Genomic DNA, 71,427 nt, shown 5'->3' with positions numbered 1-71,427 from the left:
TTCCTGATTTAAATTTGATTATGATTTCTCAAGAAATAATTTGAACGACTAATCGACTTAGTAAAGAGAAACTTGAAGAATGTGAACTTAATCACTTATTGCTTCATAGATGATGTTTCCCTCTAAAAACTTATCACACAGTCGGAGGACATCTTTTAACTGAACTTCATCTTATTTACTTAATTGTACCACCGCAAACAGACCTAGATTGTTTCGGTAGATGAAGTTTTGGGTAAAGTGTCATCAAAGTTATAGTCATATCGTTGTTTTGCATATAATTAATACTATATGAGTCACTTTTAATTAAATTATGTAAGTAATGGTCTGTGATGATATGACTTCAATTATTTCAGCTTTCATTCCACGCCCCTTCATTGATCCCATTTGGTTAATAAAGCCGGTGGGAAATATGACAACCTCTCCATTGATTTTTTTTCAGGTTGAGTTTTATAAGAATGAGGGTTGCCACATTATTCTAAACCTAAGCATCCAACTACAAATGGTGGGTTTTTTTCTCTATATATACAGATTTCTTTTTTTGTTAAAAAAAACTGTTTGTGTTTCCTTTCTGGCTGACCCCTCTTTGTCTTTAAATCGTCACCTAAGCTTTTGTGTTACATTTAGCTTGAACAGATCTTCCGGAAAGATGTGTTATCATAAGAGAACATTAATCAGTGAGTAACTTGCTTACCTCCATGGTTCAACGAGGTTGATCAATTCACTTCTAGAGACCGGGTTATCTTTACCATGGTAAGGGATAACAAGGTTATAAAAGTTGATTGGAGCCAACGTGTTTCTTGACTGTGAGAAATGACATTTTGTAGTTCAGTTAATTTTCTTTTCCTTTTCGACGATTCATCTCAGCTCAACTTTCTTATTTGATATGTTCAAAATCAACGTTCTTTTTTGGACAACTCTTCGAGTTTTCAACTGCAGTCATATTTCAGAGATTTGCTACAGCACATGGACTCACCAGTTTCCATAGTTGATTATCCTCTGCCTCAATGTCTCCACCACCATTCCCAGTTTCACTCAAATTTTTGTCAGGCTATTACTGAAAGGGTTGTAAGTTATCTAGGAGGGAAACACAAATGAGATAGAAGATCAGGTTCAAGACGCCGCTCCAATAGATCGAAGAGGATACAAAATTGACTCTGAGACATTACATGAATCGTCCAAAACTGCATTGATATGGTCATGCACCATTACGACCTATAAAAATGCTTAAAAGAGCCAATATGCAATCCACCTTGACATGCATACGATATCCCACTTACTCGTTCTAATGTATTAGTGAATGCCAAATTGCAAATGTATGGTCCTGTGGGGGTAACCCTTTATGTCATGCTGGTGGATGCATATCCTTTTGAGGATCCAAAGGAGTCCAGTAGAAGAAAATATAGGTTTCCTGTGGATTAGTTTAATTGTGTTCTTGCCACATATACAGGTCAATTTAGCTTACGAATCTTTTGTTTGATGCAGCGAATTTTGAGTGTTTAGTATTCAATTCATGATGGTATAACTTCCGAGTGTCGCCATCTCATCTGAAGGATTTTTGTTGGCACTCCTTCAGCGGTTAGTGATTTGCTTTCTCCGAGAGTGTCTAATTTTTAGTGTAGTTGCTCATATTTTGAGGTCGGGAGAAATATAGGCCAGACTTGCTCACGATATTTGCTGGCAACCCTCTTAGCAGATAAAGAACACCGCCTTTTCAAAATAATTATTTTGCGTTTGTGGTCCGTCATTTGCCCATTTTTTTCCTTTTCTTTCTGTTACGTGGTTTGCAGGCGAGAATATATGTTATCTGATTTATATGGTTGATTTTACAGTTCACTATCCATGGTTCTGATGCTAATCTTGGATCTTTTTACTATTTCAGTTACAAAGGATACTCATGTCCGAGATCCGGATCCATGAGTGGGTTGTAAAGAACCTTCCAACAGATCAAATGGATGAGAACAATCAATTTGAAGAACTAGACCAACAACCTATGCAGAGTATTGATGAAATCATGAAGATCATAGTGGAGGTGATCATACATGAGGCTGTAACATGTGGGCTCAACGAGTATTTGACGAAATTGGACTTTGACGATGATATGGAGGACCTAGAGGTTGATCCTGACCTAGACGTCGATAGTAGGGGATGTAGTTTATGCAATGTGAATCGATCAATGTTTGTTGGTCTTTGCTTTTGAAGAATGAGAAAAAGAAATGTGGTTAGTAATTAATTGACTACTGCTTCACTATCCATCTGCTCGATTATAACTTTTTTTAATATTACTATCAAACATTAAAGATTACTATATTTTTGCACTTGATCATGTACTCTCTTTCTCCTTTGTCTGGTTGATCCTATTTTAAAATGTATATACGTCGAGAAAAGAGTGAAAGTGTTCTGAGGTAGTAGTGGTTGTGGAGGAACAAGACGAAGCGAAAGCTGACACGGCTTCTCAGTTAGAGCTTTTCCGTATAACTTAAGCAGGTTTGTTTAGATTTTCAAAATCCTTGCTTTCTTAACAATTTGTTTTTTTTTCTGGTTAAATTTGTTGTTTTGTAATGGTAAGTTTGATTCACTGGAACCATAAATAGTGGATACATATCCATCCTAGGTTGTAAGTTAAGAGCTTCCAATGAAGTTAGGGCTTACGAGTCGCCAACTAAAGTTAGAGGATCCATTGAGAAAAGCTGCACAAAGTCATGTTACCACAATTACTTCTGAAAACTTTGTTACCTGAAGTTGATACCTCTTTTTCGTATTTAGAATGATGGGTATTTTTCATTGCAGGTTCAAGTACCAAACTCTGGTACAAAGACAATCACATTCATTTCTTGCAAGTGCTCACTGAATTCATTAAGGTTTCATGTCATCGTGTGTGTTTTTCTTATAGATGACTGGTAGGAGAAACAAAAGGTCATTGTTGTATCATGAATATATATATATATATATATATATATATATATTCTTGAATACATTTCGTATATGAATGTCTCATGTTCTTGTATATGTATCAGTCGTTTGATTTAATATTTTATATCTTTTACCCGGTATTATTAACTAATTAGGTATTTTGTAACATTTTGATGAATAAGAACCCCCCGATTAGTCTCAAAACTTAGCTATTTCTTGTTCATGGGATTAACTATATAATATTTGGTGATTTTTCGTTTCTGAAGGACCGAACAACTTGGACAACTTGATGAAGCTAACAAGGTTGTTCCAGAAACATATGCTAAGTGGGGCAACTACAACTCAAGAACACGACAATGACAATGTCCCGGAACTCGTCGCTTGTTTTTTTTTCGTTGAAACTCGTGGCTTGTTATTTGTACTTTGTATCTGGTTCAAATAGAGGAGCTTGATCATTAACTAAAGGACATTTGCGGTCTTTGACATTGTCACACAAGGCAGCTGTGAATTTTTTTTCTTTGAAACTGCTTATAATGTGAATGGACACTAAAAATTCATTATCGAATCTAAAAGCCTGGATTTATTTTATTTACAAAATATATCTTGTCGGTTATAAATCCAAAAGCAACCTGAAAGAGGGAAGGGAACAACTGGTTGAATGGACACTAAAAATTCGTTATCGAATCTAAAAGCCTGGATTTATTTTATTTACAAAATATATTTTGTCTGTTATAAATCCAAAAGCAACCTGAAAGAGGGAAGGGAACAACTGGTTGAATATGTTATCCTAGAATGCTAAGGGTTTGGGTTTGTTATGAACCTTATTTGGTTAGGACGGTTGGTTATTTAGTAATATCTTTGTTGTAAATTTGATCATTCATCAAAAGCAACCTGAAAGTGGGAAGGCAACAATTGATTGAATAAGTTATCCTTCAATAAATGCTAAGGGTTTGGGTTTGGGTTTGCTTTAAAACTTATCTGGTTAGGACGGTTGGTTATTAGGTTCTATCTTTGTTGTAAATTTGATTTTGAATTTTATTTTTTTTTCTTTTTTCTATCCCGAGGTGTTAGTTGTTCAACTTCAACTTCATTGAAACAAATGTAACAAATATTGTTGGGAAATTTATATCCGTGTCGGTATAGATGATATTCAACGCAAATTAGAAAGAACTCAAATTCTTTGTCTGCATAATCGTAAGTATTTATCCTCTTCCTTTACTATTTTTGTACGTGTAAAGTACGTTCTGAAATCTTCCGTGCCGAAGGCACAGGTCATGCCTAGTCTATTATACAAAACACATCAATATGATTAGGACATAATTAATACAAATAATGTGACTAGAATATGTGATTATGACAAAATTAACATGATTTGGACTAGGATATATGATTAGGATATAAATTAAATTCTTTTTATTTTCTTAATAATTATTAACCCTCATCTTTACCTCTACCTCTTCCATTATTAATTTCTCTGTAATTATTCTCATTTTAATATGTACTTACTCCTTCCACATTTTCTCATTTTAATATGCACTTACTCATTTCACATTATATCATATTTTAATTTAAATTATTCCTTCCACATCAATATGATTAGGACAAAATAAATAATCCTAGATCATTAGGATAACCCCATAAACATATTATATAAAATACTTAAATTTCTATATAAGACACTTAAATTTTTGGCTGACTAGGATGAAATAAATCTTGCACTTTCATATTTCTATCTAAATATTGAAATTGATATAAAACTTCACCTTCCCTCATTCCTTATGACCTTTCAACACATTAATTCTCAACTTTGTACCGCCACCTTCGGAAACGTCCATATATCTCTTCAACTGATTTTACTAATATATTCTTATGTAGCGACATAAAACCAAATATTATAACCAAGAACTCCAAGTTGTAGATGTATATTTCATCATATCTTAAGTTTTAGACAAACCTTCGAGATTGGAGAATAAGAATAGGAAGACTATTGCAATCATAAGGTATCACTCTATCGTTCTTATGAACAACCATAAAACTAAACATTATAACCAACCTATCCAGAGTTGAAGATGTATATTCATCATCCTTTTGATACAAAAAAAGACGTATATTCATCATCTTGTAAATTGGTATAAATGTGTATCGGATAATTTTTGTCTCCGTCACACATTTATTATTTTTATAGTATAAATTTATGATTTTTAAAGCATATCAGAACAATGTTGTTTGCGAAGGAGGTGAGAATTGAAAATTGAAACTTCTCAAAGGAGCATGTTTTAATTAGTCCGTTAAGACTGTGAGGAAGTAATAACGAGATAGTAAAGAGAGGATTTAATAATGAAAGTGAGGTACTATTGTTGATCCAATTACAAGTAGTAAAGCATGTTTGTTTAGCAATGCCGTCGGGGAAAGCAAGATCAATTATTGGGTCGAATGAGAATGGTAGTAGAGAGGCTAATCAACGATGGGAGACCAATAGTCTTCAAGGGTCGGTGGTAAAGTTGGCATAAATTAAGTGATAAGAATGTCAATAATTGGTACAGAAAGATATTTTTATACTTTAATATTGACTCTCAATTTTCAAGTTCATGATATTCGGTAGTTGCTCTTCAAAGTTTTTTCTTCGTGATTCTATCTTAAGCATGTCTATTTTTCGAATGCTAATGCGGCTGTAACTTGCCTAAAAAATTTGAGTTGAAAGACTCAAAAATAAAGATCAGCTAAAGACACTTATATACTTTTCCCTATACGTAAATTTTTCAAAGTTGCACATTTTTTTCATCATTAAATTTTCTTTTCGATCCGTTGTTTCAGACCCTAAAAGTTTGTCAATTTGTATATTTACAGCAATGGTAAATTGTTTGTGCTGAGATTGTGAATATCATATTTTGTGAACTTGAAAGAATTTCCAATAGGAAAGATCGATCACTTCGGGTTTTTTATTTATGTCTTTATGCGTTTTTTTATTACATCTTATTATTTTCGGTGTTGTCAAATTTTATAATAAATGTGTATCTTTTTTAATCCATTATTTTTTTATCTGTTCGTTTTTCTAAAAGGTTGAAGTTCAGTTTCTATGTGCATGTACAATATGAAAATTATGAGCCGATGATGATATACTAGGCAGTTTAGTCTTGATGATGATATATTAGGCAGTTTATAGACTAATTGCTTTCGTCCGCTATGCGGCACCTAATTAGGACTTTAAATATTCAATTATAAAATTTTGAATAATTAATTTATAAATATTTATGTATTTAAAAATGGCTTTAAATATTTTACTAAAATTTTTAACTCATGCACACTAATATAAATTGATTTTTAAAATAAAGATTTAAATTATAGTTTAACCCAAGACTATTTGTAGACCAATTTTCAATCAAAGTTTGAGATGATCTCGAGCAATTTTAGAAAATTTCTTGGGTGAATATTTGCAAACAAAAAAAAGTCTCTTACTTTCTACTAATGAAGTATTTTAGTACATTTACAAACCATTTTGTTTCAACTTGTGAAGTTTAGATCAACTTAGTTATTCTATTGCATAATTGAATATATTTGGAATGAATTTGTTAAATTCACCAAATTCATACGATCTGCGTCATATAGTATGTAATTTGTTGTTTGATAAGGTTCAAGATGTGTAATCATAGGAGAAACTTAATTTTCTCATTCGCTGATCTGATATTTTCTCATTCGCTGATCTTAGGAGAAACCAAATTCATTATACTCTACTCTACCGAGGTTTCGAATAATGTTCTTAATCAATTTGGTGATTACATTATTATGATTAGTACCAAGTTTTCAGAAAAATCACATATGAAAATTTTATCACTTACCCGATAATGGACTACGTGTGATATGATGTGTTGTAATCCGTATATATTTACGATAGGTTAGACAACATAATTATATTAATTTCAATTTATTCCCCTCACTTTCAAAAAAAAAATCAACCCCATAGTCTCCATTTCACAAGGGGCATTGCCCCTGCACGTAGGGTGGGGGCTATGCCTAGTATATATATATATAATTACATGGATCTACAAGGATATTGTATTAGCATAATTATATGAAGAGTTATTTGCTTTGATTCTTTTGATTTACCCCTCTGTCACTAATTACTAATTGAGTGATATCATCAACAATCACCCTGCACAATTAATAAATAAACAAAGGGTTAATTCCGTTTTGGCCCCCGATTTGTGACCAACTGGCCGTTTTGGCCCCCATAAGTGTCCGGCAGTTCGTTTTGGCCCCAAAAAATTCCTAAATGGCCCCAAATTTTTTCAACCTCCCAATTTTACCCCCATGGCATTTCTGTAATTATCTTTTTTTTCTTTTTCTTTGTCCACCTCATCTAACAATAACCACATCACCTGTCCACCTCACCCTTCTTCTCCGGCGAAAGGTTGCCGGCCGGAATAAAAAATTCCGGCCGGCCACCTTTACCCCAAAAAAAAAAATTTTTTTTCTTCATCTTCTTCATTTCTCTCTCTTCTTCATCTCCTTCTTTCTCTCTCTTCTTCATCTCCTTCTTTCTCTCTCTTCTTCTTCTTTATCTCTCTTCTTCTTCTTTCTCTCTTCTTCCTCTTTCTCTCTTCTTCCTCTTTCTCTCTAACCCCTCTCTCTTCTCTCTCTATAACTCCGGCGAAGGGGCAGAGCCCCTTCAAGGTCTGGTTCTCCGGCGAAGGGGCTCCGCCCCTTCGCCGGAGTTATAGAGAGAGAAGAGAGAGGGGTTAGAGAGAAAGAGGAAGAAGAGAGAAAGAAGAAGAAGAGAGATAAAGAAGAAGAAGAGAGATAAAGAAGAAGAAGAGAGATAAAGAAGAAGAAGAAGAAGAGAGAGAAAGAAGGAGAAGAAAAAGAGAGAGAAAGAAGGAGATGAAGAAGAGAGAGAAATGAAGAAGATGAAGAAAAAAAATTTTTTTTTTTTTTTTTTTGGGTAAAGGTGGCCGGCCGGAATTTTTTATTCCGGCCGGCAACCTTTCGCCGGAGAAGAAGGGTGAGGTGGACAGGTGATGTGGTGATTGTTCGATGAGGTGGACAAAGAAAAAGAAAAAAAAGATAATTACAGAAATGCCATAGGGGTAAAATTGGGAGGTTGAAAAAATTTGGGGCCATTTAGGAATTTTTTGGGGCCAAAACGAACTGCCGGACACTTATGGGGGCCAAAACGGCCAGTTGGTCACAAATCGGAGGCCAAAACGGAATTAACAAATGCATAATCTCCATTACCATAGAAAGAACAAAAGAAATATTCTTTATCATCTTAAAAGCAATATAGCAAACATGGTAAAACAGTAACATAATAAACAAAGATACCTTTAACAAATAATAAAGAAACATTCTCCTATATATATATACAAGGCAAAAAAATTGTTGTTTATTGTTATCAACATGAAAGGCAATAGTTATGATTGTTTGTCTATATAACTAAATATCAATCGGACGTTCTAAGCATTTGATTATATACAAACCAAATAGCAACCGAACAATTTACAAACTAAAAATCAAGAGGCAAACATTTTCGACTTAGGGTTTTAACATGAATACTTGATTTTAAACATTTACGGTTGGTACACCTACAAATAATCAGATTTACCTCTCTCTGAAATTTTGAAGAGCCATCATTGAGCCTTTTAATGGTCGTCGGTGAGGAAAGAAAATGATGGAGGAGACGTTGGAGGTTGAAGAAGAAGAAGAAGAAGAGTTCGGGTCCAACTGATTATAGAGAAAGAAGACGGAGAAGAAGATGGAAGGAGAAGTAAACAGAAGGAGAAGAAGACGTGGGAAGGGTTTAGGGAGGGAAGGGACGCAGCCAAGAGAAGGGTAATTTGCGGGGTTAAAGTCCGTTGACCTGGTCAGCGAGTTGGGTCAAAACTGGTTGACCAGGTCAGCAGTTATATGAAGTCTGAAATAGCATTTTCGTAATTTAAGATTTCAGGAGTAGTATGTCATAAAATCTGGTCTTTAACAGAGCTGGGACAGAATGGGGTGACGGAAGGGGGTCAAGTCAATTATTAAAGGGAAGTTTTATAAGGCCTCCCCAATTTTGTTAAAAGGCCTCCCCATGAACTATTTTACTTACTAAATTATAACTGAGGGGCCAGCAAAAATGAGGGGTCCTATAAAATCTCCCATTATTAAATAGTGAGGTGGGTAAACTCAATTAGTAATTAGAGACAGGGGGTAAACTCAAAAAAACCCTATTTCCTTTTTGGCTTCCTACTTAATAACTAGCTTCCTTTTTAACCCCCTATTTTTCATAAATTCAAATTTGATCCCTTTTTTCAACTCTGTCGGTTAACTTTGATAAAGATGCCATGACTATTCTTCTTATGAGTATATTTTCTTAATAAAATTAATTAAAAGACATTAAACCACCTCGTCTCACCCACTTCACCTCCACCTCACCTCCATCTCACATCTCTCTCCACCTTGCATCTCTCTCAACCTCACATCTCTCTCAACCTCACATCTCTTTTCTCCGACAGAAGGTATCTTATCGGAAAAAATTTCGGTCGGCGACCTTCCACCAGAGAAGAAAGAGAGGTAGAAAGAGATGTGAGGTGGAGGTGAAAAGAAATGTGAGATGGAGGTGAGGTCGAGGTGAAGTGTGTTGAAGTCGGTGAAATGAAGTGGCTTAATAATTTTTAATTAAATTTTATTTTGAAAATATATTTATAAGAAGACTAATTATGGCATATTTATTAAAGTTAACTGACGCAATTAATAAAAGGAGATCAAATTTGAATTTACGAAAAATAAGAGGCAAAAAAAAACTAGTCACAAAATATGAGGTCAAAAAAGAAATCTATTATATTAAAACAGCTCAGTCGGTTATCCAGGGGATAAGTCTGACCGTCCCTTTTATTTTAGAGATTTGGTTGGAAACACATCCGACGGATGACATAAAATCTCTTTATGTAAATAGACTCAAAAGTGAAAGGTATTGATGTCAATAAATAAATAAATAACTTGAACAAAACTACTTCCTTTATTTTCTCACGATTAATTTTTCTTTCTCCCGCGGTTATCTTATTTCAGACCTCAAGATTCTTCTCTCTCCACATTTATCTCTCACGATTTGTTTATTTTTTTTTGAGAATATCTCTTTTTTCTCCCACTTTTTTTTATAACCGCCCACATTTAAACCCCTGCATCCAAAAGACTACCCACTTTTTTCTCATCAAATCAAAACTAATTTAAGTAGTTACACTTCCCTCTCTCTCAACGTGGACATTCAGTTTTAATCTTACTTTCCACCATCTTTCACTCCTTAAATTCAAAATTTGAATTCTACAATTAGTAGCAAATCGTGTGAGAGACCAATCGAGCATAAAATATCCATTAGTTTCCTTAATTTCTTTCTCGATTTAATCGTCTTTCTAATTTTCGTTGTCTTAACTTCTTATTCTTCCATTTTCGTTGTCTTTTTCACTGTATATAATTGACAAAAATATTCATTTATGTTCTAATTTTCATTGTCTTTTTTTTTTGTAGGCAGTGTGTTCTCTCTGCAATGAAGAAGAACAACAACCCACCTACATTCATAAACCCTATTAAATCCTATTATCAAGGTTGAAGGACATAAAGGGCGTGCACATTAATAATTTTTCGACGTTTTTTTCTTCCATTGATTCTCTTTTTTGAGGGTGCTCTCTATATTTGATATGACTGTGTCATTTAAGAATTTGTAAAAAATGCAAGTTTGTATAACTTTCATTCTTTTTGTTCTCTCTAATTCCATAATTGATTCCAAGTTCTTCACTTCTTTCAAGTATTTTATTTTATTTCTTCAATAATTTTTTTTCATAAAATATTTTAGTAAGTCTTTTTTTCTTTGGAAAATGTACACGTAGATGTATGTATAAACCACAACGGCGTTAGCCAAGAGGGAACTACCGCGCCCGTAGGGCGCGGTGGGAACCTAGTAACTATTATAAGAATTCAAGAAACACTTTTGGAGTAATGCCAAAAAAAAAAATATGCAAGTGAAATAACTTAATTTAACAATGAAATAATTATTGAATTGATTTATTGCATCAAAAAAATGTATTTGAGACGGAGAAACCCCCTTAAAAAACATATACCTCAACAGAAAAAGAACAAAATTGTTCAATTTTATAATTAGTGCAAAAAAACGTAAATTAGAGGATTAACAAGAGGGAACCCACGTTATGGTGATACATATTGATATGGTGAGTTGTGTAGATTCTTCACCTAGTGGAACAAGATCAAATCTTTCTATAATTGATCTAAAATAATGTCAAAATTCTAAATATTAATCCCAATCTTAAGAAAAAATTTCCAATAATATTTTAATTAAAAACCCTTGTCAAGAGTCAAGTAAACTAAATAATAATGTAGCAAAACCACCCAAGATTAAAAATAAGATATAAACAATTTCAAAAATCAATATTGTAATGCATAAATCTTATCATTACAACTATGCTTTCAATTGTTAATTTAAATCATTTGTATTTCTTTAGCATAAACTGAAAAAGATAATTAGATTAAACCTTATCTCTTCTAATTAAATTAGTAGTTCATGATGGAGAATAATTATCCAACCACCCCATCAGTTTGATTAAAATAAGAATCACTCTCTTACCATGATAAATCAAGCTACTCAAAGTTCAACAAAAAAAAAATCAAGCTACTCAAGAAGGCATAAATTTAGTTATCAACATAAAGTGGAACCACTTCTTTTATTTTATTATTTTTGATGAAAGTAGGTATTTGGCTAAAGTTTGTTGAGATGTATAACTCGAGATAGTATTGACTTACATTATAATCGAGGATATTAGGTAATTCTCAAGTTTCGTTTAATAGAACAGAATTTCAATTCTACTTTATTTTTGTGTAAATGTCAATAGTTCAACCCACATAAGGGGTATGGAGTTGTCTCTCGAACTCAGGATGTGACGCCTCAAGTCTTAGCAGTCGTCGATATTGTCTCTGCTTTAACCACCTCACACAGATACAGGGTTTTGTTCTTGTCGAAGACTTTACGAGCCTCCTAAAAGGTCTTAGTACTTACTAAACTTGAGCGTGAACCTATAATCCAGGCTCCGGAGACTCTCGTGAGAGATGTGGGACTATCACAATCCCCTTACCTTCAGCGTAGAGTCGTCCTATCACTTATGACGCCCTAAGCCTTGGCAGTTGCCGATATTGTTTCGGCTTTAACCACCTCACACAGGTATGGAGTTTTGTTCTTGGCGAAGGTGTACCAGTGCCCTAAAAGACCTCGGTACTTACTAAGCTTGAGCGTACACCTGTAGCAGGTTCCGGACACTCTCGTGAGTGACGTGGGGCTATCATAGAAGACTTCGGGGGTGGAAATTAATTTTATAACCACCCCAACCTAGAGATCTTGACAAATTCAAATCTTATTATTAAAGAAAAAGAATCAGGATGAACAAAAATTACACAATCAGAATTAGTCATCAATGTTTCAATCCAAAAATCTGTAAGATAAGATAGCAAAACATTCAAAAGTTATTTACTGTCAAAGAAATTAATCAATGCCAAGAGTTGAATAACTAGAATAATGAAGTTGGTATTAATACATCATTAAGAATATAAAACATGCTTTGATTACCTGTATTAATGCCTTTTTTTAATTTGAATGTGGGTTAGTAATGGATGTCAAATAAAAATTTTGTCTTAGTGCTCATAAAATTTTCATAAGGTTTCTATTAAATCAAAGATGGACGGTGGGGCGGCAACCAATCAAACGGCCATACTTCATACATGTTTATATCAAAATTTTCTTCTATATATAGTAGGTCCCACAGTCGGTGCTGGCATGGCCCACATTCCCTCAACCTATCTTGAATTTTCATCATTAGTTGTGAGCTCAAAATTGCACTATATAACAACTTCTTCTAACTCAAATCTTCACAACAACAAATTCTTCTTCTTCTCTTTATCATTTCTCTCTTTTATACTTCTCAAGAATTACAAAAATGGTGAAAATAGCCTTTGGTAGCTTTGGTGATTCTCTAAGTGTTGGATCACTTAAAGCTTATTTAGCTGAATTTATTTCGACTTTTCTTTTTGTATTCGCCGGTGTGGGATCTGCTATAGCATTCGGTAAGTTTGGCCGACGACTTTCATACACTATATATGAAGATGATTCTTTTCCTCCCCCCAAAATTAGCTTTTCAACATAGTCTTATGTGTTTAGTTTTACGGTCGAAATTTGATTCGAGACTCAGAACTTGTCAAATCATTTAACTTCACTATTTAAAATTTAAGGAAATTACTACATGATACTTGAAGAAGTCAAATATTGATATAACTAAGCCATAGGGACATATTAGAAGAGAAATGTCTAGCACTACTTAAAAGGACTACTACTAATTTAGTTATTTGGTTCATCAAAACAACTATATATGGTTAGTAGATTATTAATTGCAAGCAGTACTTTTTTGCAGGTAAGCTCACATCCGGTGGAGCATTAGATCCTGCTGGTTTAGTCGCCATTGCCGTGGCGCATGCCTTCGCATTGTTTGTGACTGTGTCCATAGCCGCCAATATCTCAGGCGGTCATGTAAATCCAGCTGTCACATTCGGATTGGCCATCGGAGGCCACATCACCGTCCTAACTGGCATCTACTACTGGGTTGCCCAATTGCTCGGTGCAACCGCTGCCAGCTTCCTGCTTAAGTTCGTCACCGGTGGCCTGGTAAAACTAGCTACATTTTTCATAAGTAAAAGGGTGTTTTGAAATTTTTGCCCATTTCTCGATGGGACTTGAGATTTCAAATGTTCTTATATGCATGGTTCGTTTGCAGGCTATTCCTACTCACGGAGTTGGTGCCGGCGTGAGTGATTTTGGTGGAGTCGTGATGGAGATTGTCATCACTTTCGCTCTTGTTTACACCGTCTACGCCACAGCTGCAGACCCCAAGAAAGGGTCTCTTGGAACAATTGCACCAATCGCTATTGGATTCATTGTTGGTGCAAACATCCTTGCTGCAGGTCCATTCAGTGGTGGATCAATGAACCCAGCCCGTTCATTCGGACCTGCTGTTGCCAGCGGTAATTTTGCCGGACACTGGATCTACTGGGTTGGCCCACTTATCGGTGGTGGACTTGCCGGTTTGGTTTATGGTGATATCTTCATTGGATCTTACACTGAGCTTCCAGCCTCTGAAGACTATGCTTAAGAACATAGTTCATGTTTAGGGTCAAAACTCAGATTTGTTTCGGATTTGGGGTTTCGGTTTGATTGGGAGAATAAGAAGTGTAGATAACTTTGTGCTTTCCTTGTTCTTTGTCCAGTCCTGCTTGTTTCCTTACTCTATGTCCTTTCTTTTGCTTTGTACCGTATGATGTTCAAAGGTCATTTCATTGTCCAGCTCAAGCATATTGTTTTGGTGTATTCGTTTTTGAATTTTTCTTAGTTTCATTCCTATAATTTCCTATTTCTAAAGGCACGCTTTCTTCTTGATCTTGATTGGTGAGAGTTCATCAATCCTAGTGACCATCCGCCGTGACCAAAGGTTGAGTCAAGATATCTTCTTGTAATATGCCATGAAGAAATGCGCTTGAAGCATCTTATTGTTTAATATCTCATTTCTTTGACATAGCTAAGGTTAGAACGGCTCTTACGGTTGTGTTTTTTAGAGGAAAATTATAAGACCTAAAATTCGGGTCAAAATATCAAATGAAGTCCAACCCGAAATAATAATACAAAAAAAAATCCAAAATTTGAATTACAAAATATTTATGAAAATTTCTGAACAAAAAACACAGTTTGCTCTCAACAATTTTGTAAATGTATGAAAATTTTTGTTTTTGTTCGCACATAATTATATATGTTGTCACAGTTTCAAAAGTGTTGTAAAAATTTCAAAAGTGTTGCTAACAGTTTAGAAATTAAGTTTTTTACATTATTATTCCCGAGTGGGTTTTTTTCGTATTTGGGCCCAAATCTTGGACTTTTCTTACATAGTTTCTTCTGTTTGTATCCTTTAAAGCCGTTGTAAAATGAAAATTAAATTAGTATAATTGTTATAATACTAATTTGTTATGAACATAAACTGAACTATTATAAACAAACCCAATACAAAATGAAAATTCACAAGAAAGAGTGGGATGATGGAAAAAATATATAATAGTCATAATACATTATGAGAAATTTTTCTCAAAAACATTTGTTCACAATACGCCATAAACCATCATAAGATGTAAGGCTTATTTTGGACCTACAATGGATTTAACACGGGTAGCCGCTTCATTTTGAGTTATCCTAACACTGGAACTCAAGAACTTGGTGTCACTTTCGATTTTTTAGAGTTTCCCTATAAAAGAAAAGTTACTTTTATTTGATACAATTAATAAGGTGATACCTTTCGACTGTAAACCTATCGGCTTCGAACACAATTTTGGTATTCAGCATGATTTCCTATTAGCAAAAATGCAAGTACGATAACGTTAGCAATAGCCAGGACTGTGCCCAAGTAGAACACAAACGGGATCATCATTATGTCCAAAATTATACGAGGCTATTTGAATTTATGGACAACAATATGATTAATTTCTTGTTTCCTGATCGATTATTATTGAACAAAATTTGATTCTAATTCACCTAATTAATGTCACAAAATTGATACAAAAAAACTAGGTCTACCACCCGTTCCATAAACAAATAGAATAAGTTATGTTGTTACTCTGAAGACGTTTTTGCCCAAGAGAATATGGAAACAAAGAAGTATATGCTTTCCTCGGGTGAATCCGAATCCTACTCTTCGGCTTTGTTGGCTTTATGAGTGTTGACCAGTTGCATCTGCACGTCCTGAGACACTGGAGAATGTTCCTTGTACTCCATGGTGAACTCCCCTTTGCCCTGCCCAACAAAAAAAAACCCTCTTAAAACGAGTCTCCTACTCTCCCACATTATATATACAATTATACATCTTAGAAAGAATGTCTATCTTGATGTGTATTACGGAATATAATTATTTGAATGACAAATATGGTCGTTTAAAAAGAGTTCAAATCAAAGATATGGGACCGAAAATATACAAATGCAACCTTTAAGATATCGGAAATTGCCGTGAGAGCATGCTTGAAAGATCAGATTTTAGTAGAGGAATACTTTCTTACCTGTGTCATTGAGCGAAGAGAGGTAGAGTATCCAAACATGTTGTTCAAAGGGACCTGAACCAAAAGAAAAACGGAACATGTCATTCGCCTTCTGAATATAAAAACACAAACAAGGCAAGCGAGCAACATATTTACAAGCATACACCGTATTCTAGGTAGAGGCAGTTAATCACACATCAAGAACTTGCCTAAAATTTAAATCTTATTACCAGCGGATAACTTAAAAAGGGGAGAACTTTGTACTCACATTTGCAGTAACTACAGCATCATCTCCATCCTGGTCATTTCCGATGATCACACCTTTCCTCCTACAAGACGATCATGAGTTCTAAATCTGTCAGAAAACCATAGTGAAATTATACCCAAAGAACAAAAGATTTCAAAGCACTTACTTGTTAATATCACCAGTAACTGTACCCTGGAACTCTGTTGGTGCTTTCAACTCTACCAACATCACAGGTTCCAGGATCACCGGCTTTGCTGCTGTGTAGCACTGTTTCAAGAATTAAGCAGCAAATTAAGAATTCGGAAAAAAGTAAATAAATAAAATACATGCTAGTATTGGAGGGAAAAATAGTGTCTGAAAAATCAAACCCAGCTTCAATAGAAACATGATTAGAGAAGGATTAGAAGTACCTGTCTAAATGCATAGATAGCTGCCAGCTTAAATGCAAGTTCACTTGAATCCACAGCATGAGAAGCACCGTCAGTCAAAACGATACGAATATTTTCAACTGGATGCCCTATCAACGACCCTCTGGGTAGTAACCAAATACAATGGCATTAGGGATAAAAAAAGAACATATAAATCCACATACCAAGACTCCAATCAGAAAATTAGACAACTCACGAGTTTGCAGCTTCCCTAAAACCCTTCTCAATTGCTGGGATGAAGTTTGATGGTACAGCTTGCCCTATAATCATGTTCTCAAACTCAAACTTTGTGGGCGACCCTGGTGGAAGAGGTTCGACATACCTGCTCAAATTTGAAAGAATAAAATTGATCAATGAAGGAAAACAAAGTAAGAACCCACGAAACCGAAAAAACAAACAAAGGTGTTGGAAGAAGTAAGTTTTTTAACCAAATGGCCAATTCAGCAGACTAAACAGGGTCAGGCCTGCAGAAAAGGATATTTACTTTATAGGCCAGCCTGGCCTGTCCAAGACACTGTATACCCATGGAGGGACCGATTCCCACCCCATAGAATTTCCCATGATCTATAAATAAGTCATATGGACGAGTACCAACTTGGTACTACCAAGACTTGAACATTTCATGGGCTAGCTCGCCTCAAAGATGATACTGGAAAACAATTTACTATGAAAACTATGACTAATGGCATTTCATCCGGCACTTACCCAGTTACCCTTCCGTATTGACCCTGTCCACCAGATTGCTTTTTATGTAGATAGTCAAACTCAGCACGCTGAGTAACTGTCTCCCTGAAGTTAACACGAGGTTTTCCAACAGTGGCATCAACCTTCATATTAAACAAGTGAAAAATTAAATGGAGTGCACGTAAACCACTGAAGCTGTATGTCCATAAGAAAGAACAAAATTAAGAATGTCGAAGCAATTCATGTACCTTGTACTCCCTACGAATTCGCTCCACATAAATATCCAAGTGAAGTTCTCCCATTCCAGAAATAATAGTCTGTTTGTGAAGCATTGTTTACGTTATGCAATGGCATGTATAAGAGATTTATTTAGAAAACTGGGTAAGAAATCAAACCTGACCACTCTCAACATCCAAACCAACACGAAAAGTTGGATCTTCTCTTTGAAAGCGGTTTAAAGCTTTTGAAAACTGCACCAAGAAAGACGCGATTAATATAAATAGAACTATTAGTAGCACTTACAATCAAGAGTTATATGTTTAAATATTTATTGAGTATGAAACTGGAAAATGGAAGTAGCAATATTTACTTGTCCTCCATAATCTTTGGAGACAGGTGAAACTGCTAAAGACATCACTGGTTCAGGGACGTTCATTGAAGACATTGTGTATCGCACAGATCCATCAGTAAATGTATCCCCTAACAAAACAAGAAGCAAGATAACGTATAAGTGAGGAAGAAAGCAGAACCTTAAGAATCCTAAATGATAATAAAACAGGACACACCTGATGCACAATCCACACCAAAAACAGCTACTATTTGCCCAGCATGTGCCTCTTGAATGTCCTATCATAAAAGAATAACGAAGATTCATAAATTGGGGCCTTAACAGGGAGTCAGACTAAAAGTGTTTTCCACATGAATTTGAGAAGATTGTGCACAGTTATCTATTAAGAAGCACATTCTCTGGTCCAATTTTTACTTGATGAGAACTTCTCTTTTGTATCCAACTATCCAAAACTGCAAAATGTGATACTTTCTGAAGAATTTTGAATGGGACATGTTTGTAAGATGCAAACTAACCTCCATTTCATTAGAATGCATGCGAACCAGGCGAGGAATCTGCATAAAAAATGTTGAGTAAAATTGTGTGAGTAAACAGAAAAGTTAAGTACAAACGTATAATTTCAACTTGCAATGCCATATAAACTGCCGTAACATTATAAAACTAAACCCATGACAGCAAGATATGACTATTGTTTTGGCTGAATATTGAAATCGTTCAGGTAACACACTATGGTGACAAATAGTTCGCATACAAATAATGATTGCATATTCCTCTACATGTTTGACCTTTACTGAGAACATAGCATATTGATATCAAAATCTATAGGTACGAGGGCATTCACTTTCTTCTTTTAACAACTTCATTGATATCTACACTTTTCTTTACTTCGCTAAACAAATACATACATCACTAGCATCTTGTTAGTGCTAAAGGACTTGTGACAGTGGTAAGTAAGGCTAATTTAACAAGTATCCCACCAAAAAGGATACAAAATATCCCAAGTCAGAGCACTCGGCAAATAGTGATGAAGTAAATAGAGCTGGATGTTATTGCAGAATAACTCCTTGGTTACTTAGAAGACTTAGGCGGGCAAGGGACTCCTTACTCCTTAGATTGAACATGCTTTGAAATAGCTTACGAAATTTTACATAATAATAATATCTATATAACGATTTCTCTTACAGATTATATTCAACAAATATTAAAAGAAGAGATAATTTTAGCATAATTATATCTCTCGCATACCAACTATAATTTCGTCAAAAAGTAACTTATTATAATACATTATAAAAAAACATTTAAACATCGTAACTCCACAATAAAATTAATAAAAGACCATCTGAGAATAAATATTGAGTATATTAATTGCTATTAAAACAAAATTCTTTTTCCCTTCTCTCTAGAACCAAAAAGTAACTTCCATTCTCTTCCCAAATCTTCTCTTTCCAAATTTTTTTTAACAGAACAATTTATCTTAAATGACTTTCTCTCAACATGCAGTTATCATTCAAAAATATTACACATCTAAACCCAACTTTTCACCGCGTCTTCGGCACGGGCTATAGCTAGTATGTGCACAGTATATACAAGTAGTAATTAGCAGTTGAACATTACTACTTGGGTGTTTTTTACTACCGTATTTGGTTTAAAAACAACTACTGGTTCCGAGTTATGAAAAGTAAGACGCAGTTGTATAAAATGAACTTACCTTAATCTTCTTGCCTGTGTTTACATTGATAATGAAATCACCCTTCCGGATAGTACCTTCGTAGATTCTGCAATAAAAACCCTTTAAGGATCATTCTAGGTCCAAGTAACGAGGATTGCAGCCTCATATGTAGCAGAAAAGTGCAGGATCAAGAAAATTAGATATTATATGCAACCTAATCGGATTCACTTAAGTTCTCATACCTTAAATAGGTCAGTTGACCAAATCGACCTTCTTCCAATTTGAAAGCCAGTGCAACAAGAGGTCCATCTGGAGTACCTGATAACAAAACCTAACAACAACAATGCCAGGAAGATGGTAGTCACTTCACAAAAGCTGGTGCTTAAGTCTCGGGTAATATCTACAATTCAATGAATCAAATTTGCTCTGTACCTTTTCTTCATTCTTTGTTTGGTCAAGAGCATAGTTACTAACTTCAACTGGACACGGTAAGTAGCTAAGAACCCCATCTAACAGCGTTTGTACTCCCTATATCCAAAAATTCTACAGATTGAAGCAATATTCCAATACAAAGAACTTAGTAATGAGTTGAAATCAACAGCGGAAAATGAAAATGAGGGTTAGACTAAATGGTTGTTTGCGTAAATTAATATCTGAAAGAAAAACAAGATTTTAAATATTATCTGGATCTGATTGCCACAAAGAAAACTAAGTTCAAAGAAGTAAATGATAAGAATCGAAGAAATCTACTCATTTGAGCTAATAGCCTACATTTGATTCTAAAATCTATGTCGAAAATATCCGCCTAGAAGATCATAAAAACAAATAGTACCATAAAATTCAGATATAAAAAGTAAAGTGAAATCTGGACTCTGGAGGGCATGCTAATGGAAGATACAACCATAAAAAATATTCATTTATGCAAGAAAATAGTGAGGAAAATAACCAATTTCATGTACCTTGTTCTTGAATGCACTGCCCATGAATACAGGTACAAATTTCCTTGATATTGTAGCCCTCCGGATCGCCATCTAATCAGGAAGAAGCCAATAAGTCAAGTAAAATAACAGTCGAGCACAACTCAAGCAGATTATATGTTCACGGAAGAACGTAATAGAAGTCGTGGCTTAATCAAATTAAGAGCACAATCTATATGCCACAATCATTGTATTCTAGCAAATAAAACAGAAACTTATTATATGATGAGGACTTCAATACAGTTCAAACTTTCAATAAGTGATGTTTATGGCTTAATCAAATTAAACATTTTAGGCTATTGTTCTAAATGACCCATTTGAGTAACCAGCAGAGAAGAAGCAAAGAGATCCATTCAAGGTTTTCTTTTCTATTGGCTATAAAATACCAACAGATAGAAAGCTTCCCGGACTCCTCTCTTTTTGTAAATTTGGAGTTCGTACAATTTCATAAGAAGATCAAAACATGAAACACAAAATACATAGTCAATTGAAAATTCAATTAGTTAACAACTACGCCCACTGTTAATGCAACAAAGAAACCTTCTGAATACTGTCTAATCGCAGTCAGGTGAAAAGAGAGCAAACAAACTAACCAAGAGAAAGAAATTGTCCAAACTATATGAAAACTAACACACCTCAAGATCATTAGGAGATATAGGCTCGTCGTTCAGAAAAGCCTCAGCGAGTATATCATCAACTTCAGATACTGTTTCTATTAGTTCACGACGTTTTTCAGCAACCAAAGCCTCCATGTTAGCGGGCACATCAGTTATTTCAATTTTCTCTCTACAAAAGCAACAAAAATGATAAATAAAAATCATTGTACTAAATATAATATCATTTGTCTTAAGCAGAGCAGGATAAGAAAAGAACTAACCCATTGGGACCATGAAAAAAATGAGCTTTAGAATGCACAAGATCGACAAGACCCTGGAAGTCATCTTCCAGTCCAATTGGAACTTGCACTGCAGCACTGTGATGTCTGAGCTTAGCTCTTGCCTAAAACAAAATCTCAACTTGATCAGTGTCCAAAATGTGCAAGCTTTACAACCTCCACCTCCAAATTGTCCAATATAATCAAATACTCAAAAGAGAAATAGATAATTAATAAACTCAAAAGAATCTTATTTAGCCACGGACAACAGGGACAAAAAAACAATCCAGGTTGTAGAAGGGAAGGAAGTAAATTCATCTACTCGTAATGTTTCGAGTTTTTCATGCAATTCGCTGAAAGCATATTTAGCTTATAGAAACTGAACTTGTGGAGACCTATGTAACATGGTCCCAAGGTTGATATCCGTACTAAAGCTAAGGCCGCTATTCAAGGTGGGAATTGAAATGCCAAATAAGGTTTACAACTAATGTTTATAAAAAGTTCATTCTCGTAGTCTTAGAAGAAAAAAAATGATTCCACATGTATACAAACACTAGATAATCGACTCCTTTTAACTTGCTACAAAAAAATTTAGAATTAGGTGTTTAACAAACATGGAAAAAAGTGTTGTTTCTTCTTACATCGCATAAACTTAATCAATGCTTGTATGTTTTGTTTTTATGATGCCTCTGCCTCGATGCAGCAACAGACTGAATCGCCTCGGAGTGTTAATCTGTCGAATTCTAAGACATGGGTTACGACCACACGCTATATTCTTGAATAGTTATAGGCCATTTATAAGTTACAATACATCTTTGGATTAGCAATCGAGAGATTATGCATAAAAAGGTATTATCCTGGAGTGGTATTGAATTGGTGCAACACTATTTGTGCAAACTGCGAACATCTCATAAGACGTGAAAACAAAATCTCACATTACACCCACTAAAGTTATAAGTAAATTAGTAATTATGAGTACCCTACAAAAGTTACCAAATCATCAGTACCCGACGTGGGAAAATTACTAAAGAAGATTGTCCATCTTGCGTAAAAGAGACCAGTACGAGTTAAAGTTGAACATATATATTTGCGGAGACTATTACGAATTCGAGTTACGGGACTGAACATATATATTTGTGGAGACTATTATGAATTCTAAGAGGTCACTTGAGCAACATTTCAGGGCGTCCGGCCATCATGCCTAGCGATTATTACAAAGTCAACATTCAGGTTCTTGTCTTAGCTATGGGGAGGTAAGAGATCAGGTACTAAGGTGTACTCTGCCCTCACTTCACCTATTCATGAAAGTTAAAATTTCAGTTCACTTATTTTATTTTTCCTCTTCGAAGATGTTACTCTGATTAGGTTCTCTGAAGTCTCCTAAAATGGTGCATTTGCACGATATCCTAATTTTGGTAAGGAAGTCATTTAACTCTACGTACAATGAAGCAGAGTATATATGGCATATCGATACATCAGCTAAACTATTTCAACTTTTCAAGTTCTACAGTAGGCATAGAAAGTTTACCTGGTTGAGAACTTTCCAAGGATCAGCACCCATACGATCAAGTTTGTTAATAAATGCAAGTCTTGGAACCTCATATCTTCTCATTTGCCTGTCGACAGTAATTGACTGACTTTGCACTCCACCGACACTACAAAGAACGAGAATTGCGCCATCAAGAACACGCAGGGCTCTTTCGACTTCAATCGTGAAGTCAACGTGACCTGGAGTATCAATTATATTAACCTGGAATTCAAGCAAGCATTCATATATGAGATATACCCATAAACCAAAATCAAAATCCAGATCCAAAATCTTATCTTCCTATACTTATATATAAGAACTACATCAACAACAGGTTTAACAGTAAACACCATGAAACAAAAGAACCTCATATAGTTGGAAATGATAACTCCAATCTAACATTCAAATTATCAACAAAAACAACCAAAAAATTCAAATATTCGGGATCACAATTGAAATCATAAACCACAAGAGAAAAAAAATCACAAAAAGAGCTTTTACCTGATAGTCTTTCCAAGTACAGTACGTAGCAGCAGATTGAATGGTAATCCCTTTTTCTCTCTCTAAATCCATAGAATCCATTTTAGCTCCAACTCCATCCCTACCTCTAACTTCATGAATCTCATGAATTCTTCCGGTGTAAAATAAAACTCTTTCAGTTAAAGTCGTCTTTCCTGAATCAATATGAGCGGAGATTCCAATATTACGAAGCTTTTCCATAGTTTCTTTCCACCAAGCTTCCTTTTCATCTTTTGCCCTAGCCAAATTACTAGCTGAGAATCTCCTCCTTTGGCCATTTTCTAATACAAGAATCTCAAATGGTGAAGATGAAGAAGAGAGAGAAGAGCAGATTGAAAATGAGTTATCTGTGTATAAGGCGTAGAGTAGACGACTGGCGGAGTTCCTTGCCGACCTCGCCATCGCCATGGTTGATTATGGAGTTCGGCGGAGACTGTGAAATGAGTTTTCGGAATTTCAATAAATTGGTTACGAATACCCACAGCCAGACGCAACTTTATTCCCACTTCTTCTTTGCCTCCTTAAATTTTCCAAACTCATATTTAGGCCCTTTTTATCGGTCAATGTTTCCACGTGTATTTCTTTTCTTTTTTTTTTTGAGAAGGAAGATTAACTTCATTAATGAGTCTCGCTAAGAAGACTTGGTACAAGATGTTGAGGAATGCATTGTATGTCCCAAAAACCCGAAATATTACAAGTAATTGCATAAGAAGCAAAATTGTGTGATGCAGAGTTGCATTTGCGGAAACAGTGACTGAATATTGTCGAATGTAATATGATGCTTCTGTTTTGTATGTCTCTTATAAGTGGAATAATTGTCCAAGGAATTTCAGACGTTGGGCCATTAATGGCTTGCATGACATTGCTTGCATCCCCTTCAATGATGACTTGACGGTATTGATACCGAACGGCGAGATCTAATCCCAGAATGAAGACCTGACATTCCGCTTTTTCACTCAAATTTTCACTAAGTATTCTAGTAGCAATTGCTAGGATGGAACCATCTGAGTTGCGTGCCACTACTGCACATGCCGAGCCTTGAGGAGAGAATCCAGCATCTACGTTTATTTTAACTTGATTATCGGGTGGCGGGATCCATATAGCTTTGGCTCGTTGGATATAGTTCTGATTCATGTGAGAGGATGAAGATGGATTCAGAAGTCCCAGAAGTTGAAGATGCACCAAATACATATGTTGCACCGAAGTAATCGATGGGCGTTTATTGTTAAAGACCACATTATTCCTGTCTTTCCAAATATGCCATAGGAGTAAAGAACCTTTAGTGAATGTGGTTGAGTTATCTGATCTTGAAGCCAAGATGTTAAGACCGAATGAACTTGTTCCTGAGAGACTTGATCAATAGGAAGGGTGTTAATTCCAAATAAGGCATGGTAAGTAGGGCACTGAAATAGAAGATGTGAGATTGTTTCCACCTGAGTCCCACAACATGGACATAAAGAGTTGCTCAAACAGACAAATCTTCCGATATTTGCCAAGACTGGAAGTCCATTCTTTGTGGCTTTCCAGACGAATGTCTTCACCTTTGGAGGTAATGAATGGTTAAGCCACAATTTTTTCCATTCAAAATTTAGGAGTCCATTGTTAATTGAAGATTCGTTCAAGAGACATTTGTAATAGGATTTTGTTGTGAAGTTACCCTTTCTAGTCTTTGTCCAAATTAATTGATCTTGAATGTCACCATGGGGAATATGTATTGATAATATTTTGGAGACAATATCTTCTTTAAAGTTACCCAATAACAGATAGACGTCCCATTGTTTTGTCTCTGGGATGAAAAGATCTTTGACAGTTATGAAGGAAGAGGGTCATTCATCCGTTTTCATAAGTAGAAATGAATCTAGTCCCGGTACCCAAGGATCGTTAAAGATATGTACATTGTCCCAGTGTTACATTGTCCCCGGAAACTATTTAGCTTTCCCCAAAGCGCTGGCCTTTAGAAAACGCCAGGCTAGTTTTGCTATTAAGGACTGATTAGTTTTGCTATTAAGGACTGATTAACCCATTGGAGGTTTCTGATGCCATACCCTCCTTCAAGTTTTGGACTGTAGAATTGTGTCCAATTAATGAAATGCAGTTTACGAGTAGAATAGTCATGTCCCCACCAAAAGTTTCGCTCTATTCTTTCCATCCGAGAAATGAAAGTTTGTGGAAGGAGACATGTGCTCATGAAATAAATTGCAATAGAGGAAAGTATGGCTTGAATAACTATTCCTCTGCCTGCCTGAGATATTAATTTTTGTTTCCATCCTGCCAACTTGGTGGAGAACTTATCAATGAGAAAATCATAAGAGTTAATGCTTCTGGGTGATTTAAGAAGAAACTGTCCAAGATACTTATCGTCTGCCTGCATAAATTGTACTCCTAAAGTGCCTGCCACTGCTATACTACGGTCAGAATTAACTCCCTTACTAAAATGGATAGACGACATAAGTGTATTTCTTTTACTATCTTATATTTAAGCAAATTGTTTCTTTTAGGGTTATTTCCCTAATGGCCCCCTACTTTGTGACCAGCTTCCCGCCTGGCCCCCTACTTTACAAGAAATACCCATATGGCCCCCTAAAACCGTTAACTTTAACTTTCCGTCACTCTCTCTCCTCCATCTCTTTTTCTCTCTCTGCCATGTCACGCCACCTCATCTGTTAGGCCACCTCATCACCATCTCCGGCAGAGGTTGCCGGCCAAATTTCCGGCCTGCGACCTTCAAACTAAAAAAAAAAAAAAATTTTTTAGTTTGAAGGTCGCCGGCCGGCGACCTCGGCCGGAGATGGTAATGAGGTGGCGTGACATGGCAGAGAGAGAAAAAGAGATGGAGGAGAGAGAGTGACGGAAAGTTAAAGTTAACGGTTTTAGGGGGCCATATGGGTATTTCTTGTAAAGTAGGGGGCCAGGCGGGAAGCTGGTCACAAAGTAGGGGGCCATTAGGGAAATAACCCTTTCTTTTAACTCTCCAAACTCATCTCTAACTTTAACTTCGATTTTAGTGGACCTCCACGACTAGAGCTCATTTTGTTCTTTCAAATACAAAAATGCACATAGAAAAAATATGAGATAGAGAAAAACACGAGTCTATGTGTGTCACTATATTCCCTGCGTGTCAGCATAAAGAAGAGAAAATTTTCTTATATATCTCCATTTCTCCTTTCTCGTCCAAAGTTTTTTGTCTCCTTCTTCGTTACCTTTTTACTGTTGTTTCTCTTCTTCTTCTTTTTATATCTTTCTCAATCTCAATATCTCGTCGTCAAGGTTCCTACAAATGAGAAAGATTTGCATCAAAGTGTTAGCAAGAAAAAGAGGGGGAAGAGAAAAAGGAAGGAAATAAGGAGATAGAGAAGAAGGGAAAGATGAAAAAAGAATGATACAGACTTATTTTCTTTGTTGACCTATAACAGAAGAAAATCTTTGCCAATGGTCAACCAAGAAGAAGGTTCTTCAACAAAAAAAAAACCAAGAAGAAGGTATGTATCCTTTAACAAAAAAAAATAATAAGATATGTATCCTCTTATTTTCTTTTATTTCTTGTTTTGTTTTTGTGGAGATTTTCTTTCTTATTTATTAGAGAGAAGAAAGAAAAAAGAACTTTCATTGTAGTATTGAAGTTGAGAATAAAGACGAAATATAAATGAGGAAAGAGAAAGAATGGAGCTAAGGAGATAAAATAAAGGACAATTCAAATGAGAGCAACTATGCAAAATAAAAATTTATATACAGTCAAAGAGTAGATTCTTGAGAAAAGGGGTGACTATTAAATATAAAGTACAAAATAAAAATTAGAACGAAGGGGGCAAAAAATGAAATTACCCTTTTCATTCGGTAATGTTACATTCACGAAACATTTTTGACGAAATATATTGCCGGAATGACGTGACAATTTTTAAGTATTGGGTAACTAAGTGAGTTGTTTCATTATACTAATAAGTATTAGGTAAAGCCTAACCTTTTTACCGTAGAGAGAGAATAAATTATAGATTAGGTTAGAGAAATAATTTATAACATAAAAAGAGAATAAGTAATAGGTAGGAAGAGACTAAAAGATAATTAGAAATTTATGGAATGTTTAAAATTGAGAGAGAGAAAATATTGTGATTAGAGAGAAAAAAGTGGGATTCAAATAAGCCCACCACCCTTTAGTGCAACGGTTGAACACCCCTTTTAAGTCTATGAAGTAGTGAGATAGAGTCTTGGTGGAAACAATTTGCCATCAAAATTTATCGTGCTTATTACATCTTCATGATGGATCAATGACTCGTAACTAGTAACGTAAATAGTAGTCGAATTCTAAAAAAATAAAAAAATAAAGTAAAGTGGAGAAAGAAATTTGGGCCCCACGTGTTAAAGTGAAATGAAGGGAAACAAAATCAACGTTTTCACTTTGAATTTCCATTTATTTTTATAAAATTTAAGAAAACAGTGTGGCCCCGTGTGGTGGGGGTCCCACTGGGAGCGCCCTGCCCGCACTGCCCACCAAACGACCTTGCAGTTAGGCAATGAGGGCATTTAAAAATTTACAGGAACCATAAACCAATGAATTCGTGAATCCAAATGATTTTTTTTGTATAATAAGTAATAAGAATCCGATGATTTATAATTATTTTATTTTTAAAAAAAAAAAACTTCTTTCGAAAAAGCATTGGAGAAACTATTTCCAAAAACCAGTTTTTTTTTTTTAACCACTTTTCCCAAAAATTAATTTTTGAACAACAACCATTATTTCTCGAAACCTCTTTTTTTTGAAAATGTAAACAAATTAGAAAACGAATCAACAATGGCCGAACCCAAAAGCCATCACAAGAGTGAAAAGTATCTAGTGCAAGAGTTGTTCCTTAAAATTTGAAGTTTCCAAGAAGAGAAATCATTACAATATTGGCAGAAGAAAGAACTAAGTCAGGTCATTGCAGGAAAGCAGAGCACCGTGTTAGGCTGCGCAAGAGGACATATAAAAGCTTACCAGTCAGTGCAACAAAACTCTGAGGTTTAGAAATAAATGTTTCTACAAAAGATGTTTACTCTAACTTACGATAAAAAAGATGTTTACTCTAACTTACGATAAAGAGTGGAAGGATATCAGATGTGGGAGTTTGAGATATCGCACAGTTAACACTAAGAAGATAGAAGACGTGCTTAATCAACGAACCGGAAGATATGTTCCTACTCATACGGAACCAAAAGATGTGTCTAGTCGGCGGCTAGTAAGACGTACTTGAAGAGATACTCAAACGTAGTCAATGGGGCACACCTACTCAAACGTAGTTAAACGGTACTAAATTCAAAATATAATTCCGGCATAAGAAGATTTCGTTGGAATAAAACATTATACAAGATTGCCATCAATGATGAATGAAGCTTGTTACAGTTTCTTGTGGAATATACAATTTATTAATAACCTATAACCGAAAATATGAGAACTTAATCCTTTGACAACAAAGATAGAACACCAATCTACAAACAAACCCAAAAGCCATAAGCATCAACTGCGTGAGATGCTGATTAGAATTTGAAGTTTCCAGGAGGAGAATTAATCATCACAATATTGGCAGAAAAAAAGAACGAAGATGATCATTGCGAGAAAGCAGAGCATCCTGTTAGGCCGTGAACGAGGATATCTAAAATCTTATCAGTCCCTACGACAGAAGTCTAACAGGATGCTCTGCTTTCAATAAAGAGTGGAAGGATATCGGACGTGAGAGTTTGAGATAGCACATATGCAGTTAGAGCTAAGAAGATAGAAGACACGCTTTATCAGACAGAACCATAAGATGTGCTTAGTCAGATGGACTTCAAGAAATAGACTTACTCAGACGTAGTCAAGACACACACCTACTCAGACAACACCGAAATACTCGCCTACTTACGTGAAACCAAAGATGCACCTAATTAGACAAAACCAGCAAATCACGGTCTCCCAAACTCAAAGTTCGCCCTGAAGCTGATAACTAAAGTGACCAACTAAACAAAATCCTAAGACTAAGAACTTAAAGTTCCATGGATTCCTAGATGGATATGGCCAATATCAATCATAGTTTAAGATCTGCTAAACAAAAATTGACCAACCCTTGATAACCTGTTTTCTGTAATCACTACCAGAAGAGTTCAGCTCTAGGGAGATAGTGTATATATATATAGGTTTTCCAGCTACTTAAAAGTTCAGCAGTAGAAGTTGAACGAGCTACTTACTTAGACAGGAATACTTTGATCGTTAAGCATTCTTTAAGCATATATTGTTTTATGAATTTTTCATAGCGAAATAGTAGTAACTAAACTAGAAAAGGGTATCGTATCCTACACGAATTCTTACAAGAAAAGAGAGAGTTGCATAAATTTAAGGTGAAATTTTTGTAGGGGAAGAATTGTTTCTCAACCTCTAGAGTCTAGACCTGAGCTCGCAAACCACAATTACGCTATGTGACTTTGTCTGAATTGGAGAATGAAGAAATAACATGGATAATGAGTAGCTTTAGAAAGTATGAAGGCGAGCTTAAAAGCTAGACGAAGTTAAACAGGACGGTTTCGAAAGTGGTGCAGACTAAGATATGCATACGAGATATGGGTCGTATAGCATAATCTAAGGATTAAGTTCATGAAGAAGAATTCATGTCTAAGACGAAACGTGGGTAAGGAAATCGAAATTCATAGAACCAATGATTTATGAATCCGTAACTTGACACCGAATCCAGAAACAATTTTTTGGCCAACAGTCAAGAGTTCTTGAATTAGTGCATGGATGTCTTCAAAAACAGCGCGACCAACAAACTACTGATCTACATAATATTTGGAAGGTATTAACGAGTGACGAACATAACTGGAAGATGGAAAACATTACCTTGTTAAGGGCCTGATTTTGAGCTCTCCGACTGCAAATGTGGCACATATTGATTAAAGAAGGCGCCAGAGAGCTGCGCCGATATAGTATGTTCTATACAACAATATCACTGCTCAAAATCACCTCAAGCTGATAATGCCTAACCCTGTTGCTCTTAAAAAAGATACAAAAAAGGGGAAAAACAAAAACACAGAAAATAAACCTTAGGTTCGATCCATTACTTTCCTATCAATAATGCTAAATTATCCGACAGAAAAACCTAAAGAGAGCCCAATCAGCTCTGTTTTCAGGGAAAAAAAAAACACGCCGTCTTTTCAAGAAACAAGGGTTTTCCGTCAAGTTGTATAGGACCGTCCCTTCGCGTTATCGCACCACAACCAATTAAGATATTATTTGATTATTCCTTAGGTTAGCTACATCATTCGAAGCTCTAATGTTTTAGTAGTTTAGGGTTTTTTTTAATATTCAACATTGCAGGGGATGTCAAGTTTCAAAAATTATAACATATAATTGTAAACTATCATGATGTAATCAAAACATAATACGGAAAATAAAGTATAATGCCAAATAAAAGTAAAAAGGGAAACTAATTAAATTTCATTAATAACCACTAATCAAAAGAGTTTTTCACAAATGGGATTATTCATGTTCCTAATTGTTCAATTCACTTCAAGACCAGAGAGAACTCCTCTGTACCTTTCATAAAAGTTCTTCCCACCGAAAAATTTCTCCTTGATTTTCATGAAGGCCTTCAATGTCAACAAACTGTCAGATCCAGCTTGGTGATGCTTCCCCACTTCACGATTAACTTCTAGGGTTTTAGCAACCCGTTCCAATCCCCCGTATAAAGTGTTGCAGAATTTCATTATATGTTTGATATCATAAACCCTAATACCAAAAATACAATAAACCAATCTCATAAAGTCATCGAGTTGATCGGGAAGGAGGTTTCCAGTCAAAATCTTAATCAGATACCCAAAATCATAAGCACTGTGAAAAGTAATCCATGTTACTGAATTGTTTTGAAGGAGTCCAGATTGTTTGAGTAATTGAGCAAATACAGCAGATTGAATACCATTCTCCTTGTTTTTCTTGAAATCAATCCCCTGATTCTTAAGAAGTTCAATGGAAGCTGGAGCAAATTTGTCTCGATTGATATCAAAATCACAAAAATTGAATTCCCAGATGAAACAATTGTTAGTTCCAAAATCAGGAAGATTCCCATTGCCATCAGAAAGTGTGAGACCAATTTGAATTAGCTTCAAAGCATCAACATTGGCTTTTAGAAAACTATAATGCTCAAACGGACGAAGACTTCGAATTAGGGTTTTATCAGGAAGACGATAAACAACCCCAGGGAATTCAGTATCCATAGAAACGAATGAGTAATAGGGAATCTGAGAACTGATTCGAGAAATCTCAGCTTGAAGATTATGAGAGTAGACATGAATTACTTGTATGGGTTTAGGGTTCCCCATGATTCTTCTCAAGAAAATTTCAGTATTTTCTCTCTCTATACTTTTAAGTTTTTCCATTAGACTACGAGAGGTGAAGAGAACTAATTCTAAATATATACTCCGTATAAAGAAAGGGAAAGTTCCTAGTTTTAATAAAACTAGGAAATCTTTTTGTAACCGAAATTGAGATGACTTGGGACTATTACCACCGTTCGATGTACCCACGCGGACATGCAACCGTTAAATATTACTCCGTATTAGAGTCTGTATCTTATCTAGGTTTCTTCAATTTAGTAAAACTCTATTACTTGCTAAACAAGTTACAACTCACATCTATCTTTGTGGTAAAATTGTTTAACGGGTAAGATTGATTTTATGAATCGTGGTAAAATTTGTTAAACGGCTAGGATCCAATCTGTAGTTTTATGCATCTCGATGCAAAACGTTAGAATTGATTAGCCAATAACACTCCGTCGATCGCACTAATGTGTCCAAATAGCAATAATTTGCGAAATCATATTGAATTAAACAAAGTCATTTATTTGATTTTATCTTCAATAATAATTAAAATCATTACTTCCATCAAACTTCTCTATCTTGTATTTCGCCATTACAGAAACATCACAACCAAGATTCTGATACCAATTTAGTATGACGAAATTAAGTAGCAACAGTAAATAAAGAATAATCACACAGAACAAAAGAGATTTACGGTTCGGTTGGTGAGACCTACTCCACGGCGACAATGGTGCGAAGATTTCCACTATGATAAGTAAACAAGTTACACAAGAAATTCGGGAAAATTCGACACAACTATCTCCTAAAGTTTTAGTTTATATATCCACTAAAACCCCAATCCCACCGCCTCACCGACTCTCTCTTTCTAAATCCGAAATGCAAAACCGACATGAGCCCTGCTTCGCTTTGCTTCGCATACCAGTTCTGCCTCAGTCAGCTATGGTCTTAAGTGTTTAATTAACTTGGGCATCAATAGCCTCAAAGGAGGAAATATCTCTTCCAAAATCTATCGACTCGACATGATATCTACTAATGATACTTGAATAGAGGAACTTCTAATTATCCTAGGTACGAGATAAACTCAAAATGAACCCCTAACTACAAATATTAGTTTCAATACAAGACAGTGGATTTCAACCGCCTCAACCTCACTATCTATCACAATCGGTCTAAATCATCCTATAAAAGGGCATCACATCACCTTCACTAAGTTAAGCTCAATACGTTTCACAATGACCACTCAGCACTCAATAGGTTTCCGAACTCGTTGTAGGTTTTCCCCTAGGTTTCCAGGAGTGAGGAACGGGAACTAAAAGACGGAGCATCGTTCATCCAGACGGAGCATCACTCAATCGAACGATCCAGCATCAAGGTATCTATTCTCTGACTGATAACCGAAAAGCCAAATTCCGATATTAGCAATTAGCGCTAGAAGGAGGGCATGACTCCAGCAAAATCTGTAACAATTCAACTTTTTGAATCTTGCTCTTCAATTCATTAACCGAATTAACCACAAAAAAAACATGGGTTCTTCCTTAAAGCATTATGATGAAGGTATTATTTTCTTTAGATGACTGTCGTAAGTGGAAATGAGTTGTCTTTTACAACCAGTTGCCCCCAATCAGTTCGGTATGGGAAAGAAAAAGTAGACCCCGGGTTAGGGTTCCCTTCTCTTGTAGACTGTGGCTGAAGATGGAAGTATTGTTTTTCTCAAATCAGAGAAAGACAATAGAAAAATTCAATAAATCTCTCTCAATCCTGACTCGTGCCCGAAGAGTAAGTGCCGAATTTGATCAAGATATCGGCGATGGAGTAGCTGACGGTGATTCAGCTGCTGTAAGGAAACGATCTTGACGAAAAAGGTTTATCCTTAGGACAAGAATCCCCGTTGCAATTTGAGCAAAAATTAAGGCAGTTGGAGCTTGAAATTTATAGAAAGAGAAAGAGCCATTAGAGATATAAAAAGCTGAAATAAACCACTGATTAATTGTGATTTCTAGTAAGAAGAAGGAAAAGAGAGGGTTGAATGGCCAAGCCAACCGGCGAATACACTATAATGCGCGAAGATCCGGAGGACATGGAGGGAGACGGGTGAATTAGTTTGATGAATTTCCGACCATATTTTACATGGGGCTCAGGTTGATTGAACCATGCTCCAACCAGAAACCAAAACTTAACGCCATTGCCTTCCCAATATGCTTGTTGTTCTGTGTCAAATTCCTAGAAAGACAAAAGCTCCAATTTGGTTTTCACGGTGATGGATGCTGTTGAAAGAATAAGGAAGAAGAAGAACTTCCACTAAAGGGAAATCAAGTACCCGCTAAAGGCACACTTAATTTCTTGCTGTGAGGATTGTTAAGTGGCCAGGCACGGTGGTCCCCTCTTTTGGGCCCAAAACATCTCTTTGGTGCCCAGTCCCAAAAATCCCCACTCGGGCCATTTGTATTATCTTTGCCTAAACTTCGTTTAGGCCTTTGGACAAATCTTATTGGTATGACCCATGTATATATGTCTCATCCCTCTAGTCATATATTCCGATCAAGTTGACACTCTTTGTGTAACCCGTTGTAAGATCCAAACGAAGTTAGCCGCGAGTCGCTTTGCGATTCGACGATCGTAGTTGGTTTCTAGCCAAACACTACGATCCCTAAATCATCAAGACTTGATGATCTTCTTCATCAATTGTCCTGTCTGACAAATTGCTCGCATTCCATCATTGGTCGAAGGACATCTCCTTCACTCAGGCGCAAGAGCAGGAGCATATGTATATCTACCGAAAATTCATTTTACATTAATGGTCTGAATTGCGTGCATTTCGAGATCGGTGGAAGTTCTCTCCAAAGGTAATTTTACATAAGTTTCTTTAAAATATGATTTTGAATGTATAAGCAATGGAATTAGACCGTAACATTATAAGGTGAAGATATGTAAATAAATTGAAAAGTGATTTTACATGAATGGTCTGAATTTTGTTGATTTCGAGATCAACTAAAGTTATGTCCAAAAGTCATTTTACATTTGTTTTCATAAAAATGCGATTTTGAATGTATAGTGAATAAATGGATATTGATAGAAAAATCATTCTATAGGAATGGTCTAAATTTCGTGCTATTTCAAGATCGACAAAATTTACATGGTGAATAAACAGATATTGATCGAATAGGTTATTTTACATGAACAACCCGAATTTCATGCAATTTCGAGATCGGCGAAATTTCTCTCCAAAGGTCATTTTACACGAGTTTTCTTCAAAATGCGATTTCGAGTGTTTAAGCAATGGAATTACCTCTTGAAATTACATGGCAAAAATATGTGTATTTATATAAAAATCATTTACATGAATGGTTCGAATTTCGTGCGATTTTGAGATTAGTGAAATTTCTCTCTACATGTCATTTTACACGTGTTTTCTTTAAACTGCGATTTTGAATGTATAAGCATGAGAATTCCTCGCTTAAAATTACATGGTGAATACATGTTTATTGATAGAAAAATCATTTTATAGGAATAGTCAGAACTTCGTGCCATTTAGAGATCGTCAAAATTTCTCTCCAAAGGTCATTTTACACGAGTTTTCTTTAAAATGCGATTTTGGATGTCTACGGAATGTAATTATCTTGTAAAATTACAAGGATAAGATATGTATATCTATCGAAAATTCATTTGACATGAATGATCAAAATTTCATCTGATTTCGATATCGGCGAAATTTCTCCCCAGAGGTCATTTTAGACGAGTTTTCATCAAAATGCGATTTTGGATGTCTAAGCAATGGAATTACCCCTTAAAATTACATGGTGAAGATACGGGTATTGGTATCAAAATAATTTACATGAATGGTTAGAATTTCGCGCGACTTTGAGATTAGTGAAATTTCTCTCTAAAAGTCATTTTACACGTATTTTCTTTAAATTGTGATTTTGAATGTATATGAAATGGAATTTATCGCTTAAAATTACATAATGAATATATGGATATTGATAAAAAATAATTTTGTAGAAATAGTCGGAACTTAGTGCGATTTCGAGATCGTAAAATTTCTCTCCAAAGATTATTTTACACGAGTTTTCTTTAAATTGCGATTTTGGATGTTTACACAATGTAATTAGCCTTTAAAATTACAAGGTTAAGATATGTATGTCTATCGAACAGTCATTTTACATGAACAGTCCGAATTTCATGTGATTTCGAGATCAACGGAGTTTCTCTCCAAAGGTCATTTTACACGAGTTTTCTTCAAAATGCGGGTTTGGATGTCTAAGCAATGGAATTACCCCTTGAAACTACATGGTGAAGAAATGGGTATTTATATAAAAATCATTTACATGAATGGTTCCAATTTCGTGCTATTTCGAGATTTGTGAAACTTCTCTCTATGGGTAATTTTAAACGTGTTATCTTCAAAATGCGATTTTGAATGTATAAGCAATGAAATTATCGCTTAAAATTATATGGTATAATACATGTTTATGGATAGAAAAATCATTTATAGGAATAGTCTGAACTTCGTGCGATTTCGAGATCGTCAAAATTTCTCTCCAAAGGTCATTTTACACGAGTTTTCTTTAACATGCGATTTTGGATGTCTACGCAATGTAGTTAGCCTGTAAAATTACAAGGTTAGGATATGTATATCTATCAAAAAGTCAGTGTACATGAAAGATCCACATTTCATCTGATTTCGATATCGGCGAAATTTCTCTCCCAAGGTTATTTTACACGAGTTTTCTTAAAAATTGTATTATAAATGCCTAAGCAATGGAATGACCCTTTTAAGTTACATGGTGAAGAAAATGAATATTGATATCAAAATCATTTTACATGAATGGTCTGAATTTCGTGCGATTTCGCAATTGGTGAAACTTCTCTTCAAAGGTCATTTTATACGTGTTTTCTTTAAAATGCGATTTTGTATGTATTAGAGATGAAATTAGCTCTTAAAATTACATGGTGAATATATTGACATTGATAGAAAAATCATTTTATAGCAATAGTCCGAACTACGTGCGATTTCGAGATCGACAAAATGTCTCTCCAAAGATCATTTTACTCGATTTGTTTTAAAAATGCGATTTGGACAACTAAGTTAGCCTGTAAAATTAGAAAGTAAATATCTGTATATCTATCGAAAAGTTATTTTAAATTAATGGTCTTAATTTCGTCGAGTTTGACATTGGCGGAAGTCTTCTCCAAAGATCAATTTACAATAGTTTTCTTAAAAATGCGATTTTGAATGTACAACTAAAGGTCATTTTACTCCAAAGGTCCCTCGAGGTCTCGGGTTTGATGGCTAGAGGAGGTGGAATCTCTACATTATTGAATTTGAGATTATTAGGGCATAAATAATGTAGATGAGTTTTAGGCCATAGTTAGTTGGGCTTTAGGCCATAGTTTAGTTGGGCTTTAGGCCTGTTCTTGTTTAATCTGACAGTTTCTGTGCTTATCACATCTTTGATGTATCTCGCAGTCAATTTCGAAGAAAAAAAGGTTGTGTTTGATATCAGGGAAATAATTCCACGGAAATAAAAGAGTTCCATGGAAAGTCTTCCACGAAATTTATTCCGTAGAAATAAGAGTTCTTTCATTTGGTAGTCATTTATTATTCCGTGGAATTACGAATTCTGTTATTGGGTTGACAACTAACTTCTACGAATATAATATTCAATTAAGAGTTTTTATTTACTCTTTATGTAGTCAAAATAAAATTTTTTTAACTTCTATGTTGCCAAAAGTACATTTTCATCCTTATGTTGTCTAAATTACATTTTTACCATTGTATTTTCAAAATCATATTTTTACCCCTATGTTTTGTAAAATTATTTAATCTTATGTCACTTTGCTAAGTTAAGAGTAAGAATGTCAAGATGTGATTAAAACAAGATAAAAATATAAATTGGACAACGCATGGATAAAAAAGAGATTTTACTAATATAAAATGGTAAAATTGATATTTTAATGTAAAAGTGTAGACATGTCAGTTTCACACGATAAAGGTAGAATGTCATTCAAACCACATAAGGGTAAAAATGTCATTTTGATATTATACGAGGGTAAAAATGTCATTTTGACAACTTTGTACAGATGCCGTCTGTTAAGAAGGACAAAAATGTCATTTGCCCAATGTATAAGTAGAAGTTTGTTTTGCTAAATTTATGGGTAAAAATGTCATTTTGACATATATGGAGATAAATATTAGGTTCCGAGCATCCAAATGTATTAAAATATATATTTTTTTGATTTTCGACTTTCCACGGAAACTAATTTCGAGGGGGGAGCAAGGAATTAAAAGTGGACTATTTCATTGAAATAGATTCCGTAGGAAATTAAAGTTATGGAATTTGTATCAAACGGTGGAAATACCTATTTTCATGGAAATTCTTTTATTTCCACGGAATAATAGGAGATATCAAACACACCCTCATGGAATTTGTTTGGGGCGCTACTTGCAGAACTGTCTGCTGATAGCAATTTTCGTCCGTAAGTAATATTTGCTCTCGGGCGGAGAAATCTCACTTAGATAGGCAGTTATTATCGGAACCACTAAGATTGGTTGTTCCTCCTTTTTTGTAGGCAGTTAGTTTTCATCTTTTGTCAGTTATTTTCAATTCTATTCAGTTACTGGCGGTTCTCCGCCTCTAAATTCAAACTGCTCGATTTGGATTTCAATTAGAAATCCTAAATCTTCTCATTCGTCGCTCTAAAGGGGCCTTAATAGTCGAGATTTAGTCTCTATTTTCGTATCAAATCACTGTTTATTTGTTAGTTCTTATTATGGATACAACTGAGAATCAATTCATTCAACAGTTTGAAGCTTTAACCACAGAGGAAATCACCCCTATTACTGTTGATGGAGGGGATAATCAATCGGGTGTGTTAGACCTTATCAAACAAGGAGTTATCTGGTTTCAGAGTCCAAAAAAGGTTGATATTGGCCAGGCCATGTACAGACTCTCAAGAATCATTCATGGTCCAAATAAATATACTATCTCCGAAGTGAAAGACAACTTATTTCTCATAAAGCCAAACGGCAACAAAATTGGATATTGCCTTGGACAGCTCTCCATGGATAGTTCAAGACGAACTTATAGTTCTCCAACCATGTGTACCGGAAATGTCTCCAAAAGATCATTCCTTTGACTTTGTTTGGTTTTGGGTGCAATTACACGGAATTCCGCCTAGTCATCTGAATAGTACCATTGTTAACCGATTGGCAGGTTCTCTAGGAGATTTCGTTCCTACCACACTAGAAGACGCCATTAAATGGAGTCTCTTTGGTCGAGTTCGGATTAATTTATGTATCACTAAAGCCCTTACCCAGAGAGTTAATCTAAAACTCTCTAGCACTAAACTAGTCTCTATCGAAATTAGGGTAGAAAAGCTCCCTAGATTCTGCATATATTGTGGTTATATAGGGCATAATATAAAATTCTGCTCTATTATTTTGGCCTTTGGAGACCTCCTTAAACAAAATTTATCTGAGACAGTTAGAAATCGTGTTCTTAAGGAGATGATTCCAAAATATCCGGAGACCTTTAAAGTTCCCTTTACAACCAGGAACCCTCTCAAAGAATTGGGATCATTTGGTCAGGAATTAATTCCTAAATTTAATGAGATGAACATAGATAATGATAAGGATAATTTAGTGGAAATAGTATGTGCAAAAAATCCAAATATACGTGCTAATTATGGAAACTTGATTTCTAGTCTATGTCAGGTTAAAAGAAGCAAAATCCAGACATCTAAAGGGATAACAGCAGTGTATTCGAATACCTTATTCGCTGAATCACAAGAACCATATATTTCAGAAAAGCAGAGGAGTACAAACGAAAGAGGTTCCATGGATGACGATACGCCTTTGGCAGATGTTCGAGTGAGAAAACAATTCAAAAAGACGAATCGGCCATCTTCACAGTCAGAGGTGGAAGAAAGGATCACGGCAACCCAAATGCCGAAGGAATTATGAATACACTAGCTTGGAATTGTCGGGGCCTAGGGAACACCCCGACAAGAGACACTTTATCTCAGTTCCTAGGAGCAATCCGGCCATCATTGGTTTTCCTCTCTGAGACTAGAATTACTAATTATAGTCCTTTGCCTTGTTTTAATAAATTTAATCTTTCTAAATATTTTACTGTGCCGTCTATAGGTCGTAGTGGGGGGTTACTATTACATTGGTCTTCGGATCTGGATGTAACAGTACATTCTCACTCTAGGAATTATATGCATATTACTATTATTAGTTCGAATAATCCTAACCCTTGGGATATGTTATGTATATAAGGTCCACCAAGGGTTCAGGATAGAGCATGTTTTTGGTCGAGTATTTTAAATAAAATCAGTACTATTGTTAATCCTTTTTCTTGTATAGGGGACCTCAATGCTATCACTACCAGAACCGAAAAGAGTGGGGGTTCATCAAACATTCCATTCATGTCACAATTTCAGAAGTTTATTACGGATGCAAATCTGGTCGACTTGGGCTACAATGGACCAGGATTTACTTGGCCAAACAGTAAATCGATTCATCATTTAACTAGAGAACGTCTCGACAGAGTACTCTGTGACGCAAATTGGTTACTTGAATTTCCGGAATCGGGTGTTTTTCATCTCCCAAGATACAACAGTGATCACGCCCCTATTCTTTTAAAATTAAAAGTCCAAGGTCGAATCATGAATACCATCTCTAAGTACGAACTTTTTTGGACTAAACATGTGGACTACGATTCCATATTCACCTCTGAATGAGAGAATAAAGCGGGAAATCTCTTGGAAAAATTACAACTCATTAAAAATTCTATCCAATTCTGGAGTAAAATAGCATTTGGTTTGATTAAAAATAGGTTAACTATTCTTAGGAAGAGATTATCTGATATTCAAGCTCTTACACCCTCGGAATCTTCACTGTCTTCTGAAAGCAATATTCAGGAGCAAATTATTTATTTAGAGGAAGTACAACGTACCAAAGCAGAACAAAGAGCCCGTTCAAATTGGGTGAAGAACGGAGATAGAAATACAAAAGCATTCCACCTAGCAGCATCAATTAGAAAACAGAAGAATCATATCCATCAGGTAAAGACTATATCGGGGCAAACAGTGACTAATGAGGAAGACATTGCAACAGAGATTATTGGGCATTTTCAGAATTTATTTCAGGCTGAGCCGGTGAGACCGCCTCCGATCGAGATTTTAAATGCTTATAAGGTAATTTCGGACTATAATCAGGACCACTTCTCAAGGGTTCCTACAAAGGAGAAAATTAAAGACGTAGTGATGGAAATGGGATCGATAAAAAGCCCGGGGCCAGATGGTTTACCGTGCTTCATTTTCCAACGACATTGGGACATTATAGGTGACAAACTTACTCACTACATCCAATCGGCTTTCCATACAGGTTCTATCGATCCTTCTCTCAATCTCACTACACTGGCTTTAATTCCTAAGTGTCGTCACCCGAGTTTGGCCTCAGATTATAGACCGATTTCTCTTTGCAACTCGATCTATAAATTCATCACTAAATTAATAGCCAACAGAATTAGACCTTGCCTTGAGGAATCTGTAATGTGGACCCAAAATGCTTTTGTTCCCAACCGACAGATTATGGATAATATTATTATTACCCAAGAATTGTTACATTCCATGAGTAACTCTAGAGCCAAAAATGGAGCTTTTGCTCTTAAAATGGATATGACGAAAGCATACGATAGAGTAAACTGGGATTTTCTGAAAATGGTCCTTACAGCTACTGGTTTTCCGGCCGTCTTTTGAACCTTATTATGTCTTGTGTTACTACTACTAGATTTAATATCAAATTGAATGAGAAATTAGTAGGGGATTTCCAGGCCACTAGAGGCCTGAGGCAAGGTTGCCCTTTGTCCCCTTACCTATATATTTATCCTATCCTCTCAGTCTCTCTCTCTCCTTATTTCTCATTATGAAATCAATAATCAGTTTACAGGATATAAGATTAATCAGTCCAGTCCTAGCATTACACATTTGCTATTTGCTGACGACCTGATTATCTTTGGGAGAGCTATTTTACATAATCTAGATTCAATTTTACACATGATGCACAATTATGCAGAATTCTCAGGACAGAAGGTCAATTTCACCAAATCTTCACTTTTCTTTAGTAAAGGAGTTCAGGATAATATCAAATCTTCATTCATCTCCCAACTACATGCTCCACTTATGACAGATCAGGCAAAGTACCTAGGAGCATTGATTCTCAAGCCAGGTAATCGAATAAAGAGTCATCAATGGTTATTAGAGAAATTTGAAAAATGTCTTGCTGGATGGAAGCAGAAATACATTACTCAAACAGGTAAAACTGTTCTAATTAAATCAGTGTTATCTTCATATTGCACTTACCCATTTAGCTGTCAAATCATTCCTAAGCACATCATAAACAAACTTAACATGGCAGAGAGGAGCTTTTGGTGGGGTCATCCTCAGGACATTACCAAAATGCATTTCATTAAGTGGGAGATAATCTGTTCACCCAAGCAAAAAGGAGGACTAGGCATTCGTAATCTTCAATTAGTCAATGAGTCTTTAGTGGCTAAAATGACTTGGAGATTATTAACAAATGCTAATTCCATCTGGGTTAAACTTCTTAAGTCGAAATATTTTAAAAATGACGACTTTTGGACTACAGATAGTCCATCATCTTCTTCCCCTTTCTGGCATTCGGTGTTACACACTAAAACAACCATGAGACAAAATATAATTTGGCAAATAGGTGATGGATCTAGTGTTAAAATTAAAACAGACCCTTGGATACCTAATTTATTGAACAAGATCCCAATTATCATAAACGAGTTACCTAATAATATTTATTGGGTTGCAGATTTGATCAACAATAATACTAATAGTTGGAATAATGAACTTCTAATCAGACATTTTGATCAAGAAAGTGTGCAGGCAATTCAGGATATCATTATCCCAAATAATACTAGAAAGGATAAACTCATCTGGTGTCCTACAGAGAAAGGTAAGTTTAATACCAAGTCCTATTACACAGAGATCAACACTTTTCCCATTCTGAATCAAGAGGCTTATGTGTTCCCATGGAAAAAGTTCTGGCAAATTAAAGAGATGAACCCTAATATTCATCAATTCATATGGAAAATCATACATAATGGTATAGCTACCCTGAGCAATATAGGTAAAAGAATTCAAAATTTACCTCAAGATTGTTTGTTATGTAACTCAGGTAATCCAGAAACTTTAAACCGTCTTTTTGGGGCTTGTCCGATATTTAAACAACTGTTACTCCTTACTGGGGTCATGGATCTGCAACAGACGGGAGAAGATGTTATAAGAAATCTAACTCATCTTCTGCTAGATAAAGAAAACAGGAAAAATTGGTTTGTTAACACTTATCTTATTTGGGAATGGTGGAAGATGAGAAATAATAAACACTTTTGACAACAAGATATCGATCTCCATCGTTGCTGGTGGAACACCAAAGAAACCCTCAGGTATTCCAACTCTAACCGATTCTACTTCATCATCATTTACTCTAACCCCTGAAACAGATAACTGGATTCCCCCTTCAATCGGAAAAATCAAAATCAATTGTGACGGCTCGTTTAAGGAAGAAAGAGCATCAGCAGCTTCGGTAGCAAGAAATTCAAGTGGAGATATTGTCGGATCTAGGAAGATGATTTTCAGACCAAAATCGCCTCTTCATAGCGAGTTAGTAGGGTTTCGGCCGGGAGTGGACTTGGCAGACGAATTAGGTTTAAAAGACTTTATATTGGAAGGGGATTGTAGGGTTTTGGTAGACCTACTATCCACCGTTGATCTGGAAGTCCCTTGGATCTTAACGGACGAGATTGAGGAGTTACGTGGAAGGCTACATAACCGACACGTGCATATCAACTTCACTCCACGTAATTCTAACCAGCTGGCTCATTCCCTGGCGATTGAAGAATAATCCCTTATTTCGTTCTATTTGTTACTTTAGTCCATAACGGTTAGTTCTCAGAATACTCTGTTAAGAGTGTTGTAAACTTTGTTTTTAATGGATCTTTTCCCTCGCAAAAAAAAAAAAAAAAAAAAAAAAAACAATTTTCGTCCGTGATTTTTAGCGGGAGGCAAAGCTATCCCCGTACCAAAAGGACAAGTATCTCTCATGTCGGCACTTTCCCAATAACAACTCCTTGGGAATGTATAAAAAGCATAACAACTCTTCCCATGTTTTTTCCCAAACCCTAACCAAAGAAGCGAGAAGAAAAACCAGTATGCTGATTAACGACTTGGTCTCTCTCTTGGAGACCTGCAGGTATAACGCTTTCATCTTCCTCCCAATTTCTGCTTTCTTTTTGTGCTATTCGATAGATTTCTTCTTTTTAATCTTACCCACTTGAATTCGTTATTGTTTACTTGATGCCCTAATTATCAATTTGTCTATTTTTCTTTGTGTTAGATTTTATGGTAGAAAGGTTGTTTACTAGTTGTTATGTCTAAATTGGTGTTTTTTAGGGCTAATATCTCTCAAGAAATGGTTGGGTGGACTGAGTCGCTAGAAGATAAGATAGATAAACCTATTCCTGACTCTGTAATTTCTGACTGTGGGGATGCACACTTCTGCCTACTCGTAGCTACTCATCAATATTTCCAAAAGGAAGATTTACTGAAGTTGATTAAGCCGGCAAAGGTCTTATAATCATTTCTTCTTATAATTTTGTGGCTCAATCTGAATTTGAATTTGAATTTCAGTATTAATAATTTCTCTTCAGGAGATGCTTCGTATTCTCAAGCAGGTACAAGAACCACTTCAATCCTTCGTAACTACCAAATTTGAAATGTTCGACAAGACTGTTTCGGACTTAATGAAGGTATATATATAGTAATTGTCTCAATTTACTCTTTTTTTTTGTAATTTTATGTATCTTTGTGAAAAAAAAATATAAGGTCACCGAAAATTCAAAGCGAGAGAAAACGAAATCAATGGGCCGTGATTGAAGGGTTAACTTTCTCTTGTATCACTATGCTTTGTTAATGCTCTAGTTTTGATTGCGTTTATTTTGTGACTAATGACAAAGCAGATTCCTCATGTTATGCATAAGATAGAGCATGACAAACGCTTGAGCTGGCAAGTTAAGATTACTCTTATTCATCTTATTGTCGACAAGATGAAATCTATGGGGAAGTGTAGAAAACGAAGAAACAAACATTCTGCTAGATCAGAGTACAAGGTATATAATATTGGGAAAATGGGTGTTGTGATTTTTCATGTTAGTTGTAGTAAGAGATATTTTGTGACTTATTTTGTCGATGTTTGCCCATTTTAGGGTTTGATGGAGAAATTAATTGAACTGCGTCCTCATTATTATGGCTATCCTTGCGTGCCGTCCTTGAACATGATGGTGTTCATGGTGAAAGACCCGCTGGAAACCTTGGAGGAACAATTGTCTGAATGTAACGAGCATACTGAAATTTCAAACGCACTGTTGATGGAAGGTTGATGGAAGGTTGATGCAGGGGCGCTTTCGGCCCCAGTTTAACCAAGGGCCACCAAAATAGAAGTTTTATAGGCACTTTTATCTTTGATAGAGAAAAAAGTATAACTACTTAGGTTGATTATGTATATACATATATACACACACACGCACATATGTGTGGTATTGGTTCGAAGAGATTATAAACTACTTTTTTTTTTTTTTGTTAAGAGAGATTATAAACTACTTTGGTTGGGTGAATATTTGCACTGACAAGTAAGAAAATGGTTGTTAAATCTTATTTGAACCTATGCTCTAGACTCAGTTATTAATACAAAACCATAGGTCTCTCTCTCTCTCTATATATACATATATATACATACTTTCGTCGATTATTCCTTTAGATATGCTTTTAGTTTTGTATCATATGATCTGGTTTTTCTTCAGTTACTGCTTTTAGTTCTATATCATGTGATCTGGTTTTTCTTCGGTTACTACTTTTAGTTCTATATCATGTGATCTGGTTTTTCTTCGACTCTCGTATTTTTGCCGTGTATTTTTTGTAATTGTTATTTTTGTTTCCTGGTTAGATTATCCATTTTGTAAGTGATCACAATTTATTACTGTTCCATGTGATTGTATTAATCGACATGTTATGTGCTAGACAAAAATGTCGGTTGCCCATATACCTAGTTTTTCATATGATACCAATACATTCAAAGGATAAAAGAGGTTTATAAACACTAATTGAAGTCTTATTTTATCTAGTGTTTTTTTTAAGTAATCTTAGCATCATTAGCAAGTTTATATGCAAGTTGACTAAATGAGCATAGAAATAGCTTCAGGAAGGTACATATCTTTGGGATTGTATGTGTTTTTATTTGGTCTATCTGGGAACTTTTTTTCTCGTAGCTACTGGGTTGTATATTTGAACTTATAAAGCTGTTACTTATTCTCTAAGTTACTTCAAATCGATGTTCTGTTATTTTTATAATTCAGTTGTCTATACATAAACCCATGGTTCTGTAATTTCCTATTGGATCCATCTTTGAAGAGAAAATAATTTTTTTCTAGATGGAGACAAGTTTTCTCAGATTTCGTGAGAAAAATACCCTACTTTTAGTGCTTTTTGTTTTATTTATGTTGTCTGTGAATTTTCTTTCTTTTTGTTGGACTGTCTGTGAATTTTCTTGAACTCTGTTATTTGAAGGGCCTATAGCCACACTAAGGTGCTGTTTGTTTTTTATTTTTTTCAGATCTGAAATCCGAAAGGGTAGCTAATTCAGATTTCATATGTTTGTTTTTTTAATTAGTAAAATCTGAAATTTTATCTGAATGAGTTAGAGGTCTGAACTGGCTGAATCAAAGTCCATAATTTTCAGACTTTAAAACAAGTCTGAAAGGTAAGCTTAATGTCTGAAATATGTTTAATGACGCTTTTACCCCTGTGAATTAAAAAAATCCTCACTTTCAAGAATTTCACCACCACCGGCAAACCCACCGGACCACACCCAGCACCACCGACAAAACAACCGGACCACCACCACCGACAACAGAACCGGACCATCACCACCGACAACAGAAACGGACCATCACCACCGACAACAGAACCAGACCACCACCACCAACAAAAAAACCGGACCACCACCACCGGCTAATCCACCGGACCACCGACAAAACAACCGACCCACGATGACCACCACGGGCAAAAGCACCACCACCGAAATCAAAACAACTAGACGGCCACCGGCAAAACCACAAGAACTTGAATCAAAACCAAAACAAAAATCAACTTCATCCTTACACTCAAAATTTCTCCAACTTCCTTAACACATCTAAACCTAAAAATCAAATACAAAAAAAAACAAACCTTTCATTAGAAGAACATGAATTTACATGCCTTTGCAAATTTCTAGCAGTTTCTCACATCAAATCGCTTGAATAATCCAAATACCCACCTTTCAAAAACCAAAAATATAAAACCCATTTCACACCTAAGGAACTTCTCCCATCTTCAACAACTAGAGAGAGATCCGACGAAGGTGTTTTGTTAGATGGAGAGAGATCGGTGAGGGTGTTCGGTCAGATAGAGAGAGAGATCCGGCGAGGGTCTTCGAGAGAGTCGGCGACTGTGAGGGAGAGGAAGTGGGAGAAAGAGAGAGAAAGAAACCCTAAATTATAAGGGTTTAGGGTTTTGGTTCCTTTTATTTGGCCAAGAGGGATAAAGTGAGATATTTTTATTTGGGAGGGATATAAACGTCAAAATCCAAATCAGACCTACTAATTCAGATTTGAAAAAACAAACATCTAATTCGTATTCAGATTTAGCCATTTCAATTCAGCACTTTCAAATTCAGCCATTTCAGATTCAACCATTTCAGATTCAGACACAAATAAAAAAACAAACAGCACCTAAGTTTAAAAATTTAAAACATTAGTGCTCTTCTACTTTAATGCATAATATTAAATTTAATATCTCTTTCTATTGCTCTCCCAATCTATGTCTCTTGATCTCTTACTGTTTCTCTCTCAATCTATCATTATTTCTTGATCGATATCTCCTTGTTTTTCTCTCTCTCTCTCACTGTTTAGGTCGTTTTGTGACCCTGACCATTTAGTGGCTACAAAACGTTTCGTGGCTGCAAAACGTTTCGTGGCCACGAACTCTGTGATCTCCACAGAGAGATCTATACGTACTGCAATAAAGAAATGACGAGAAGAGGCTGCGAGAAAGAGAGATAAAGACTTCGAGAGAAAAAAAGAAAAACTAACCTACAGAGAGATATGTCTACAACGAGAGAGATGAGAGTGATCTACAATGAAAGAGAGAGATCTAGAGGAAAGAGATTGTGAGAGAGAGAGAGAACGAGAGAAAGAAGATGAAAATTAGGGGGCAATGGTTGATGAAGTCAATTTTTGGATTAAAAGAAGAATATGCCCTCTAAATTAATTTTCATTGACTAATTTTTTATTCCCCAAAGCCGCGACCCTTACAAAATAGATCTAGATCTCTAAAGATCAAAACTAATTATAATTTTCCCACATCCTAATGAAGACAAGATAAAATAGAAAATGAAAAGAGGTGAAACTACAAGAATGAGAGAAAGCAAAAGACAGAGGCTTAGTTTCTATCTTTCTTTACTGCTTCTTTGGTTTCGTCCCTTTACATCCTTATAGATTAGAGTAATGCATCTCTTAATAGAACACTGCTTCTTTGATCCTCTTTATCTCTCTCTAGAACACACACACACTCTCTCTCTCTTAAACTCAAAAAACTAGAGTCGTAATGAAGTTGTAGGCTGAAATTAGTTTCTATACCCTCCCTAACCCTTAATCTGATGGGTGAGATTGAGGGGCACTCTAAGAAGTCGGAGGGGTGATGAAAATATCGGACGAGTTCTCAGCCTATGCTCGCGGGTTTTATTTTCGGATTTTGAGGACCAGATGTCGGATGAAGGGCTCTGCCCGTGTTCCGCCCACTAGAGCCCGCCTTTACGGGCTGATAAACCCGACTCGGGCTTATTCTGCCCGTTAGACCTTCGCGGTCCGGGCGATCACCTTGGGATAGTGGGTTTGCAGACCGTTTTCCAAGCCCCAGGTGAGGGTGTACTTGTATATCTTTGTTATTTTTAAAGAGACACCCCCACTTCAACCTCCCACAACGAAGTGATCTGGTATATCTACATGACTACTATTACATGGTCATCTCCGAGTGGAAGAAATTCCATTGGTATTGAATCCTGTAACAAAATTTCAGTGCCCTAAATACTGTTTGGGACAAGATGGTGGTTATTGAGGTAGCATCAAATATTAGTGAAGATGAAACTACACAAAATGATCCCAAATCAAAGAGATTAACTGAAGAAGCCGATGAAGAATCCAGAACATCAAGCGAAGGTCAAAATGGAGAGAAAGATAGCAAAATTAATGGTGAAAAAAAATCTGTGGATCTTCCTAAGGATGTTGAATGCACAGATTCATTAACAGAAGAACAATTGAATCAGGTTTGCTTTTCTTTTTTCCTTAGAATTCTTAGCTGATCTTAGATAGAGTTTGATAAAGATACCAATTTAAGTTAGAAGTACAGATTTAGTTGTGGTGAAATTGTCCCCTGGATATGGTTACTCATTGAACTTTGATTTTCATTCCATTGATTTTGTTCTAAATAGATGATCATGGTGCATATTATTCCTCATTGATAATCACCCCTTACATTGTTTTGAGCAAGTATGAAAAACGACTTTTGGTATCAGAAGGTATTGTTTGTTATAATCTATTCGACCAATCTTGACTCGTCCTCAGTACAACTACAACGACTGACCAATCTTAATCGAAACAATTTTAAATGAGTAAATGTACCTTAATTCGAATTAAAATAGAAATAATTTTATCAATTATATTGAACAGTCTGAAGGTGGGCTTACAGATGATCTAGTTAGGCGTAGTCCTACGATTCCTATTCTTAGTTGGTCGACTAATATTTCGAAATGTATTTACTTGACTAGGCATGAAATTTCTATTAAGTTGTCAAACCCAAGGAATGAAATTTCTGTAGACATTAAAATGGAAATATTTCGGTCATTACGACTGGAATATTTCGAAATGTATTTACTTGACTAGGCATTGTTAAGGGAAACTTAGTTAAATTTCGTTTTCGATGGAAATATCAGTAGGCATGGAAATGAAAGATATCATAATTTTATATAACGTTAAGCTCCCCTCGGCCCTCATTCTTTATTAATGAAAATAATGCATCTAAGTAGTCCTCTGTCTGCTCAAAAATCTCTACCTTCGTTTCTATTTTCTTTTCCTTCCTCTATCTATCTTTTTGTTCTTTACCTTCCAATTTTTCTAGTTCTTTTTATGATGGAGAGAAAAGCTCTAGACAGTAGAAGACAACAACAGATCCTTTACAGATGTAGCATGTATGTTCATATGTACTCAAAACTTGACCTAACTCGGCTGAGTAACTCCGCTTGGGCTCGGCCCTTAGCCGATCCCCAAGCCAAACTGCTTAGTGCATAAGTTTGTTAAACAAATCGTTAACAACATCCTCCATTGGCGTTCTTTGCTATGAGCTTTGTGATAATTCTCTCTACTACATACAAGTATGAGCTTTGTGATAATCCTTCCTATATGAAAGCTCTTATTAGAAGAAATTTGAAGAGGCCGTTGCAAGTAAGTCCACGAGTTCTTACAAAACTCTCCTATTTGACTACTTAAATGATGTCCTCAGAAACAGCACGACGAATACTAAATGCCTAGAAAAACCCAATCAAGTCTGTTTTCATGAAACTCTTTAGGTTCGACACTAATGTTTTTTAGTAGTTTATGATGATGTATACAACATTGTAGGGGAAGTAAACTATCATGATGTGATCAAAACATTGCACGGAAAAATAAAATAGAATAACAAATAAAAGGACAAAAGAAATTAATCTGATTTCATTAATACCCACTAATTGAAACAGTTTTTCACATTGTTCATCAAAATTTTCTCATCCTAATTATTCAATTCACAAAATAACCTTGAATAACAACTAAAAGAAAAAACAAAATTAATCTAATTTCATTAATCGAAAGAATTTTTCACACTGATTCATTCATGTTAGCAATTTCTTCTCATTCTAATAGTTCAATTCAGTTCAAGACCAAAGAGAACACCATTATATCTTTCATAAATGTTATGCCCACCGAAAAATTTCTCCTTGATTTTCAAGAAGACCTTCAATGTCAACAAGCTGTCTGATCCAGCTTCGTGGTGCTTCCCCACTTCACGTTTAACTTCTAGGGTTTTAGCAACCTGTTCCAATCCCCCGTACAGAGTGTTGCAGAATTTCATTATATGTTTGATATCATAAACTCTAATACCAAAAATATTATAAACCTGTCTCATGAAGTCATCGAGTTGATCCGGAAGGACCTTTCCAGTCAAAATCTTGATAAGATATCCGAAATCATAAGAACTATGGAAAGTTATCCATGTTAATGAATTGTTTCGAAGAAGTCCAGATTCCTTAAGTAATTGAGCAAATACAGCAGATTGACAACCTTCATCCCTGTTTTTCTTGTAATCATAACCCTGATTCTTAAGAAGTTCAATTGAATCCTGAGCAAACAAATCCTTAGTGATATCAAAATCACAAAAATTGAATTCCCAGATGAAACAATTGTTAGTTCCAAAATCGGGAAGATTCCCATTGCCATCAGAAAGTGTGAGACCGACTTGAATCAGCTTCATAGCATCGACATTGGCTTTCAGGAAACGATAACGCTCAAAAGGAGGTAGACTCTGAATGGGAGTTTTAGCACTAGGACGATAAACGACACCAGGGAATTCAGTATCCATAGAAACGAATGAGAAGAATGGAAGCTGTGTACGGATTCGAGAAATCTCAGCAAAGAGATTACGAGCGTAGACATGAATTACTTGAATGGGTTTGGGGTTCGGCATGATTCTTCTCCAGATAATTTTCTCTCTTTTAAAATTGTTGCATGAGATTGTGAGGAGAAGTATGTATGCTATTGCTATTTATATATAAAGGGTAGTTTCCCAGTTTGAATCAAAGTAGGAAGTCTGTAACAGTTATAATCCAGTTGGGACTCGGACAGTTTGAATCAGCATGGAGCGGTTCTGATTCAATATTAGTATATCTACCTTTGTGGTTTAAATTTGTTTAATGGCTAGGATCCAATCTCGAGTTTTATAAGTCCACATCAGCCCTTAAATTCCCTCGGCCTCCTATTTTGTTAACTCAATTGCTAAAAAAATATCATTAATTTGTGAATTATATTAAAATAAATAAATAATTCAATTTTATCCTTACTAACTGTTATGTAAGGTTGGGAAAGCGGCAAGGAAACTCGCTACCAGCTCCTGGCCGTCTAATCCTCGAAGATTCGGGGACAGAAAGAACACGAGGCCGCTCACCCGACCCGTTATGACGGCCTCTAGCGGTCGGGACAGGGGAATATCCCTTTGCCCAGCTTCCGACCCAATAATCCCGCCCGATAAGCCCGTATATTGTGAGCTCGAGATTCGCGCAAAACATTTATTGTTTGACCTAATAGTAGGCCTGTAAACGGTGGTCCGAAAATCTGAATCCGAATCCGATCCGCATCCGTACTCAAATAATCCGACAATTCAGATATCGGTTTCGGATTTGGATATAGCTATATCCGTAACCAAAATAATCCGATCTGATTCGAGTTTGAAACCAACGGTTAAGATTCACCCAAGGGATAAAAAAAATTTTATTCTCAACTTCAAGTCAAGTCTTCAATAGTTCAACCTAGTCAACAAAAAAGAAAAAACCCTAGACAAACATGAAACATCTTCTTCTCAGTTCTGAATAGAATTTAAAAAAGAAGTTAAAAAATTCAGAATTTTGGATCGGATAATATTCGATATCCGAATAGCATTTCGGATATCGAATATCATTTTTTACCATCCGTCGGATATCGAACCCTTATCGGACAGTTCGAATATTTTCGGATATCGAATTCGGATAGTAGTGTATCCGAAAAAAGTTCGCTCCGTTTACAGGCATACCTATTAGCCATTTTACCCAACTTTTTGCTCCATTAATTAAAAGATTTTGCAAATTATACTAGGAAGGTAAGTCGCATGTATATTTAAACTAGCCACCTGAGGAGAGAGATGCAAGAAGTGGAGTTTGATTTATACAATCACAACTCAATGTGAATTCTTCTTTAGGTGTTCGATGTAGGACTGTTGTTTAAGGGAGGGGAGGGAAGGAAGTAAAATGAGCTAAGTCTTTGAAGTTAGTAGTCTCACATCACTCATTTAATTAAAAAGAGGTTAGGGGTTTTTCTTTAAGGGAAATGAAGGAAGTATAAGTGAACTAACTCTTTGAAATTATTAGTACCATATAATCTATTTAAGTTAAAAATAGGTTAGAATACATCTATTTCATTGGGAACCATGCTTTAGGGTTTTGATCTTTACCAACAAAACTGAAGAAACTGAAGCATAAATGGGTTTAGGGTTTTCAACTAGTGTTTTGAGATGATTCTTGTTTGATAATCGCACTTGTGCTTGAAGATAGACGTTGGCTGATGATAAAGAGGGACAAAGATGATTCTATCTAGATTGATTTTCTTTTTCAATTTCACTTGTTTCGGGATAATTCTTGCTTTGGGGTGATTCTATCTAGATCGATTTCCTATTCAATTTCATTACTTTGGGGTTAATTTTGAAATCTTGTGGCATAAACTTGCCTTCCCTACTTGTGTTGGCGATGTCTTGAGATTGAATCATTAGAAAACTGGGGATTGGATTGGAATGATCCCTTATCAATTAGAATAATTTATTGAATCCTAGTCAGAAAACTTGGAATCGAGTTATACTTTGTAGAGAGAGATTAAATCATCAGAACATGGGTTACAATCACACTTTGAAGAGTAGAGAGAGAAAGAGGAGAAGTTTTTTTTATAAGCAAAAGAAGAGCAGTTGAAGAAGAACCAGGAAAGGAGAGATCGCGTAAAAGTGAAGAGGGTAGGAAATTTGTTTTCCCATCTTTTCTGTGGGAATTTTTTTAACATATTTTCCGACCTTTTTTTTTCAACAGAAAACGACTTTCTCACCTATTTTGAAATTACCAAACAGTGGAAAATTGACTTTCTTACGAAAGTCAATTTCCCCACATGATTTTCTCACGTAACAAATAGACTCTAAAACAAACATAAATTAGGGGTTCGTAAGGCCAGTCGATCATGGAAGCTGCTGACGTCAAAAAATGGGTTTCCTTTAATCAATTAGAGAATCGAGACTTGATGCATGACAACGTCTGGTATGAATGAATATTCCATCTGGATGATTGATACTCCTTCCTCCAACTCCTGCTCTTGGGTCCTTAGAAACCTGAGAGGAAAACCTGCAAAGGGGTCGAAAACCGCTGCGACACTCAAGATAGTCAGCTTGCTCTTTGCAGTTAAAAGATTGAATATTGAGTGATCCTTGGGAAACGATTGAGTTTATGTGACTTAGTCAGGTTACCTTGAAGAAGGTGATGTGATGCCCTTTTATAGGCCGATGTGGACCGACTATGATAGACGGTGTAAATGAGGCGGTCGTGATCCACTATCCGCGAAGTATTCTATTGTTCGTAGATAGGGTTTCCCTTTTGGTTTATCTCGTATCTAAGATGAATAGAAGTTCCTATGTTCAAGTTCGTAGATATCCTGCCAAGTAGATAGATCTTCTAGAAGGTGTTTCCTCCTTTGAGACTCTTGAAGCCTAAGTTATCTAAACACTTAGGATCTTTAGCTGACTGAAATATTTGGGAAGATTCGGAATTAAGTCGTTAAGCGTGCGGCGCTTCTGCCTTCCCAGTTTAGGACGTAAGGCATCAACCTTGCTTATGTGGACCCCTTTACTCTTATTGAGAATCCTAGGGCAGATCTGGCTGTGTTTTAGGCGAAACAGGGTTGGAGCTCCTTTCATAATCTGGGCGACCTCCTAGTTCTGGGCTTAGGTGGTGGATATCTTCGGGTCTAGCGGACATGTTGCCTTGAGACGGGTTGACCCCTTGGGCTTCTGGTATATTCTTGACTTCTTAACGTCAGTCAACGGTTGAACTCTTTATGCATCATCATGAGTCCCGCCACTCCTTAGTCGCAAGTAGAGAAACTAAAGAGTAGAAGTACTCTGAGGTTCTAAGCATTAAATAACTTAAATAAATCTTAAGGGTGATAGATATATCTTGACCAGAGTTTGCGAAGTTCGGTCGTTTTTTGGGTATTTGATTTCCTGGGCTCCGTGTTCCGGAGATGATTTTGGTTGAGTTGCTTTGTTAATGACGGAGCTAACCTCCTTACAGCCGAGCTCTTGTAGTCTTTGCTTGCCAGGGTTGTTCTGTTAGAACAGTCTGAGTGGTGGATTCCGGAAGGTGCATCCAGGTGTTGGTTTACGCGTTATACGTTTCGATTTCGTGCCTTTGGGAAATAAATTTCCGATTTTTCGCTCGATTCTATGACATCACAGATTTGATCTTCTGATCACGCGCTTTCGACGTTGATCTTTTTGGTAACTGCCCACGGTTCTACTGTTTCCCTGCGTGGGGTACGTGGCGTTTTCTGATTAGGGGGTCGAATGAGTCTTGTGGAGTCTTATTAATTTCCTTCTCTGACTGGGTCAGTCTTCAGCCGCAATTTGACACCCGATCATTATAACTTGGTATGTTACCGAGGCACTTTATTCCTTTTCTTTAATGCCTTCATTTTCTTGAAAGGCTCCCTTGATCTTCTTCTTCCACTATAAAACACCTTCTTTCTCTTTAAGTTTTCCTCGAGAACAACTTTTTCGAGTGGTTCTTTTCTTGATATTCTTTATTTTCTCATGATCTTCAACTACTTCGAGATGAGACCATATTCGAGTTTAAGCTTGAAACTTCTTCAATTAATTTTTCCATGATGGGAACAGTAAGGGGCAAAATTTTCCATGATGGGAATGGTAACCCCCCACGGGTCCTTATCGTCCGGCGTGGCTCCAGCCAGTGACGTTGTCCTTGCTATTTGCGGAGCATCGCTTCCTCTTGCAAGGCTCCTACCAGCAGTTTGTGATCCACTCAGGTAGTGGTTGGATGTTGAGTTTTTGTTGCTTCTTGACATTTAACCCTTTCTCTCGGTACAAGTGGTTCGATCTTGGCTGTTGTTCTCCTTTACGTGTAGATTTTGACAGTGATTGCATCTTGCTTTGAGGCATTCATTTATAATTTTTTTTTGTTGTAATTTTTTTTCTGTAATAGATGTTGTCTTGAAATAAAAGAATTATTTCTGCCTTGAATGTGTCTATTTTCTATCAACCTTTACTTCAGTAAATTTCTTTTTTGGGATAACCGAGGGCCGGCGCCAACATACTACGACGTGCCACGCGTTTATTCTTTATTTGTGGTTCGAATTTTCCCGGATCCGCGGTCGTTTCATGGTTAATTTTGCCCTTTAAATACCTTGATTTGGGAGTTGGGAGATATAATTTTACCTTTTATCTGTCTAACTTTTCCTTTTCCGTTGCTATTACTATTCTTGTAAACTTCTTCTTCTTCTTGCTTTCTGAAAAAATGGCTGCCCCCATTCCCGATCTCTCCTCCTCTGGTAAGAAGCGTTATCAGAGCTTGATGACCCAAAAAAACCTGGCTTTACTTTGTCAAGAGCTCGATTCCAGAGGATGTTGAACTCCTGCTTCCTATTTCTGAGGAACGGATCTGCCTTACCTCCGACCGTCGTGTCCGAGTGTATAAGGTTTTCTTCAAACTTGGGTTATTTTCTCCCTTACCTGCTTTCTTTTCGGAGGTGTTGAGCTTTTATGGTCTTCTTCCCTTCCAACAGAGCCCTAATGCCGTGTTAACTGTCATGACATTTTTCTTGATTTGCAAGCACCTGAAGCTCAAGGTTAGTCTGTACGCTTTTGATCAGATCTTCATTGCGAAGTCCACTGATCATTTTTTTGTATTATTTTGCTTCTCGATGGAAGCCCTATATTCTTGCTCCTTTCACCCCTAAAGATTATAAGAAAAGGTATTTCTTCGTCCGTCCTCTGGATCCTGCCAAGATTTTGGCTTTGTTGTTCGTTCTCCTGATTTTCCTGCTGAGCTTCCCAAGATTCCTTTTGACCCTCAAGATACCAAATGTTTGAAGGCCCTGACTGATCTGGATAGGGGGAAGTAGGGCTCGTTCTTCAAAAAAGCGTTGATTATCATGTTCTGCTTCGTGATGGTGTGGTTCCTGCTTTTCCAGGTATATTTTGAAGATTCTACCTTGATTTCCTTCTTACTCATTGATTTTATTTCTTATTTTTCAATTTCTTTGAGGAAACGATTCAGACCTGGTCCCCAACCGTCTTCTTCTGGTGCTAAGAAACCTCACACCAAGTCGATCGCTAACAAAGGGATCAAAGCTAGCTAGGATCTCTATTCGGGAGTCGAGCAGTCCCAATACTCCCTCGGTTCCCAAAGTTCTGCCTTTGGGGGGATCCCTCGGAGCAAAAAAGGGGCTGCTACTTCCATGGCTGGCGTTAGTGTCTACTCCAGGGCTGACAAAGGGAAAGCTCCCTGTGCTCTTGAGCTAAAGTCTCGAATGACCGATTGGCCTAAGGATTTTCGTCGCTTGATGACAATCATAGCGGATTGTTTTGACCATCACCTCTGCGACAAGGTATTTGCGGTGACTATGTCTTATGTCTTCTTTATTCAGATTTGGCTTTTCCCTTTTGACTTTCTTTTTCTGCAAGGTTCCTGGGATAGCCAGGATGTTGATACTTACTTGAACCGAATCGAAGATTTAAAGAGAGAGAAAAAACAATTTGAGTTAGATGCCAAATCTTCCAGAGCCGAGACTGAGGTTGTGAGCTCTGACTTGAAGGTAGTCAGTATTGATAGGGATTCCTGGAAACTTGAAGTTGAGCAGCTGAGTTCTCGTCAGTCTGTTTTTGAGAAACAACTCGAGGCTTTTAAGGAGAGAGAAACTTGTCTCCTTACTCAGAAAGAGAAAGATAAGCTCCTGTTTCAAACCTCTAGACGTAATTTCTTCGAGATGACCAACGTTAATCGGGAGAAGACAATTGCAGATTTTAGACGTGGGGATGAATTTTTTTGCCTTATGAGGAAGCAACGCAAGGCTGCCAGGGAATGCGCTCGCCGCTTCTATGCTCCTGGTAGATCTCTATCTCTTCGCTAAATCAGGAAGGACAAGGTAGTGGAGCTTGTTTCTTCTTTTGCCATTGAAAGGGGACTCAGAGAAAGTCTTCCTTTCAACAACGATGAGTGGGACAACGAAGTTGCTGCCTCGGTGATTCGGGTGGATGATGATTCTGACGTGGATTCTACCTTCTCTGCTTATCAGTATCATTCTGGTGGTCCCTAGGGCTCTTCTCCCATCGAAGAAGGACTCTGAAGTTTCCGAGTGCTTGTCTTTTTACCTTTTGGTTGTGTTGATACTTGTATTGCTCCTCTTTTGTTGAATGAACTCTTTTTGTTTATTTCGAATTATCTCTGCAAACCATTTCAAAATAAACAGGGACTTGTTATTCTGTTATCATAATCCTGGGCTTACCAATGCGATTTCCTTAACTTACTATCTCTAGTGCGAATGCCCTTTCCTGTGAAACAAAATTCATATCAGACCCACTTCAACTAATATGCATGACCTAACTTACTAATTTCCGACCTGGTTGTCGATTCTGCAAAACCAAACTTAGTCAGACCTGTATGTTCGTTTGTAATTCGTTTATCGGTTGAGCAGCTAGAGCCTTATGTGGAGTTTTTATAGGGTTCCCCCTTGATTTGAGTTTCGACTAAGGTTCCCCCTTGATTTTATTTTAGAGGTTCGACTACAACTCCCCCTTGATTTTATTTTGAGTTACAACTAAGGCTCCCTCTTAATTTTATTTTGAGTTTCGACTAGGGCTCTGATGATGCATAAAATGTTCAGTTGTTAACTAACGTCAATAAGTCAAGTATATACCAGAAGTCCAACGGGTCAACCCGACTTAAAGGCAACAAGACCGCTGGACCCGTAACGTTCTGTCACCTACACCCAGAAATGGGAGGTCGGCCAGGATCAGCTAAGGAGCTCCAGCCCTGCTTCGCCTAAAACACGATCAGGTCAGCCATGAGATTCTCTAAAGGAGTAAGGGGGTCCTTGTAAGCAAGGTTGATGCCTTACGCCTTAAACTGGGAACCCAGAAGCGCGCCGCATGCTTACTTAATCTCGATATCTTCCTAAATATCTCGGTCGGTTAAAGATCTTTAGTGTTTAAGCAAGCTTGGACTTTAAGAGTCTCAAAGGAGGAAACATCTCGTAGAATATTTAGCACCTCGGCAGGATATGTATGAATTATCCTTGAACATAGGAACTTATATTTATCCTTGATACGAGATAAACCAAAAGGGAAATCCTAACTACGAACAGTAAGAAACTTCCCTAAACGGTGGATCACAACTGGCTCATCTACACCGTTTGATCTAAGTCGGTCCACTACGTCCTATAAAAGGGGCAACACATCACCTTCTTCAGGGCAACAAACTTAACCCACGTGGAGTAAAATCAATACATTTCCAAATGTTAGATCAGTATTCAATCTTTTACTGCAAATAGCAATCTGACTGTCTTGAGCGTCGGAGCAGTTTCTGAAACCTTTGCAGGTTTTCCCCAGGTTTCTAAGAAGCTAGGAGCAAGGAGCGGAGCAGAAAGGAAGAGAATCAATCAACCTAACGGAATATCCATTCACAACAGACGTTGTCATGCACCAAGTCTTGATTTCTTGCTGATGAACAGGAAAACATTTTTTGACATCAGCAATAGGCGCTAGAAGGGGGGAGAACTCTAGCAATATCATCAATTCAGTAACCCGAATCCTCACTTTATCTGAAACTAACCGCTTTTATTTGCTTAAGCAATTATGTCCCCGGAAGACCAGACTCCTCACGGGTCTCAGACCAGAAATCCATCTTTGGAGGAACTTGTTGCCAAAATCGAGCAACTCGAGGTTGACAAGCTGCAGAGAGAGGAAGAGATAAAGCAGCTTCGGGAAAATTTCCGAAAAGCTGAAGAAGAGGTGAGATCAACCCGAAAGGAGCCGCAGGTGGAAGAAAAGTTGTTCTCTAGATCAAGAAAGTCTGAAAAGATATGACGTATCAGATGAGATGCGAAGTGACATGGGAATCGAGCATTGCACTTGTTCTAAGTACAAGTGGGAGACTACAAGATATAGTCCTTCAGTCTGAAGGAGATGTCCTTCTGAAGGAGTGTCCTTCGACCAAGGTGGCAATGCGTACAATTTGTCAGTTAGGATAACGATTACTTTAGCCGGAAGATCATCTAGTCCGGTCCAATTAGGGATCGCAATGCTTAGCTAGAAGCCGCTTACGATCGTCGGATCACTTTGGTAATCCGCGGCTAACATAGACCGAATCCTACAACGGGTTACACCAAAGAGTGGTAGCTTGATCGGAGAGAGTTAACTTGTGGGAGCTTGCCTATAGATGGATATGATCCAGTCTGATAGTGCTCCAAAGGATAGAAAAGAATCGGGCTCGAAAGATAAGTCCGAAGAGGCGAAAAGCACACTTTATGGGCCGGGAAGGGAATCCATTTAATGGATTCCCCTGGCCAGCCATATAAGATAAGTGGGCCGGCCATAACAGCCCCTTATGGCTTGTTTTGGCCGGCCACACTAAAGGGAAACCCTAATTAGGGAAATCCCAAAAGAATAAAAACTCTTCTTGTGCTTATTTTTTTTAAAGGACTTTTTAGGATTCCTTATTTGAGTGGGACTCTACTAAGGTAATGCCTATATAAGGATCAGTTCTAAGTTCAGAAAAGGTGTGGATTTTTCTCAAGAGAAAAACTTCATCTCTCCCACAATATACAGCTAATGGAGAGAGAGGGTTTTAGAGAAAGCTTCCAATCAATCTATGGAGTCAAAAGAAGAATAGTTCTTCTTATCAACCTTCAATGGAGTTCTAGCAGACAACAAAGAAGGGAGATCAAGTTATTTACTCGGGTGTCTCAAGTAGAGGAGCGACAATTGGAGCTCTCATCTTCTTCGGGATAAAGTTAATGGAATCTAGTTCGTGAGAAAGCGAATCCAGGTATTCTTCTTACAGTTTCTAGTTCATTATTAGTTCATGCATATGATCCTGGTTAATTAGTGTAAAACATATGATGTTTGAGATTCCGCTTACAACACTAGTTAGATGATTAGTATGTATTAGATACGTACAAAACCCTAAATTCACACGCCAGACAATATGCATGGGTATCCTTAGATATAGACGGCCAGTAAAAACCACATTGTAGAATTTTGGCGGCCGTCTTTTTACCACTAAAATGCCCTCCACATGCATGATCATGACAAAGGGAAATGATTCTAGATTGTTCGTTATCAGGGACACATCTCCTAATGATTTGATCGGGACAATACTTGAACAAGTATGGATCGTCCCAAAAGAACCATTTTACCTCGGTTAGAAATTTATCACCATCTTGCTTGGTCCAGTGTTTGGGCATTTGACCAGTAGCAAGATAGTTCACTATATCAGCAAACTAAGGTAATTGGGAGACACTATAAAGTTGCTCATCAGGAAAGCTCTCTCTCATGGATAACTTGTCATCTACAGACTCGACTACAAGTCTAGACAAGTGGTCTGCTACTAAATTTTGGCCGCGGCTTTGAGAATAATGAAAATTCTCCGGGGAATAAAGACTTTTCTTAAAACTAGTCAAATAAGATTGACTTTTTATTCTTCTTTTTATTGCTAAGGGGCTTCTAATTTTAGAAGATGCTATAAAAAAGGCTCCTCCATCTCATCACCTCCCTCTGCCACTTCATCTTCTCGACACCTCATCATCTTCTCCGGTGAAAGTCGCCGGCCGACCAATTTTCCGGCCGGCGACCTTCAAACATAAAAAAAAAATATCTTTTTCCTCTCTCCTCTTTCTCTCTCTAAATTTTTTTTTCCAAAATCCCTCTTCTCTCTCTCTGGTTCACCAGATCTAGATGGTCTGTGAACAGACCTTGTTGAAGGTATGTTCACAGACCATTAAAGGTCTGTAATCAGACCTTCAACAAGGTCTGTTCGCAGACCTTTAATGGCCTGCGAACAGACCTTTAATGGCCTGCGAACAGACCTTCGACAAGCAAATTTGGAAACTAAAAAATAAAAAACGACCTTCGCCGTTTGGAAAATAAAAAAACGGCGACTAGATCTAGAGAGAGAGAAGAGGGATTTTGGAAAATAAAAAATTTAGAGAGAGAAAGAGGAGAGAGGAAAAAGAAATTTAGAGAGGGAATTACAGAATACAGAATACATTTTTTTTAGAGAGGGAAAATAAAAAATAAAAAATTTAGAGAGAGGAAAATAAAAAATACAGAATACATTTTTTTTAGAGAAAGAGGAGAGAGGAAAATAAAAAATTTAGAGAGGGAATACATAATACATTTTTTTTTTTCAAAATCCCTCTTCACTCTCTCTAGATCTGGTGAACCAAACCAGATCTAGATGGTCTGTGAACAGACGCCGACCATTAAATGTCTGCAATCAGACCTTCAACAAGGTCTGTCCGTAGACCTTTAATGGCCTGCGAACAGACCTTCAACAAGGAAATTTGGAAAATAAAAAATAAAAAACGGCGACCTTCGCCGTTTGGAAAAATAAAAAACGTTGACCAGATCTAGAGAGAGAGAGAAGGGGGATTTTGGAAAATAAAATATAAAAAATTTAGAGAGAGAAAGAGGAGAGAGGAAAAAGAAATTTTTTTTCTTTTTATGTTTAAAGGTCGCCCGGCCGGCGACCTTCGCCGGAGAAGATGATGAGGTGGCCAGAAGGTTAGGTGGCAGAGAGAGGTGATGAGATGGAGGAGAACTTTCAAAAAAATGTATTCTGTATTCCCTATAAAATTTTATTCCCCGGAGAACTTCAAAAAAAATCTGGATTCCCTCAAGAATTTATTCCCTAAAGCCGCGGCCTAAATTTTCGGAACCCTTTTTGTCCCGAATCTCTATGTCAAACTCTTGTAGCAGCAATATCCATCTAATCAGTCTAGGTTTTGCATCCCTTTTAGAATGGAGATATTTTAATGTAGCGTGATCAGAGAATATTATGACCTTAGAACCCACAAGTTATGATCTGAACTTCTCTAGGGCATACACTACAGCTAACAACTCTTTTTCAGTGGTAGAGTAGTTTAGCTGAGCATCATTCAACGTCTTACTGACATAGTATATAACGTGAAGAAGTTTATTCTCACGTTGACCTAACTCGAAAGAGAAGCCTGTAGGGCGCGGTGGACACCTAGTATATATACACACTATTGAACTTCACTGGTTTGGTTCGCTTTTAATGGTTACTAGAAACTACATCCGTTTACAAAACCAAACCAATCGGTTTATGAATATATTCAATTGTACCAGACTGTTCGTTTTTGGTTTGATTTGAAAACCGACTGGACCGGTTTGGTTGGATTGATAAATTTGGTCTATTTTTGCACACTCCTAATAGGAGAGAGGCGAATTCTTATTCTTTTTTCCTAAGTTCCTTGCTTTCTTATCAAGGGTTACTCTACTTGCAGATACATGCAACTGCTTTTGTAGAACCAAGTTGTAGGTCTTAACGGAGTTCTTGAAGAACTGAAGGAAACAAAAGCCTGCAAGCACACGGTCAAGCTGTCGGTGCTTTTTCAGACCCGACATGTGGTCTAGACTGAAGCTGAGGAAAACAAATAAGCAACAAAGCAGCTGGTCTCCTAATACGAGAAGTAAATGCAGAAAAAACAGATAAGTAGTGGGGTCATTGGCGCTATTCTAGCTCAAATGTGCAGAAAAAATCCAAACAAAGGCAGGTGCAGCTATGAAGCGGACAAAAAGAGATGGCAGGTGCAGCCATGAAGCGGACAGATGCTAACCAAACGTGCAGTAAAATCCCAACAATGGTGCCGTTTTAGCAGAAACCCACCTCAAAACAAAAACACAAACCCACCTTTATGTAAGACTAGTCATAAAACTTCTTAACACTCCAATTCTACTCAGACTGTCATAAGACTCAATCAAAAATAACTTTACAAGAAGAGCGATATACAAAGTAGGAAAATGACCTCTTAAGTTCTACTTATTAGCTGAGGAGAGTACTCATGCCAAGGCAAACAACACCAAGTCACTTCAATTCAGCAACAAGTCACTTTGTAGAGACACACTTTCCAAACATTATGACATCAATAGTAAAACTCAAGTCTTCGAATCATTCTCATTTCTTAGTAAATTTTATAGTGATACCCTTTGAAGTCCACGACACGGCCACTTCAGCTCCGGCTCCTCTTCTGACGTTTATCCCTGAAAACAAAATCCCCTTATGAGCATAATCACCTATATTAAAGCATTAACTAGCTTAAAGAGCGAAATTAAAATTAAACGAGCAATTGGTTTGATTGTAATCCAAAAACGTTTTAGGGTTCAGGAGTACCAATTTAATGCTTCAAACTTATGGTTATTAATTAAGTAAGAATAAACCAATGAAGTGATTAAACAACATGCTAGGCGAATCAACTTGATGTAATATTATGACATAGAGAGAACTAGAAGCAGACCTCCCATAGCTAGGGCTCCTACGACGTCGAGGACTACGACTTCCACGGCGTCCACCTCCCATGCCCCGTGAATCACCACCTGAGCGACATTCCCGAGCGAAATGGCCAGGCTCGCCACACTCATTACACTTCAAATCTTCACCTCCACCACGCCCACCACGTCCACCACGCCCACCACGTGCAGGAGAATGTTCCACACGCCAACCGTTCTTCCCTGTCAACACAAAAAGGTCATAACTTCATGTTCAAACTTTACAGAAAACAGCAATCTGACTTCCGTTACTAGATTGAGAAAATCCATGCTAAAAATTTGATAACTTACCATCCAACGCATTGACTGCACGTACAGCATCACTAGTTGTATAAAACTCAACAAAAGCATGACCTGGTAATTTACTAGATAGCAAGACACTGCAATTATTTCATCAAATCCGTGATCAATACCGAAACCCTTGAAAAAATTAGTACAACCATGATAATAGATGACCGAGAGAGAGAAGGGGTTTTATTACCTATGAAGCATACCATAGACACTGAATACCTTTTCAAGTTCCCATTCTCGAACTTCTGCATCCAAATTTCCAACATAAACCCTAGACATACTTATTGACCTGCGATTTCAACCTAACAAAACAAGAACTAGCATAAATTAGACTGAAAATAGAATTGAATTCCTTGTAAAACCATGACCAAAGACTAGTTCCTGAGATAAACATCAAAGAATGGGAAAAGGTAATAGCTCTGAGCTTACCTTGATGTAGAAAATCTAGTGATCCAGAAAAAAACCCTAACTTCCTTTCGAGAATGGAATGATTGGGGGTTCTTTTTGCGGCTTATAACTAGGGTGGGAATCGGTCCGGGTAGGGCAGGTTGGGTTCATGTCATTCATCGATCGGGGCGGTCGGGCTTTGAAACTCTCTGTCCATTCGGGTTCTCGTGTTTAATCGGACGGGTTATTTAAAAAATCCTAGTACCCAAAACCCGTCCAAGTTCGTCAACCATGATAATAGATGACCGAGAGAGAGAAGGGGTTTTATTACCTATGAAGCATACCATAGACACTGAATACCTTTTCAAGTTCCCATTCTAGAACTTCTGCATCCAAATTTCCAACATAAACCCTAGACATACTTATCGACCTGCAATTTCAACCTAACAAAACAAGAACTAGCATAAATTAGACTGAAAATAGAATTGAATTCCTTCTAAAACCATGACCAAATACTAGTTCCTGAGGGCGGGTCGGTTTTTTTTGCCGCTTATAACCCTAATGGGCGGTGTATAATACGGGTCTGGTGCCCATCGATTATTAGGGAGCGGTTGAGTTTAATTTAAAGAGAAAATGGTTGTTTGATTCTACAAAATTATTATAATAATTAAAAAATTTTATGGTGTGTTTGGATGGCGGAATCATGAATCCGTGGATTCATGAGTCCTTGGGATTCATGATTCGACGGATTCATGAATCCGAGTAATATATTTTGGCTTGTTTGGCAACTAAGAATCCTATAATTTATTATTCTTTGAGTATTTTTAAACGTCTTTAGAAAAAATATGATTTTTGAAAAAAATAATGATTTTGAAAAAAAATAATGATTTTGTAGAAAGAAACATTTTTTTGTTGATTTTAAGTTTGAAATTTAAATTCATTAATCCAAAATCATAGCAAATCTAGGGGGTAGGGTGGGATTTTGGTCCAATACAAATTTTAAAATTAGGAATCCTTAGGATCCAAGAGTCCTAGGATTCTTGGTAGCCAAACAGACCAAGGATTCATGATTCCTACCAAATTTCACTTTTGATAGGAATCCTACTTAGGAATCCTGCAACCAAACACACCATTAGATTTTTTCCAATTAAGTAGAAATTACCAAAATATTATTGATAACAATAAGTCAAATTTAAGGTAATATTGATAATTATTATTGAGGTCATTTTCTAATTTTATGATTTCCAAAACACCCTTGCACATCAAACCTATTTTCACTCAAAAAATCCAGAAATTGTTAGGGGTCTTCTTCTTCAATCTCTGTGTACAGAGAATACGATAAGATAAACTCTCTCTATCTCGTCTCTCTTTCTAATTTCTTCTTCTTCTTCTTCAATCACTTTAATCTCTGAAACACGAAGGATCTCGATCTAAAACCAAGACTCGAATAAGTACAGAGATCACGAAAGACAAACTCTCTATTTATCTAGTGTCTCTTTCTAATTTCTCTATAAGGTTAGCCTATAATGGCAAAAGAAGCATCTTAATCGCAATCCTCATCATCCTCCGACGGATCTCATCCTTGGGAAGAGCCTGAGCCGCACCTCGTGGAACAGTTGTTGCTGCTACAACTGTAAGTGAAAGCAAAATCTTCAAGGCTGAAGAAAAACTCTGATGTATTTATATTGTTATAGGGAGATTGATATAATTTGTGTACTTTTGGTTGTTCATTTGATTAAATATAGGTTGTTGTTAGGGTGTCTTACTGTTATACCTAGGGATCTTTTGTCACTTGATTATAAAGGGTGTTGCAATTCATTAGAATTTGGAGAAGAATAAGAAAGATAAAGATAACAAAAATCACAAGATTGATGGTGATGACGAAGAAAGGTTTTTTGGCTTACTTTCTCTTTTTAAACATTAGTTGTTTTTTAATTTATCAATTACTACCTCACAATGGATTGAGCTCATCAACATGGGAAGTCACATAAGGAACTAACTGCTCTATTTGAATTTATCAATTACTACCTCACAATGGATTGAGTTCATCAACATGGGAAGTCACATAATGAACTGTGGACGAGTAGAAAGTAACACGGTTAGAGAGGTCGTTAGGTGGGCACCAGCAACTAGGCTTCGGACCTTCAAATAGATGGGTTGACGGGCATAAGGTCGGTTCTGGTAGTCGGGTAGATGGGTAGGCAAAAGTCAGAGAAGAAAACAGCTACTGTCGGGCTAACGTCAGGGTAGAAAACGGGTACCAGTAGCCTGTAAACCTGCACAAGAGAAACAAAACCGTGAAGTCCTAGGCACCGGAGATGGTGTCGGCCAAGGACCCTCCGACGGTCAAGTCAGTAACTTAGTTCGATGAAATAAAGTAAATAGAACAAATTGGAGTTATTAATGATGTCGGTGTCGTTGTAACGTCGGGGTATGGCACGACTCGTAGAGTGGTCGGAGCTCGGTTCTACGGAGTGATGAGTTGGGGTAGCTCTGGACTACTTGATTGGCAGAGAAGACTTCTGGTTAAGGAAGAATAAACCTTTGGTTACGAAAGAGTAGACTTCCGCTTACGAAAAGGTAGATTCCTACTTACGAAGGGGCAGGATAGCAAGATATGAGAGGAACAGGAAGCCCCTAACTACTTCTGATAAGGTATTTATGATACTTGTAAGCAGGATAGCCTACTGCTTTAGGCTAGCTTAGTCAGAGGTTGTCGGAGTAGGTGGTTTGTAGCCAGAGTTTAGCCGAGAATGAATGAATGAAGTGATCGGAGTAGGGCTTCTGGAATGCGAGGTAGAGAATGAGTAAGTGGTTTTCGAGTGAGAGTCTGATCCTCTTCCAAGAGTGAGGCTTCCCCTATTTATAGAGCGTAGAGGATAGTAACCGCTCTTGGGGCGCAGTTTTGTTAGATCCGCAATAGTGGGATCCCACTAGACTGCCTCCGTAGTCGTTGATCCCTTGAGAGGGAAGGGTAGCCCTACGATACCCGCCCTTAGTCTGTTCGTTGCCAGTAGAAATGGTCCACTACTCCTTTAAAGTAGCGCAAGACTCGGTCTTCTACCTTGACTCCAACGTGTAGCGACATGTTAGGATTGGACTGACTGAATCTCTAACGACTTGTCCACGTGTACGCACAACTAGCTGGAGTGTTGGTGGATTGTCATGGCAGACCATATCTCGGCATGTCAGAAGCATGGGCTTGAGCCAGCATGCTAGACTTTCTGGGCTTACGAGGTGTGTTGGGCTTTCAGTGGGCTTCCTTACTAGGCCATTGAGGCTACTGAAGGCACTCCTTTCATGTAGTATGGGGGTGGGTGCATAAGGAAGGCCCAATGCTATTTTTTGCCAGTACATGAACTAACTGGTCTATATATGTGTCAAGAAATTCAAGCTCTTGAAGGCTCAATTTGGTGTGTCAAGTTTGGCCACGATGCTTGTTTTCTTCTGTTTAGAGTGTCTATTTTCTAACATGTATTAATTGTTTGCTCATTTCAGAGTCTAATTACCAAGCAAAATCACTTTGCATTTAGTAGCCCATTATCAAAAACATCAACTTTGAAAGTTTTTAGTGATCTAGAAGAAGATTCGAGCGACGAGTTCGAAAGTGTTGAAGCACCCAACTTTGTTTTGCCATTTTTTTTGTTGTTCTTGATGATTCTTTTTGCTTCACCCACTACAAATTTTGGACAATTATGATAACTAGTTTGGGCAAACTTAGAAGTCACTTACAAATTTACAACAGGTTCCATTTCATAGAATTGGAAGATTGAACTGAAATTTAATGCAATTCAGTATAAAGGCTATTTAGTTTAGTTATTGAGTGAGTTGCTATGCAATTATGGCTCCTTCGACATTGCAGCTTATGGATTCTATGCCGATCGATTTGATTAGTTGGGTCAAGTTCATGAGCATCAAATTGTTGTTGTTGTTGTTGTTGTTGTTGGTGTTGTTGTTGTTGTTGTTTCTAGATGGATTTTCAAGTTCATATGTTTTAGAGATAGACTCCAGCTTCAAAAAAGAAGCTTGTTACAGTAATGATGAATAATGTTATATAAAGCGGTTTCCACCTCAAGTTGATTTTTAGCATTTCATAACAAACCGACACATTTAGTTCGTTGTAAAAACAAACACATTTAGCTCGTTGTACATAATCAAGAATTCTTGACTACATACACTATTGGCAATGTTGGAAGTCTTCAGCATGTTCCGAAAGTTGTCCTACATTCAAGAATGTTGATCATTATTGGTTTATTGAGATTCCTGTAACTATCCTAACTGTGAGAATACTGTGATTCTTAACGAAAATGTCAATCTAGGTGAATGTCATTCTTGTTAACATTTTACCGATTTCGCTTTCATGATTGCATTAAGTTGGTGTTTTTTTTCATTGTTTGATTTAACTTGTCTGAATTGAATTATTCGAATCAAACAAACTATAAATAAGTCCGCAACGGTTGTTCAACCTCGTCTGAATCAATGATTTGGCCATTATAGGGGCCAATTTCCCAGGTTGTTCATGTCATATGAGGGGACAAATAAAGATATATCCATAAAAGCAAAGGGACATAAGGCTAAAAAGCTACTGCCTAAGATGTTACAACTCCATCACCCTACTTTGAAAAAGCAAGTATAACTATTCAAAACTTAATTTTGGCTTTAATTTATTCGAGGTGGACAGAAGGTGTTTGATGGATTTCCTATTAGAGATGTGATTTCGTGGACTTTAATTTTGGCTTGTTATATTAACTGTGGGTATCCAAGAGAAGCTCTTATCATTTTTTGTCAAATGTGTTTGAAGGATCACACTCATCAGTGGAGGTGGTGGCAGTGGTGGTGGTGGTGGAGTACCACTACTCCAGATTGAGGAAGAAAGAATGAAATTGTTGTCCGGATAGCATTACCATAGTCTTTGTTTTTTAATTACAGGAGGGGTTAGTGGGTATGGTGAAGGAGATGATTGTAATGGTGCAAAACTACAATTGTGCATTGATGATGGACCCAACAGACCGACTGCAATAAATTGTTGATTATAAATTGGAGTTTGAATTTTCTTCACGAAATCGAGTTTGCAAGATCTCCAACCCGAAATCACATATGCAATGTTTGCAAATCATGTTTGCAATATATATTTTGCAAACACAGTTTGCAGTTTACATTATGCGAACACATGTTTCCAGATCAGATTGTTGCAAAAACATGCTTGCAGATCAGATTGTTGCAAATACGTTTGTATAACAGATTGTTGCAAACACGTTTGTATAACAGATTGTTGCAAACACGTTTGTATAACAGATTTTTGCAAACACGTTTGCATAACAGATTGTTGCAAACACGTTTCCATAACAGATTGTTGCAAACACGTTTGCAGAAAAACGTAAAGGAAAAAAACGTCGTTTATTTCTAGGGTTTTTTTTTGAATAAAAAAGTATTGAAAATGGATCTTGTTACAAAGCTAATGAAAAATCATTTCTAAATATATAATTTTTATAGAAATCCGACATCTCAAACAAAAGTTACATCGATTTAAAGTTTAAAGAAAAATAAAAGAATTTAGTTACACAAAATGACAAAAAAGGGTAATCTAGTATTTGCACATTTTTTGACCTGAATAAAAATTTTCAAATGTTTTGTGCTTTTCTACTCATTTTCAATATTATTTTGACCTTTCTAGAAACCACCCCGAATTTAAATTTGGGTTTAAGCAAAAAAACATTTAAACCCCAAATAATCCCCAATCGTGGAAGTACAAGTTATTGGTGTTTGCTCCAACAAAACACACCTATGGTGTTTTGTCTCTCGGTATTGAAGAGAGGTAAAAATTGTTTGCCTTTCTTCAAATGTCATATGTTCAAAGCCCTTCTTTTAATCTAATGGGCTCTTAACGTTAAATATTTATGGACGACAAATAAAACACACTTAGTAGGTGATCAATTCAAACACAAAATTATGCTCAATATTGTCTTAGTTTGTTGGTCAACGTCTAACAGATGATAAACTGTGATTTTCAAATCCATCTTAAAAACATCGCCATAAAGTAAATTTCTAAACTTGAATAATATTTGACAAAGTATGTGATGCTACATTTATAAGATGAAGAAAGAGAGTTAGTGAGCAAAGAATTAATGCACGAGAACTCAGAGAAGTAGAATAATCTTTATGTATGTGTGTATACTAATAATTTGTCACCTACCAATGAAAAAGGAAAAGCGGTAATTTCTTTATAGATCAAAATAATATAGAAAATAAGTAAAAAAAACATGAAACATTACAATTCAGGTCAAAAAGTATACAAATACTAAATTACCTCTTATTGTCATTTTGTGTAACTAAATTCTTTTATTTTTCTTTAAA

The 71,427-nt window shown here is 36.5% G+C and overlaps 4 protein-coding genes, 1 long non-coding RNA gene and 2 pseudogenes across 7 annotated transcripts in view; 3 read left to right on the top strand and 4 right to left on the bottom strand.

The window, feature by feature from the left end:
* Positions 1-1,447, top strand: part of LOC147556601 (uncharacterized) — a 2,092-nt gene extending 645 nt beyond the window's left edge. The window contains exons 2-4 of the long non-coding RNA XR_015233482.1: positions 440-502; positions 625-828; positions 937-1,447. This is a non-coding gene — a long non-coding RNA (uncharacterized LOC147556601). The remainder of the gene's footprint in view (positions 1-439; positions 503-624; positions 829-936) is intronic.
* Positions 1,448-12,721: 11,274 nt separating this feature from the next.
* LOC147556600 (putative aquaporin TIP2-1) lies at positions 12,722-14,284 on the top strand. The gene is made up of 3 exons (XM_086657499.1): positions 12,722-13,008; positions 13,353-13,603; positions 13,713-14,284. The coding sequence occupies exons 1-3, from the start codon at positions 12,882-12,884 to the stop codon at positions 14,085-14,087; spliced, it is 753 nt and encodes a 250-aa protein (XP_086513625.1). The 5' UTR covers positions 12,722-12,881; the 3' UTR covers positions 14,088-14,284.
* A 1,159-nt stretch (positions 14,285-15,443) lies between these two features.
* LOC147556599 (elongation factor G-1, mitochondrial-like) lies at positions 15,444-24,088 on the bottom strand. Its single transcript, XM_086657500.1, has 20 exons — positions 23,485-24,088; positions 22,984-23,205; positions 21,459-21,580; positions 21,217-21,367; positions 20,564-20,635; positions 20,037-20,132; positions 19,847-19,935; positions 19,644-19,710; positions 18,451-18,489; positions 18,153-18,213; positions 17,957-18,066; positions 17,763-17,837; positions 17,616-17,684; positions 17,389-17,510; positions 16,880-17,005; positions 16,666-16,786; positions 16,422-16,522; positions 16,277-16,337; positions 16,030-16,083; positions 15,444-15,769 (listed from the first exon to the last, which is right to left on the bottom strand). Exons 1-20 carry the CDS (start codon positions 23,908-23,910, stop codon positions 15,665-15,667), a joined length of 2,289 nt encoding a protein of 762 aa, XP_086513626.1. The 5' UTR covers positions 23,911-24,088; the 3' UTR covers positions 15,444-15,664.
* Positions 24,089-30,917: 6,829 nt separating this feature from the next.
* On the bottom strand, positions 30,918-31,938 carry LOC147556598 (putative CCR4-associated factor 1 homolog 11 pseudogene; annotated as a pseudogene). The gene has a single exon (XR_015233483.1). The product of XR_015233483.1 is annotated as a putative CCR4-associated factor 1 homolog 11 pseudogene (transcript).
* Positions 31,939-43,937: 11,999 nt separating this feature from the next.
* On the top strand, positions 43,938-45,619 carry LOC147556597 (uncharacterized). The gene is made up of 5 exons (XM_086657498.1): positions 43,938-44,104; positions 44,305-44,479; positions 44,562-44,660; positions 44,871-45,020; positions 45,117-45,619. Exons 1-5 carry the CDS (start codon positions 43,989-43,991, stop codon positions 45,288-45,290), a joined length of 714 nt encoding a protein of 237 aa, XP_086513624.1. The 5' UTR covers positions 43,938-43,988; the 3' UTR covers positions 45,291-45,619.
* A 5,061-nt stretch (positions 45,620-50,680) lies between these two features.
* On the bottom strand, positions 50,681-52,577 carry LOC147556596 (putative CCR4-associated factor 1 homolog 11 pseudogene; annotated as a pseudogene). The gene is made up of 2 exons (XR_015233481.1): positions 52,195-52,577; positions 50,681-52,130 (listed from the first exon to the last, which is right to left on the bottom strand). The product of XR_015233481.1 is annotated as a putative CCR4-associated factor 1 homolog 11 pseudogene (transcript).
* Positions 52,578-63,737: 11,160 nt separating this feature from the next.
* Positions 63,738-65,212, bottom strand: LOC147556595 (serine/arginine-rich splicing factor RSZ22A-like). The gene is made up of 5 exons (XM_086657496.1): positions 65,116-65,212; positions 64,877-64,988; positions 64,687-64,775; positions 64,365-64,578; positions 63,738-64,110 (listed from the first exon to the last, which is right to left on the bottom strand). Exons 2-5 carry the CDS (start codon positions 64,963-64,965, stop codon positions 64,080-64,082), a joined length of 423 nt encoding a protein of 140 aa, XP_086513622.1. The 5' UTR covers positions 64,966-64,988; positions 65,116-65,212; the 3' UTR covers positions 63,738-64,079.
* Between the last annotated feature and the right edge of the window lie 6,215 nt (positions 65,213-71,427).

This window comes from Eschscholzia californica, unplaced genomic scaffold (assembly GCF_041429995.1).
Source record: "Eschscholzia californica isolate CP2 unplaced genomic scaffold, dmEscCali1.0.p SCAF_2, whole genome shotgun sequence".
In the NCBI taxonomy this organism is placed as follows: Eukaryota; Viridiplantae; Streptophyta; class Magnoliopsida; order Ranunculales; family Papaveraceae; genus Eschscholzia; species Eschscholzia californica.
The sequence above is the reverse complement of the archived record's forward strand: the minus strand, read 5'-3'. Positions and strand labels throughout refer to the sequence as shown.

Excerpts from the sequence above, each read along its gene's own strand:
- LOC147556600 (XM_086657499.1), top strand. The coding sequence starts at position 12,882 with ATGGTGAAAATAGCCTTTGGTAGCTTTGGTGATTCTCTAAGTGTTGGA. Across the intron at positions 13,009-13,352 it reads GGGATCTGCTATAGCATTCG|GTAAGCTCACATCCGGTGGA; the intron begins GTAAGTTTGGCC and ends ACTTTTTTGCAG. Across the intron at positions 13,604-13,712 it reads AGTTCGTCACCGGTGGCCTG|GCTATTCCTACTCACGGAGT; the intron begins GTAAAACTAGCT and ends GTTCGTTTGCAG.
- LOC147556599 (XM_086657500.1), bottom strand. The coding sequence starts at position 23,910 with ATGGCGATGGCGAGGTCGGCAAGGAACTCCGCCAGTCGTCTACTCTAC. Across the intron at positions 18,067-18,152 it reads TGGTGTGGATTGTGCATCAG|GGGATACATTTACTGATGGA; the intron begins GTGTGTCCTGTT and ends TTGTTTTGTTAG. Across the intron at positions 16,338-16,421 it reads GTTACTGGTGATATTAACAA|GAGGAAAGGTGTGATCATCG; the intron begins GTAAGTGCTTTG and ends ATCGTCTTGTAG.
- LOC147556597 (XM_086657498.1), top strand. The coding sequence starts at position 43,989 with ATGTATAAAAAGCATAACAACTCTTCCCATGTTTTTTCCCAAACCCTA. Across the intron at positions 44,105-44,304 it reads TCTCTCTTGGAGACCTGCAG|GGCTAATATCTCTCAAGAAA; the intron begins GTATAACGCTTT and ends GGTGTTTTTTAG. Across the intron at positions 44,661-44,870 it reads CTGTTTCGGACTTAATGAAG|ATTCCTCATGTTATGCATAA; the intron begins GTATATATATAG and ends ATGACAAAGCAG.
- LOC147556595 (XM_086657496.1), bottom strand. The coding sequence starts at position 64,965 with ATGTCTAGGGTTTATGTTGGAAATTTGGATGCAGAAGTTCGAGAATGG. Across the intron at positions 64,776-64,876 it reads GTCTATGGTATGCTTCATAG|TGTCTTGCTATCTAGTAAAT; the intron begins GTAATAAAACCC and ends AAATAATTGCAG. Across the intron at positions 64,579-64,686 it reads TGCAGTCAATGCGTTGGATG|GGAAGAACGGTTGGCGTGTG; the intron begins GTAAGTTATCAA and ends TTGTGTTGACAG.